At 44.6% G+C, this 71,606-nt stretch overlaps 1 protein-coding gene, 9 non-coding genes and 1 pseudogene across 10 annotated transcripts; 4 read left to right on the top strand and 7 right to left on the bottom strand.

Moving 5' to 3' along the window:
- Nucleotides 1–13,590: 13,590 nt before the first annotated feature.
- On the bottom strand, nt 13,591–13,663 carry trnaf-gaa (transfer RNA phenylalanine (anticodon GAA)). The gene has a single exon. It is a non-coding gene; the product is annotated as a tRNA-Phe (tRNA).
- Nucleotides 13,664–15,377: 1,714 nt separating this feature from the next.
- On the bottom strand, nt 15,378–15,450 carry trnav-cac (transfer RNA valine (anticodon CAC)). Its single transcript has one exon. It is a non-coding gene; the product is annotated as a tRNA-Val (tRNA).
- Nucleotides 15,451–16,684: 1,234 nt separating this feature from the next.
- trnav-aac (transfer RNA valine (anticodon AAC)) lies at nt 16,685–16,757 on the bottom strand. Its single transcript has one exon. It is a non-coding gene; the product is annotated as a tRNA-Val (tRNA).
- A 109-nt stretch (nt 16,758–16,866) lies between these two features.
- trnaf-gaa (transfer RNA phenylalanine (anticodon GAA)) lies at nt 16,867–16,939 on the bottom strand. The gene has a single exon. It is a non-coding gene; the product is annotated as a tRNA-Phe (tRNA).
- Nucleotides 16,940–26,115: 9,176 nt separating this feature from the next.
- LOC138242534 (zona pellucida sperm-binding protein 3-like) lies at nt 26,116–47,448 on the bottom strand. Its single transcript, XM_069198067.1, has 5 exons — nt 47,421–47,448; nt 26,884–27,033; nt 26,517–26,797; nt 26,300–26,415; nt 26,116–26,227 (listed from the first exon to the last, which is right to left on the bottom strand). The coding sequence occupies exons 1-5, from the start codon at nt 47,446–47,448 to the stop codon at nt 26,116–26,118; spliced, it is 687 nt and encodes a 228-aa protein (XP_069054168.1).
- trnaf-gaa (transfer RNA phenylalanine (anticodon GAA)) lies at nt 38,712–38,784 on the top strand. The gene has a single exon. It is a non-coding gene; the product is annotated as a tRNA-Phe (tRNA).
- On the bottom strand, nt 40,069–40,207 carry LOC138243657 (U1 spliceosomal RNA; annotated as a pseudogene).
- Nucleotides 47,449–62,312: 14,864 nt separating the features above from the next.
- Nucleotides 62,313–62,385, bottom strand: trnak-uuu (transfer RNA lysine (anticodon UUU)). Its single transcript has one exon. It is a non-coding gene; the product is annotated as a tRNA-Lys (tRNA).
- A 1,542-nt stretch (nt 62,386–63,927) lies between these two features.
- trnaa-cgc (transfer RNA alanine (anticodon CGC)) lies at nt 63,928–63,999 on the top strand. The gene has a single exon. It is a non-coding gene; the product is annotated as a tRNA-Ala (tRNA).
- Nucleotides 64,000–65,316: 1,317 nt separating this feature from the next.
- trnak-uuu (transfer RNA lysine (anticodon UUU)) lies at nt 65,317–65,389 on the top strand. The gene has a single exon. It is a non-coding gene; the product is annotated as a tRNA-Lys (tRNA).
- Nucleotides 65,390–67,825: 2,436 nt separating this feature from the next.
- On the top strand, nt 67,826–67,897 carry trnat-ugu (transfer RNA threonine (anticodon UGU)). Its single transcript has one exon. It is a non-coding gene; the product is annotated as a tRNA-Thr (tRNA).
- The last annotated feature ends 3,709 nt before the right edge of the window (nt 67,898–71,606 follow it).

The raw sequence follows: 71,606 nt of genomic DNA, 5'->3' as shown, positions 1-71,606 counted from the left end.
CTTCCAAATTAATTTAAACCTCATCTCCAGCACCTAAACTCGTCAGTTGCTTTCAGTAGCTAAAGACACAGACAATACTGCTCCAGGTGAGGTTCAAAACCACAACCTCAGCATGAGGGGGGGCTTTTCTTTCAGATATATAACATCTCCAAAATAAAAACACACCAGGCTGTTAAGAGAAGCGATTCATAACAACAGGAGTAGGAGAATGACGAACCGAGGAATGAAATTCATTAAACAAAAAAAAATGTTTACTTCACAGACTAATGCGTTATAAAGCATACTCCTGTGGAGCAGAAAAGAAAGAGCACAAGTCAATGTAAAAAGCTTTACATGTACAGATGCAGCCATTCAAAGTGAGCGGTACAGACACGTACCGCAGGTAAGATGACACGGGGTACCGCGGTGCGTGATTGGTTGACTGACAGGGGCACTCGTGGTACGTTGGTCTGTTGTAGAAAGACTTACTGTAAACGTCTTTACTGTGCCCGTTGTAGATATTGAATTTTACCACTGAAGGGAAATCTTAGTAGCTGAGCATAAAAAGAATAGGAGCATACTGTAACGCGTGTGAAGGCCATAAACGATATTAATTTTGGAACGTAAACATACAGTATATAGCTGGTCTTGGTACTTTAAAGAAAAAAATACACACCAGTATTCCATTTCTCCCTAAACATTGTAAGCTTCGAAGTCTTTAACTAACGTGATACCGGAGTCAACAAGCATACTTTTAGAATTTGATTAAAAGGGAATATAATATGGAATCACATATATAATTAAATATAATTATAAATGAAACGCTAAAATGTATGAAAAAGAAACAAAACAAAAAACATACTAACAACTGTGCCATCCTACTTAGTTAATACATTTTATTATTCATAAACAGTTAACATTGTTAGCAAAATATTTTGAATTATATTTAATTATATTTAACCCTATTTAACCCTATTTTTTCTTTAGTTTTGTATTTAACTTTTTATATGATAGTCAGACTTAATGTATATTTGAACAATGAAAATATATTTTTACAAGATTTTACATTAAGCACTTAAAATTAATATGGTTAATAATAGTAAACTGTAACATGCTGTAACAAGATCGGTTAAACTGCGAAGAACATGCTTTCAGAGAAAATGTTTCAGGTGTGAAGAACATAGATCTCCAATGCAATTTCAACCAAACCTGTTCCCACACATCTTGCCCCCACTACCATTAGAATATACACAAACATTTTAGCGTTTCATTCTGAGCAGAAGACCCTCACACCTGAAGAGTGCTGGCTGTGACGAATTAAACCGGTTTTACAGGTTTCAATCACAGACCATGTGACATGGGATTCAGTAAACTAATATACAGCGCCACTGGATTTGATAATACCTAACCAAAATCCGCAATATGGAAAAAGAACCTGTGTAATTGTTGATAGATGATGTACTCGTAACATTTTTTCAAGACAAACTACAACATTTAAAAAATGACTTGCATGTACTTGATATCTCTAATCAATCCACGGGTTCCAGCACAAAACGAAACTAAAACGCATACCGTTTCGTGCTTCTTTTTAGTTGCTCAAAAGTAATTTGACCGTATGAAATGCATAATATAAACCTAGAAACATATACGTGAGCAGTACTTAAGCACTGTAGTATCGGTGTTAAGACATACCTCTCAAATACTGTAAATCAAGTTAAAAATATCTCAAGACCGATTCTGGTCGTAATGAAACCATGTTTCATGTATGTTTTCTTTTTCATCTTGAAATAACTCATTTCTAAATACCTTTTTCACTGTTAACATCTTGCAGCAACTTTGCGACAAAATATACACTCTGACCGTTCATCCTGCTACCAACATTAAATAAAACAAATCTTAAGATTTCTATATTTATGTCTTTATTTAGTGGTTTCATTAGTGACAAAGGCTAAACTTTCTTGGAAAAATGTATTTTATGTGTTGCTGAAAAAACTGACTTGCTTTAACAAAATATGTTTACAAATCCTTTCACCTGGCGTTTTCGTAGTTAGAAATTATGGAACGCTCTGTTAAAAGCAAGGGAGTTTTTATGTCCGTTGCAGTTCTTTTGCAACATGAATATAATTATATCGTTATTAATTTCTTGAGATACGCGATTCCATATTATATTCCCTTTTAATCAAATTCTAAAAGTATGCTTGTTGACTCCGGTATCACGTTAGTTAAAGACTTCGAAGCTTACAATGTTTAGGGAGAAATGGAATACTGGTGTGTATTTTTTTCTTTAAAGTACCGAGACCAGCCATATACTGTATGTTTATGTTAAGATTTCCCTTCAGTGGTAAAATTAGATATGAATATTCAATACTTAAATGGGCACAGTTAAGACATTAAATATACATTTACATATTGTATACAGTACAGTTTGCATACGGTAATATGTTTATGTTACGCGATTAAAAAAAAAATAAATAAAACCAAAAGGTCCAGCACCAGCTGGATTCAAACACACAACCTGCCAGTTGGTAGTCACGCACCTAGACCAGTAGGCTACAAGACAGCTCGCATGAACAGGCAGGCGAAACAGCCCTACACAGCCCTGCCGCAGTACACGGATATAATCATACCGTTATTAAATTCCATATTATATTCCCTTTTAATCAAATTCTAAAAGTATGCTTGTTGACTCCGGTATCACGTTAGTTAAAGACTTCGAAGCATACAATGTTTAGGGAGAAATGGAATACTGGTGTTCTATGAATTGGCTACATTACTCTGCTCTCCTCCCCACTGATAGCTGATGTGTGGTGAGCGTTCTGGCGCACTATGGCTGCCGTCGCATCATCCAGGTGGATGCTGCACATTGGTGGTGGTGGAGGGGATTATAATTATATCCATATGTGGGATTAGTGAGTCACTGAAACCCCTCCCCTTGTCCAGTTTACACTGTGGTATTGGGGCGGTACAGGGGCTGGGGTGACTCTCCTGACCCCTCAGCTTTCCAAGATATCTGCATCACCCCACTCAACCTGGAAATCTCCCAGATCCAAGGGGAGAGAGACAGGAGCTGGGCTGGGACACCAGCCTGCTGTTATTTCAAGTGGGTGGCTGAAAAACACACCGCTTACAGATCACCGCTAGGGGGCATCATAGAGTGGGTGGTGAGACTCTTGGTCATCGATGGCAACAGCGGAGTGACACCCCATCTCTCTCTCTTTTGGCTTTAGAGATACCACAGTTTCACCCCTAGGTTGCATCTCCTGTCTGGCGCTGTGGAGGTATGATGATGATGATTCACTGTCTTTGTTCTCTCTCTCTGGTACAGGAGTTGTTACTGAGTTAGTGAAGTTTCACAGAGGATATGATAAGAAATTTTACCAAATCCCAAAATTAAAACAGTGAAGACAACAGACAACACAAGCTCATATAATGGAGGTTTGGTTTGACGACTGCAGACATGGTCAGGACATCTTACCTGATTCTCTCTCCCCATTTTCCTAGGATTTTCCCTTCCAGGGCACAGGAATCATGAAGCAGGACAACTACGAAGAGGTGGTGGAGACACTGAAGTCCTACTTTGAAAACACGAAGGTCAGGTGTGAGTTCTCCGAGGTGAACAAGTGCTTCCACCAGGCTGCAGCCAACATTAACGTTGACCTCATCCTGCAGAATTACCTGGGAGTCCCTGTAGCTGAGGTCTGTGAATAGCAGGTTTATTTTTTCTCTTTGTAGTAGTCTTAGGACAGTTTGACCTGTTGTGGGACTCGGCAGGAACAGAAAGGTCTTCTGTGTGTCTTCAGTCTCCACAGCCCAGGAGACGCACGATCCAGGTGGGCGAGGCTGTTGAAGAAAACAAGCTGTTCATCCCTCCCTCTCCTGGATCTTGGCGCCCCTGGGCCCTCCCTCTTCGATCACCTGTGACCCCGCTGAGCTCAGAGAAACCCCTGTTGACTGCGCCATGCTGCCCCCATTAAGTTCCCTCCTCTAAGGAGTGTCAGAGCTCCTGAGCTTCCGGGACAGGTGAGAAGCGAACAGAACCTGAATCCTTGTGTGGAGTTACCTGTACAGACTCTTATTGGACATACTGTATAGGCTCACCTGTATGGACTCTAATTGGACACACTGTACAGACTCACCTGTACAGACTCTTATAGGACGCACTGTATAGACTGTATAGACTGTACAGGCTTTTATTAGGACTCACTATATAAACAGACCTGTTTAGACTCTTATTAAACACACTGTATAGACTCACCCCTGTACAAACACTTAAAAAAACTGTACAGACACACTTGTCCAGGATCTTATTGGACAAACTGTGCAGACTCACCTGGTGAAACTCAGTGCATGTGGACCTTATAGTGCGTACAGAATTAGAAGTGAAGGGTGTCTCCATTACCAAGGTCTCCTGTGTGTCTTCAGCCTCCACAGCCCATTATCCAGGTGGACAAGGCTTTCAAAGAGAACCAGCTGTCCACCCCTTCCTTTCCTGGACCTCGGTGCCCCTGGTCCCTCCCTCTACACTCACTTGTGACGCCGCTGAGATCATTAAACTCCCTGCCGACTGCTCCATGCTGCCCCCTCTGTCCTTGTGTAGAGTCAACTGTGCAGACTCTTATTACAGTCACAATGCATATACTGAGGGTATATTAAGAATAAGAAGAACTGACCCCAACAGCAAAGACCTGTGTCTGTCTTCAGTGTCCAAGTGCAAAGAGGCGTGCTTTCCAAGTCAGCCCTGAAAAAAATGAAGAGGACAACATGTCCACCTCTTCTAATCCTGACACTGACCTGCCCCAGGTCACTGCCTCACTGTCCAGCCAGCTGCCTGTCCCCAGACCCATCCCTCACCTCTCTCCCATCACCTCCCATGAGAAGGCTTGGGTGAAGAAGACTAAGAAAAAGAGGAAGAAGAGGCAGAGGAATCAGGAGAGTCAGGAAGGTCCAAGTCCTGAAGACAGGCCTCCAGAGTTGCTGAAAGTCAGAACACAGGTGCTGAGACACCTGGAGGACCCTGTAGCTCCTGTGATTCTAGGAGAGATGAGGAGTGAACCTTTACTGTAGTGTCCAGTCAGTGTGTCTGTATTAACCCCTCTCTCTCAGTGCAGTGTTAATGTACTGGAGTGTCCAGTCAGTGTGTCTATATTAACTCCTCTCTCTCAAAGCAGGTCAGCTCCTCCCATTCCTTCACCAAGATGCTGTGCTGTTCCGGGGTCGATGAGGATAAGAGCAACACTACAGAGCTGAAGAGATGGAAGGAGCCGCAAGGGGGCAAAAGGACAATGGTACCAGTGGAGAAAGTCAGGAATGTCCGGGTTGGGAGGCACCGGTCCCTGAACACCCAGAAGCGGGATAAGGAGAGGAGGCGGAAGCTGGAAGGGTGGTTGATGGATCGGAGAAAGGAGGTGCAGGAGGAGAAGGAGAAGAGGAAGCTGGAGGAGGACAGGATGAAGGTGGAGGAGAAGAGGAGGAAGGAGAGAAGATGGGAGAAGGAGGGAGAGGACAGGAGGAAGATGCTGGAGAAGGAGAAGAGGAAACGGGAGAAGGAGGAGGAGCAGCGGAGGAAGACGCACCAAGGCAGCAGATGCAATTAGGAGGACCATGAACAAGGAGGAGCGGAGACGTGCCCAGAAGGCGGAGGAGAACAGGAGGGAGCAGCAGAAGCAGGAGGTGAGATGGGAGAAGAAGGAGCAGAAGAGGTGGAAGGCCTACGCTCGGGGGCTGGAGAAACGCCTGCTGCAGGAGGAGGAGAGGAGGCAGAAGGAGAAGGAGGAATGGAGGTGAGCTCAGGAGGAGAAGAGGAGGAAGCAGCTGAAGGAGGAGAATAAGAAACGAGCAAAGGAGGAAAAGGAGAGAAGGAGATTTTGGGAAGAGGAGGAGAGGCAATAAGCAAAGGAGAAGAAGGAGAGGAGGAAACTGTTGGAGAAGCAGGAGAAGAAACAAGCAAAAGAGGAGAAGGAGAGGAGGAGAGTTTGTGAAAAGGAGGTAAAGCAAAGCTGAAGAAGGAGGAGGAAAGGAGGAGAGTTTTGGAGAAGCAACAATTGAAGGAGAAGATGGAGAGGTGGAGAGTTTTGGAAAAAGAGTGTGCCCCAGAGTCCAGATGCTGTCAGGTGAGTTATTATAAATAAGATGCAGGAGTACACCCTGTACCAACCTGGACTAACCTTTGTCATTAGTTTCAACCTAATTTCACACCAGCAAATAAATACTGACTGGGAGAGAAGAGGTATCTGACAGGCCAATCTGGGTCAGAGCCATTACTGACCTGCTCGTCTGTTCACAGGGAGAGTCCTCTCTGATGAGACACCCTATGGATACAGAGATCCAGGGGACATTGAGGGAGACCCCACTTCAGGTAAAGGGGACTACAGACAGGGGACTCAGTGTGGGTGAGGTTGTTCAGGGATGGGATCCACACTGACACTGTGACCTGAGTCCACTTCACTCCACTGTTTCCACACTGACACTGTGACCTGAGTCCACTTCACTCCACACTCTCCTCAATGTCTGTACCTGCAGCTTCTGTTTTACAAAAGTTAGGCTTGAACATCCCATTTCTTTCTTCTTTCTACAATTTGATGTTTCAGAAATAAGAAATTAAACCATTCCTTGATGTAAATTCTGAATGTAACACTTTTGATGGGAACAATTTTTTATTAATTTTAATAGGTTTTTTGCAAGAAACTTTTTAGAACCATTTTATGTGCTTATGATGTCTAATTTATTATATTAAAACTATCAATTAAAAATGAAGGAGCTCTTGGCAACTCACAATGAAAATATCAACCCCAGCGGAAAGGGAAACTTAAATGTTTGTTATCAATATGTATACATTGGACCACACAAAGGAGAAAAGCCACTGTGGACAAATCCAGACACAACATGAGACATCCTGACTGTTATTTACATTTCCCTACAAATCAAGAGAAATTAAGGGTCCTCGTCCTGCAAGAAGGGATGGCTCATTGAAATATACAGCATAGCTACCTCACTTAAAACTGCAGAAATATTAACTACAGATCCTTACAAAGGCGTCTGGGTTCAAATGACAGGAAAGATGAAAGTTCAAACAATTCACACTTTGACAGGTGTGACAAAATGACATTAGAAAACTTATGATCATGAAATTCACTTCCTAAAATGATATCATAATGTTTTTGGACTGCGGGAGGAAACTGAAGCACCTGGCGGAAACTCCAAACAAACATGGGGAGAACATACAAACTCCACACAGATAGAACAACAGGTCAGGAAATAAACACAGGGCGCCAGCACTGCATGGCAGCAATGTTAACCACAGTTGCACCTGTAAAATAAGTATACTTCCAAAACAGCAGCATATAGTGTATAACAATATTTTATAAACTTTCAGTCTGGATCTTTAAAAATTCATATAATTTTTGTCAGCTGAAAATGTTAGGCTGCCTGCCTTTAGGGGGGGAAATAATTTTTCAAATTTACATGTCGATATTAAAATAACATATTTCCACATATAAATACAATTATAATAAAATATACAAAAAAGCCTTATTTTCTTTAATGATATGAGTTCTACAGTACTGATACAGTATTGTACAAAATGGTATGATCTGAAGAATCGCCAGAGCACAATGTATCAATTTGGATGATACTAACAAAAGAGGGACACAACATAGAAATCCACAAGGTTTATTTTCAACAACAAAAAATGTGCTTGAAAATAATTTGACAAGGAGGAAACCTTACATGCATGGATACCAGCATTTCCCCAGTAGGTTAAAATGCAGCAGGGAACAGTATAACAGAAGGTCAGTGTCACTTGATATTGCATCACAGAGGCTGATCTCTTCTTCATCATATCCACCATTTCCAGAAACCAGTACACATAACTGTGAGGGTTTAAATTCAGAGGGAAAAATAATTCTCTAAATTAAATTTTATGCTGCACAGAGAGCCTCACGTGTATGTGGTCAGGAAGATCAGTTGGATCGAATGTCGTTCTAATAACTCCACGGTTGTGGGTTTGATCCCTTACAGGCCAGGAGATCTCCTTATCTTTTGCCAAAACCATTTGATCTTTCAGTCCATGGTGAAATATATTGTGTTGAAAAGATGCCACAAACTGTAGACAAATGCTAGTGCTGCAGGTGAAGAGGAAAGCATTCAAAGATTTATGAGTTTCTTATGTGGAGCGAAAATAAAGTGTCACCATTTGCATATGTGAGGCTTCTAAATCAGCTGTCTGTAAAGATGCTCAAATCTAGCCTGTTAAGTAAAAAATATTTTAGCTGGGGATCCTCAAATCAGGCGTGTAGAAAAGAGCACCGCTAAACATCATCGGGAGTGCAGAACATGTGATAAAAGTGTTCTTTAAACAAAAAGTGAAAATAGTGAATTTGTCTTTCACTTTGACGTTCTTCGAAAGCTCAGTAAACGATAAAGCGTGTTTACTGAGCAAGAGACTCGTGTTCTGAATTCTCATCAGATTTACCGGTAATACAGCTACTAATAAAGGTTTACATTAATCTTAATTATTAATAAATAACACTTTTATTAATAAAGACATGTATTGATCAAATTCATTGTGAATAGTTGTGGTGTCTAGAAAACAATTTTAGCTAAATATTTCAAGCGAGTGGTGAATACTGTATGTTCGTTACTTTGTGACCATATTATTTCCACTACAGAACAGTTCAAAAGCGATCGACTGTTCCACTACTGAGCTACTTAAACCCTGTGAAGAGGTGGTTTAAGTTAGTCTCCTACATCAGTAAGATCTAATGGTCAACAGATGTTATTTTAGGTTTGTTGCAATTGAGAACAGGTTTAGTACAGAGCTGCTGACAAATTTCAGCAGCCAGGTTCGTAGCAATGACCCGTTGTATGGACATTGCCAATCAGCCACAAGAAAAAAAAACATCATTTGTGCCTTTATTAAAAAAAAAGAAAAACAGAGTAGTAGTTTATGCGGTAATTTCAGGTACAATGTAAGAACTTAAGTTAACTAGTCCCACAGTAATGTGTGGGGTCCTCTCAATAGAAAAAAAAATACTTGTAACCCGAAAACACAACAACCACAATGCGAGAAGCCTTCCGGGAACCTCGGTAAATCACTGTAGTAGTCTAACGACTACAAAAAATACAATTAAAAAATACTTAACGGAACAACTTCAAAACAAAAATAACATTAAAAACAAATCTGGGAAACAACAAAAACAGAATCTAATGCGAGAGCTTTTTCAAGTCTTCGGTACCCCATTGAACTTGAACTTGAACTTTATTGCCATATGTAACCGGTACTGGTACAATGGAATTCTTACTTACAGAAAGTCTCTCGATTGTAAAACAAGTGTAAAAAACAAGACAAAGTGCAAACAGTGCATCAAGACAATGTACAAACAAACAATAGACAATGTGCAAGTAAACATGTAGACAGTATGAATGTAAACAATACAGACGTGTAAACAATGACTGGAGATGTGCAATAGATAAGAAATCATAAAGAGGTAGATGGTGATGGTGTAGGTGTGGTCCGAGGGAGATGGCTAAATGTGTTTGCCAGTCTCACTGCTTGTGGATAGAAGCTATTGAAGAATCTAGTGGTAAGTGTCCATATGCTCTTATATCTCTAGCCTGAGGGCAGTGGGGTGAAGAGCTCATGCCCGGGTTGGTGACTGTCCTCTGTGATGGCCAGAATTCTACCAAGGCAGCGGTCCTCATAGAGCTGTTTAATCTCGGTGAGACCCCAGCCGATGATCTTCTGGGCCATATTGACCATTCTCTGCAGTGCCTTTCTTTCTCGCGAAAAGGTGTTGCCATACCACACGGTGATCCCGTTGTTGAGGACGCTCTCGATGGTGCAGCGGTAGAAGTTCACCAACACATGTATTGGCATCCCCCATCGCTTGAGGCACCTCAAGAAATAAAGGCGCTGCTGAGCCTTCTTCATGATAGAGTCAGTGTTCACAGTCCAGGTTTGATCTTTAGAGATGTAAATTGCCACACACCGAACAAACACCGGAGCCTTTTCAGCAATTTCAAAAAAACGGGCCTGCTCGCCTGCCCACAAGGCTCCGTCTCTTACCCGCTCTCCAGAGCCTGCTCCCTTCTGTGCTGTTCTCTCGGCAGCGCACACAACTCCTGCAGCGCGGTGAGAAGGTTTCCACGCTCTGCCGCAGGGAAGGCTCGCTCCGTGCGCACACGTCCTTTCAATGCCAGTTCAACAAGTGCTCCGCATTAGCAGCGTCGGGGCTCCGGCGTGTCGCACCTCACCTCACCTCGCACAGCCCCCTCCTTGAATGTCTGGTGCTGGGCATGCCCCGCTCTCCTCCACCTTATCTTATCGCGTGTGACCACCGACAATGGCCACAATGCCGGGGAATGGCACCTGTAAAGTGTTAATTGGGGCACAGGAACAGCCCGTCTTGTCTCGGGGGCCGGCTTCAAAGACAATACAGCAAACACAGCAGGGCAGGGGAAGAAGACGACACGATACATGCAGGTACATTCAGCTCCGGCGGGAACGAGTCATTTGTCTGTCTTTTTCAAGTGCTGGGAGCCGAGTAATCCTTCGCTTGTATCGTTTCTCCCCGGTGACTAGATCTCACCCTGCGACTCTCGACTGGGCTCACCCACGGCAGCCCAGCAGGTGTGAGCCTAGCCGGCACCCGGATGGGAGATTCCCCCCGGAAAAGCTCAGGTTGCTGCTGCTCCTGCAAGAGGTGTGACTGGGACCAGTAGGGAGCGCTCACCCTGTGGTCTGTGTGGCTTTCTTATGCCCCAGCATCCTGATGGCGACACTCTGCTGCACAAACAGGCGCCGTCCTTCGGGGGGAGGTGGAAAACCGAGGTCCCGACCCTCCTTGTGTCAGTGTCACAGGGAGAGGATGGGCAATGTGAGACTGACAGTGCTGTCTGGGAGAAGCTCCTCCTACAGGACTAGGCACATTAGAGCTTCACCAACAGAGTCACACAGCGAACGTGATAACCGCTACACTATGGCAACCTGCAGGGGAACGATGGGAACTCGTGTCCAGTGGCCCAGCGCTCCTCAGCCAGTTTGATGATTTAATTAACTGTATAACTGTTATCACACTCTGTTTAACTGTATTTTTATAAGACTGTCTGCGAGAGATGTGTGGGAGATGCTGAATCCCAGGGCTGGTGTGGAATCACACACTGACAGATCTTCTGTGTGATCTGAGTCCCACTGCTCAGAGCTAAAGACTGGTCAACTGGTCACTATTGTAGACACAACCATTGGTCTGCTGCTGCTGAGAATCATGATACACTGGTAAGAGTGGCAATACTCACAACCAATTAATTCAACTGAAGAACCTTAGAATAATCGATTAACTTCACTGATTGGTGAGAACACATTATTTTCCCATTTTGACCCTGTTTTTAATATGTAGAATACAATTCAACTGAAGAACTCAGATTGTCAGGATAAAGAGAAGGATGGAGATGAGCTTCTGTCTGTTCAGGAGGTAGGAGTTTTGGTAAAGTACTGAGGGATCCAATGCTCTGTGTGTGAGTCTGAGCTGTGAATCTGACTGAGATACATTTTTTTATTCTGCCTGTGAGAAGTCTTTTCCTTTGCCGATCAATGTTACATCCCATTCAGATACTCTGCACAGACTGTCAGAGTGAGAGAAAAGGAGAGAGAGATGGACAGATAAGAGCACACACAGCGAGAGAGACAGGAAGTGGGAGAGAGAGGAGAAGGAGCATGAAGACAGCGCAGGTGTTCAACCACACTGTGACCACAGGAGACAGGAGGCTTTTCTCAGCTGCTGAGGAGCTCAGGGCTCATGGCCACTCAGGCTCAGAGGCTCTGGCAGCAGTCAGGTCTGGGAGCTTCTCCTCATACTGACTCTGGAGCTCTGAGAGTCAGCCTCCATTCTGACAGGAATAGCCCCTCCTGTTCAGCCCCTGAAAGACACACTGAGAGAGCTGTTAGAGCCCTGAGACAGCTGTGTGGGTAGAAGACCTGTCACCCTGTAGAGCTCTGAACACTGGGCTCCCCTGTGTGCCTCACTGTACAGGAACAGAGCTCTGACTGGACTCCCCATGTGTCTCTGTACAGCACTAGAGCTCTGAGCACTGGGCTCCCCCATGTGTCTTCCTGTATACCTCATCACACTGCACTGCACAAACCACAAACTCACTGCACAGTCTGACCTGCAGTTCCAGTAAAGCTCTGTCGAAACAGGCCCATTTCCTAAAGACAGGGGAGTGAAGAGATAGTGCAGTTTTACTGAAGATAATATGTCCCTCTCTAAAAATATGCTGTCATATCATTATATTACATTTTTTCATGCTAGCCCAGCAGGAATTGTGGCCTTAAATCACAGCTGTTCAGCTGTATTAACAAGAACTGATTATTTCTAGTTAATCATTTTATTGTTTGTATTAATATTAAAACTACCAGTTGTACTCTCACTAATATTAACAGGAATACACTAGCATTAGTATTAGTAGCTGTCCATGACATCACGCCGCTCTTTGTGACGAAAGCGAGATGCCTAGCCGGGCATAGTGACGTGGCGCGTGTTGCCGTGGTTACCATACTTATGATTTGTAAACAAATGGAAAATGCATTTCAACTGTTACTCAAACACATTTATCAACTTGGAATATAATTCTCTAGCTCTAGGATTAAATTCCTAAATAATAGGAAAGGGTCAAGAATGGGAAAAGAATCAGTACTCACCAATCGGTGAAGTTAATAGTTAATTCTACAGTTCTTCAGTTGAATTAATAGGTTGTCGATAGATAAGTGATCAATAACTCTCCGCAGTGCGCTCCACGCGCCTCCCGGGATCTCGCTCTCTGATCCCGGTGCTCTGGCTGGTGTCTCTGACGTCACAGTGCTCTTTCTAAAATATATAACATCTCCAAAAAAAAAAACACACCGGGCTTTGAAGAGAGGCGATTCATAACAGCTGGAGAAGGTGTAATATTTGTGTGTGTCAGCAGTGAAACTGCATGTTAATTGATGGAGGGCTGAGCGGGGAATAACGGTTGCTCAGGGTCACAGGGTCACAGGTCATAGTGACTGGATCGGAGTTACAGGATAAATAATAAAGAGTTTGTTCGAGTGTCACATCTTCGTCCTGGGTTCTTAATTTTTACACTATACGTGTAGGAGAAACAAGACAGTGTGTGTGTGTGCCCAGGTAATTCTGGGAGACAGATCGAATCTGGGCTAAAAGAGAGGGGGCTTAGCCCTCTTACATTTGCTAGTTCAAAGTTGTACAACCCATTTGTATCTGCTAGGCCCTGGTGAATTGCTGCGAAATGCTGAAATAACCTCTCGGCTCCTTGGTTGTCATTTCGTCAAACGTGCGTTTGGTACAAGAGTGCATGAAGGCACCGGAAATACATTGGGAACAAATGACCGTTGGCTCAAGACCTCTGTGAAGTAAGGGAGCGTGCAAAAAGAGGTTGTTTCCACATGGTCTTGAACCGGGGACCTTTCGCATGTGAAGCAAACATGATAACCGCTACGCTTCGGAAACCTGTAGGAATTGTTGCTGGTGTCTCGCTTGCGTTTCGGGCTGAGAAAGGGAAGCATCACTTTGGCCAGGGGGCGCTGGAGAGAGGAACAAAGGGCGCGATGAAACAAAATGCCAAAACCCGGGATCAAACCAGGGACCTTTAGATCTTCAGTCTAACGCTCTCCCAAATGAGCTATTTCGGCGGTGCGCAGAGCCCACGGCCACCTGCTCCAGCCTTCCTGTGTTGCGGCATGAGTGCACCAAGAGTAGAGGGAGAGTGTTGCAGGAACGTCACTCAGAAGGAAAGCCACCCAGCTGCGCCCTCTGAGCTCTGTCCAGCGCATCTTCCTCGCATGGACTCCTGCCTGCGACGGGCAGGAAACAATTAGCAAGAACAGAACGACACCCAATGGGTGTCTCATGACCGCACCTTAGGTTGTGACACGTGCAGGTGTGAGGGGTTGCTGGGCTACTTTGGAGCAGAGCTTGGGCGGAGGGGGGGCGGGAAAGCAGACAAAGAGGTGACACCTCAAGGTCTGCACGATCACAGCTCTCCGCCGCCCCAGGCTTCAGCTCGATAAGCTACTGGACACACCCGCCCCTCCTCACACAGACCGTGGAAAAGCCCCCGAGTGGGAGGGCTCTCTCTTCCTCCCAGGAGCTCTTGGACATGACGCACAGACAGGGCGCGGGGAGCCGCCGCCTGCAAACACGGCTCCAGGCAGGACTCCACTCCGCAGCAGCCGCAGAGCAGAGGAGATGAGGGCAGCTTAGCTCCTGTGCAGAGACCTGAGCTGTTGTTGCTGTGGATGCTGTCTTTTCTGCACTCGGGGTAGGAGTGAATGTTGAGTTGCCCTTAGAAATGAAGCAGAGCACTTCAACGGCACGGGTGTGTGTGTGTGCGCGCCCTGGTGATTCTGGGAGACAGATCGAACCTGGGCTACAAGAGAGGGGGCTTAGCTCTCTTCCATTTGCTAGTTCAAAGTTGTACAACCCATTTGTATCTGCTAGGCGGCGCAGTCGTCGTAAACAAAGAACGCTTTGAAAAGCGTCAAAGGCAAGTCATTCCGAGTTGGTCATTTGTGTTTTCCGTTCAGACGCGATATGCTGAAATGATCTCTCGGCTCCTCGGTTGTCATTTCTGCTCCGTAAAGGGATCACAGCACGCGTCGGCTTCCAGCATGCTGGGTCGGGACACGATGCCGGGGGTTGGAGAGAGCGATGTCTTCCTCGTTAGTATGGTGGCAAGTATCCCCGCCTGTCACGCGGGAGACCGGGGTTCGATTCCCTGACGGGGAGTAGCTTTTCTTTCACCTCCTTAGAGAAATGACTGCCTTTCACTTCTCTGTTTTCTTTCACAGCGTCGTGCACCTTTTCATTGCTCTCGCTATCAGAGCCTTCGCACGGCACACGACTCGACATCAGGAAGCACATTGAAGTGAAAGCAGGAAGCGCTGCGACATGCACTGTGCAGATCCCGCCACACTAAGAGGTGAGTGGGTCTGTTCGATGCACAAAGAACGCTTTGATAAGCGTCAAAGGCAAGTCATTCCGAGTTGGTCGTTTGTGTTTTCCGTTCAGACGCGAAATGCTGAAATGATCTCTCGGCTCCTCGGTTGTCATTTCTGCTCCGTTAAGGAATCACAGCACGCGTCGGCTTCCAGCATGGTGGGTCGGGACATGATGCCGGGGGTCGGAGAGAGAGCGATGTCTTCCTCGTTAGTATAGGACCTGTCACCTGTCCCCACCTGTCACGCGGGAGACCGGGGTACATCAGGACGCGCATTGAAGTGAAAGCAGGATGCGCTGCGACATGCACTGTGCAGAACCCGCCACACTAAGAGGTGAGTGGGTCTGTTCGATCACAGCGCTAGGCGAATCCCCAATCCCCTTTTGTGCGTGGCGACAAAAGAAGTCTGTTTCCGCCCGGTTTCGAACCGGGGACCTTTCGCGTGTGAGGCGAACGTGATAACCACTACACTACGGAAATGGTGGTAAGACGTGCCCAGCGGCCCAGCGCTGAGCTTCGCCAATGCGATTCAGCTGCTTCCAGTGCCTTTATTGGAGTGCGCTGATGGACCGTGCTCTCTCTCCAGAGACCAGCACGCCTGTCATGGACGGAGCAGGAAAGGCGGCGCCACATTTTACAGCCCTCTCCACGCAATCGACGAAATCGGGCTACTGAAGTGGAGAAAATCGCCTCTCCAGAAAGTGCAAATATCATCTTGGAGAGTATAAATCCTATTGCCGAAGGTCAGCCCTGTCTACCAGAGTAGCCCTCCCACAGTGATGATCAGCTCGTCTCACACGCGAGAAGTTTCGGTTGGAAACAAGCGCCCCCTCTTCTCGCACGTTTTGCACGTTCGAGTGGTTTTAATGCAGCTCCTTCGTACACGGTGCTGATCTTTTGGAAAGCAGGAGGCAAAACCGACACGTTCTCATACCGGGAGTCGAACCCGTGCCGCCTGGGTGAAAACCAGGAATCCTAACCCCTACACCATATGGCAGCAAACAACCACGTTGTTCCCGGCATCATGCAAGCAAACTACATAAATATGAGAAAACACGCAAGAGAGTTGTCACTCAGAGTGTCGAAGGGTCGATGTATACTGAGGCTCAGTTGAAATGCAACGTCAGGACTTTTCCGAATTATGTCACACAAAGATAATTTACTACTTGCACGAATGAAGGCAAAAAAAGCCAATCGATGTGAACGAACGGCGCTTTGCAGAGGAGTACTGCCTGACTGGATCGTTGATGAACGACAGAGGCCACTCCGACCTCTTCTCGGTTTTCTTCAATGACTTACTAAGGATCTTCTTCACATTCGCCCATGCAGGAGAAGCCAGTTACACCAAAGCAAACGCAGGGAAGTGCATTTCAAGCAGAGACCAGGAGGGACTTGTTTACACCGAGAGTGGTCGGAGAATGGAACAATGCGCCCAGCCCTGTTGCTGGAGCCGATTCTTGATGAGATCTTGGGCTCACAAAGAGGCCCCCGCTGGATGCTAATCTTTCTGTTGTTCTTGCAGGTCCTGCGCTGCTTTTAAGCCGACAGAGCTCGTCCTGGTCTGTCGGCACAGCCCAAATGCAAATGATCGGCTCCGCGTACAGAAGGAACGTGCGTTTGGTACAAGAGTGCACGAAGGCACCGGAAATACATTGGGAACAAATGACCGGTCGCTCAAGACCTCTGTGAAGTACAGGAGCGTGCAAAACGAGGCTGTTTCCACCCGGTCTCGAACCGGGGACCTTTCGCGTGTTAGGCAAACGTGATAGCCGCTACACTACGGAAACCTGTAGGAAATGCTGCTGGTGTCTCGCTTGCGTTTCGGGCTGAGAAAGCGACGCGTCACTTTAGGTAGGGGGAGCTGGAGAGAGGAACATAGGGTGCGATGAAACAAAATGCCGAAACCCGGGATCAAACCAGGGACCTTTAGATCTTCAGTCTAATGCTCTCCCAAATGAGCTATTTCGGCGGTGCGCAGAGCCCACGGCCACCTGCTCCAGCCTTCATGTGTTGCAGCATGAGCGCACCAAGAGGAGCGGGAGAGTGTTGCAGGAACGTCACTCAGAAGGAAAGCCACCCAGCTGCGCCCTCTGAGCTCTGTCCAGTGCATCTTCCTCGCATGGACTCCTGCCTGCGACGGGCAGGAAACAATTAACAAGAACAGAACTACACCCCATGGGTGTCTCATGACCACACCTTAGGTTGTGACACGTGCAGGTGTGAGGGGTTGCCGGGCTACTTTGGAGCAGAGCTTGGGCAGAGGGGGGGCAGGAAAGCAGACAAAGAGGTGACACCTCAAGGTCTGCACGATCACAGCTCTCCGCCGCCCCAGGCTTCCGCTCGATAAGCTACTGGACACACCCGCCCCTCCTCACACAGACCGTGGAAAAGCCCCCGAGTGGGAGGGCTCTCTCTTCCTCCCAGGAGCTCTTGGACACGACGCACAGACAGAGCGCGGGGAGCCGCCGCCTGCAAACACGGCTCCAGGCAGGACTCCACTCCGGAGGAGCCGCAGAGCAGAGGAGATGGGGGCAGCTTAGATCCAGTGCAGAGACCTGATCTGTTGTTGCTGTGTACGCTGTCCTTTCTCTTCTCGGGGTAGGACATCAGGAAGCACATTGAAGCGCTGCGACATGCACTGTACAGATCCCGCCACTACTGGGCCCGATTTCCCCGGATCGAAACCGAGCGGAAACAGGCCCTTTTCGTTTGTTGCCACGCAGACTGTTTGGGGATTCGCCTAGCGCTGTGATCGAACAGACCCACTCACCTCTTAGTGTGGCGGGATCTGCACAGTGGATGTCGCAGCGCATCCTGCTTTCACTTCAATGCATGTCCTGATGTACCCTGGTCTCCTGCGTGACAGGTGGGGATATTTGCCACTATACTAACGAGGAAGACATCGCTCTCTGCTTAGTGTGTAAAACACTTACTTGCAGCATTGTGGGTGCTGTGGTTTAAATGCTATTGGTTTGTGAACAGAATACCCCTATCCAAGTACATTGTGCCACATTAAATAAACACACGAGAAAAAGAGATTCAGAACGCAAAGCTGTGTCAGTGTTCTGTGTAAAAAATCGGTTTGAACATCATGGGAGCTGTTTTTAATAAGCTGCTGAGTAAAGAATATTTTAATCTTCCTGCTGTCAGTAGTATTGTGAATATAGTTGACTCTTACCCGAATGAAAACAGAACGTAAAGGAAGGGTTTCAGAATTCAGACAAAGCTTTATTCCCGTGCTTACAGTCTGAGTAATTGGAGACTGCGCTATTCTGTTGCCTATGGTCATATACGGGTTTTTCGCATGAAGCCATATTGAACAGTATTTCTCGCGTTGTGAACTTGTGCACACAGCGGTCCCCTGGGTTCCAGTTAGTGCGTAATTACGCATCGATGAAAAACCGGAGGTTTAAAAAAAGATAATTAGCTCACAGATACTTTGATGTAGAGGCTGTGGAAATATCCACATGTCTTGGTCTTTTAAATGCATTTGGTTTGAAGGCGTTCTGTGCTTCCGTTGCGAAGATATGGACAAAAGAATATTCGTGCTTGGTCAAACAAATGTCATATAAACGAAAAAGTAAAGGCTGAGAAAGCATTCACAATGTATTTTATAAACAAAGCAAGTATTCTCGCGATTCTAAGAGGTTTCGTGTAAACGCTACAGGCGTGCCAAAATCGTTTTCGAACTTCAAGCTAACTTTTCCCCGGTCTGGTACCATAGGTCACGTAGCTTAAAATGCCAGTCATGGTTTTTTTCCTATCTTGTGGTACATAACGTACCATTTCGGACTATCACAAAGGGCTTGATTTCGTTAAATGCATGTATTAATTTCCTTTCTGGAAAACTTGTTTTTTTTTTAAATTCACACAGCTTGCGAGAAATGAAATTCAATTCTTGATTATCAGTGCAGAAGAAATATTGCCATCTGGCAAAAAAATATATTTTTTTAACCGGAAAGTTGTGAGGTGAGACAGGGACCCACCATTCCGTCTGTGTGGCTCGTTTGATTGTTAACTGAAAGGTTGGTGGTTCGAGTCCACCCAGGGACGGGTTTCTTTTGCGATGTAAACATTGTCTTCGCAAAGGTCGATTGGATTTCTAAGCGAAACCTTAACCATTTTAATATTTGCAGGAAATGCGAGTGCTTAACACGTGTCTGAATCACCGGGAAATGTCCGATTGCTGTATGCCCAACATCGCAACTCCACAGGAAACCAAATTCACCCAAGAAAAAGTCGAGTCGTCATTTATACCCCCGTTGCATCCTCTGCTGAAATATTTTAAAAATACAATGCAGATTTGTTTAAGAACTTGCAAGCTTTGTTACATTAGCACCGTGCATTTGGACTTCGATATTTTGACACATTTACCTTAATTTTAAACATAAATACTGTACAATCTATTGTTATTTTGTTGTACTATTAAAATATGTTAGCTGAGGATGCAAAGGGGTGAAAGGGGAAGGTCAGAGGTGTAGTAACACCAAGGTTAGGATTGGTGGAGGTGATAAGGATGTTGATGGTTTTTCTCTGTAGAGAATTTTGAGTTTTTTATCCTTCTCTGAAGTGAGAAACTGGAAGAGTTGGGAGTTGAGGGATCTGATGAGGTTAGTTATGAAAGGAAGTTGATGTGGAGCTGTTAGCCGTAAAAACTCCTTAATGTCTTTGATGTTGTCATCAGCGATAAACTGCATTCAGCAAAGATAAAAAGAAAATTATCTTTGCTTACTGCCCTGTCTTTCTCACACCTGAAGAAGGCTCCACAGCCGAAACATTGTGATTCTTTTCTTCTCTTTTCAGCAGGAATAGTCCTTTAATTGTTCCTTTGCAGCCTACACATGCTGACGCAGCTACCCACCCGATAGCTAACATTCCTATAATCACAACTATGAATGTCCACTTTGGGTATTTTTTCCATGCTTATTTATTATTATTATTATTTATTCTGTCATTGAAGCATATTTTATGTCATACTGAAGTGTCCTTATCACTGAAAAAATATTTTTTTAATTTAGAAAGTAAGAAAATGATAAATCACTAGGAATTGCATTTAGCCTGTTCTGATCTAGATTTTCTATATACTTTAACATGTCATGTTCACAATGTCACAACTCATAAATGAAACAGTGAAGTGTTGTAATTACAAATGTACATAGTGTCGGGACATTGAGATGTTTTGGTAATGAGGAAGGAGGGACATGCAATGTTCACAGGGTCAAATTTATAAAACGCTACAGTAAAATTTCTTGTATTTCGGGATTATGAGAGCCTGTTACATTGTGTCTCACACCTCAGTGTCAGAATTTTGAGACATTTTTATAACCAGAGGTAGGTTCATAGCAATAAGCAGAAAGTGCGATCATCCTTTGCTCATCTTCGGTTAACCATATATTCTCATATGCCATGTTCTGAATGTCCCATTTAAAACTGCTATATTAAAATTAAGACTTTTTTATGATCAGAAGGCAAGGTTGTGGTAAATATGCATAAAGTGCAAGTGAACTTATGTTTTGCCTTTGTCTTGTTATTGTGAGTTTTGAAAATTGGTTTTCGATTTTCTGAAATGCGTTTCACACAAAAATGCAATTTGGATAGTCACTACTTATATATTCCCCTTAACTGAGGATATGTACAGTAATCCATCCCGATTAGTACTTTTAAAAATTACTGTAGAGAGAGCCATCAGAAAGGGAATGAAAACTTGCATTAAACAAAATCAAGCTGCATGTAATCATCCATAGTGATACATTTTGTAAGACAAGACAGGAAGAAAGACACTGGATGGATTTGAACGCAGAATCTCCTGTTTAATAGGAAAACACTTTAACCAAATCAGCCAAGATGCTGTCAGAGTATTAACATCATGTCTGCGTCAGTGATTACAGCTGACTATCGCTGGAGGACAGTTCACTGTGAACAAGTCAGCCTGCATAATGAGGGGGAAGAGACTGACCTCTGTGATGCACTATAGAGTTACATTAACCTTCTATCCAACTGTTCTATGCTGCATTCTATCCTAGTGGTAAATATTGGTTTCCGTGCGTGTAATATTCCTTTTTTTGTCAAATTTTATCAAGCACAAATTTTGCTGTTGAAAATAAGCCTTGTGGTTTTCAATGTTGTGATCCTTTTACCCCAGTGTCACCAAAATTGATACATTGTGCTTTGGCAATTCTTCAGGCTATATTGTTTAGAGGAGCTCAGTTGAATTAGTTTATATAAAGTATTTCTTTTCCCTTTAATCCTTTAAAACATATTACATTTTCAAAACATTGTATCTTTCTTCCTACTATTTGTAGCGGCAATGCTTATTAATAAGACAGAATTAAGTGTTGCTGTGCTTTCCCAAATGAGGCCCCATCTCTCTCTTCAAGCTATTCAGGCAGGCTGATTTAAAGATGTTTTCTTTTGATAGGGGACAGCTCCCAAATGGGGATGCATTTAGCTAAGCCTAGCTATCATGATCAGTGGGCATCCATTGGCGCCTATCTGTCTAGGGAGTGCCAGATGGACATCTGGACTGCATTCCTAAGTGTCAGGAGTGACTCATATCTCACCTTGATCAACCAATCAGGGACTGGTAGGGCCGAGTAACCCACGTGGGTCTCTGATGCCCATGAAACTTTCATCCAATGAACGAGCTGAAGTTCCTCCAGGTAAAAACAGGCAACACAGAGCTCCAAGACTATTCTAAAGGGAATTCAAAGGAGAATTCCAGGAGTGTGAGACAATTCCAGGGCGGGACGGCCCAGGAGCAGAAAGGCTGCCAAGGGCAGGACATTCTCGCAGCGCGCCTCCTGACCATCCTGAGACTCAGCCCGGACAACCACGGAACGGCCAGTGTGTCCGAGTGCCAGAACTTTCCTTTGTTCTAAGAGTCTAGAGCGGAGGTTGCCAGAGAGTAACCAGAGGATCCACCTGAGCAGGCCTCGCGAACAGGTCGGAACTGTGGACAGCTGAATCACTATTCAGAACTAGCTCTTCATCAGGAACGAACCGGTCCTCTTCCTGACTTGCTGGGACCCACAGTCATCTTTTCTCCTGTGTGCAAACTTTGCTAGTTAAAGCCAACACTAACTAGCTGGTCAGTGAGCATCAGCAGTGCACCGTCACAAGCCGCACAGCACAGCCTGGCACCGAGCCAGAGAGCGCGGATTGGACAGCAACAGCCTGCAACTGTTTCTTTGTGCCCGCAGGAGATCTGAATCCCCAGAGATTGGATGAGTATTCAACTTCAATGCATTACAGCTCGAGAATTCAATTGTTATCCCAAACAGTTGATATCAATTTAATTCCTAAGAGTTATGTACTTGTTTTGAGTATCTAATGTAGAAGTTGTAACCAAGTTCAATTACGAAATGGTCTAAATGAATGATATACTGAACGTATGTCCTCTTGATATATGTAACTCTTGGTAACTGACTGAATATATACCCTTTGTATTCTGATAACCCTCTCGATAAGATCTGTTAGGTTTATATGCATATTCCATATATTAAGAAATGTATCCTCGTGTATTAGTACCTGTGTGTGTGCATTGTTTGTGTTATATCGCATGGTTAGATTCTAAAGCCATTAAAAGAATCATTTTGTGATTTACTGCTACAATTAATAATTGTCCCAGTAAATGCCCAAACCCTACAGAACTGGTGCCTTCAGAGAGCACACTACATAGTGATGACATCTTTCTGTATGATCAGGACAGGAGCTGCAGGTCCACTGTGTTGTGGCTGCAGTACAATTTTAGCTTATTATAATAATACTTTTTAACAGCGACAGAATCTTAAGATCACAAGGTGTTTACGATATTATTTCAGTATTAAGCTGTTACTACATTCGGAACTGTCCCATATGATTCAGTGTTCCATTAGTTTGGCACTAAACTGCTTAGTCTATTGCAGGAATTGTACTTAGTCCTGTCCTGTAGTGTCATCTAGAGAGCAGCAGCTGTTTCCTTGGGCTCATTGCAATTGGGAACATTGTGATTATTGAGCAGGGGACTAAAGTCAGCAGACGAGCGCGTTGCAAATCGGTAGTAATCTGGCGTACAGAGCTGCATGCTAATCTCTGGATCATCTCCAGTTAATGCGATGCTGTTCTTACCTTGCAATTGACCCAATCTGACTACTGGCACCAACCCTGTTATTACAAAGAAACTTCTTGTGTACCTACCGTGATACATAAGTTTGGTGGAGAGGTTTGGCAGCCCATATTCAGTCAAAGATGTGTGTGCAGATCACTGTGATATATAGGCATCAACAAACTGACAAATTCAATATTAAATGTTTAACTGATAAAGCCCAAATGAACCAAACCTGTATAAATTAGTGGTGGAAAGGAGTCTTTATATATAGCAAAAGGTCTCTGATCCTTTGGTAAGAACGATGGGTATATAACCCATTGTCCTCAATATTAGAAATGAATCCTTGAGCATTGCCGTTGTACCAACGATCCTCAAAAGTGCTGCCATTACCACTGTTCTATAAAATCCTAACATTACCTGTCTTGCATAAATTGTAGAACATGCCATCACATTTCAGTTGCTTCTCAGTAGCAGTTTGATCTATTATCACCCTACTCCCCACATCATAACCTTCGCTCTTCTAATTCTAGTCTCCTAACTGTCCCCCAAGCCTGTCTACACTGTATGGGTGACAGGGCCTTCTGCTGTTATGCCCCCAAGCTCTGGAACTCTCTCCCCAAGGATACCAGAGTCACCTTCCCTAAACTCCTTCAAATTCAGACTCAATACCTTCTTCTGTAGAAGAGCCTTTACTGAACTGGTTCTATTCTTTACTCCTCTGCTTCTACTTTTCTCCTCAATCTATTGGAATTGTTTTATCCTGTGTATTCTAATTGTAATTTTGTCAAGTGCTTTGAGAAGCCACCTTCGGAACCATTATATAAAATAGTTTATTCTAAATCCTTGAAACTTTAATAGGGCACTGCAGTAGGGCTAAAAATTGACAGCCTTAGTGGGCCATCATGATTTATGCAAATTATAGGTAGTCACAAAGGAAGACTAGGATTCACTTGAAATCCATGACACGGGACACTGAAACAGTGGAGAGGCTTTGTGTAGTAAGCGTTCAGTCTCAATCTACACCATCTGTGCTGCTGGTAGAGGTAGTTGTGAACACCTGTCTTCCGGATCAAGTACTGGGATCTCCAGTCTCAATCCTAATACTTCTCATGACTGTCCACTACCACTGCTGTGAAACCAACACCCATAACATAAGACCTCCGAGATTCTAACTGTACCATTATTCACTGATGTTTGCACACCAGTATTGTTCCTCTGCTAAGGAAGGAAGGCCTACTTTACACCAAGCCCCTGTTGACAATTCCTTCCTTGTATTTATTTTAGTCAGTTTGTGCAGCCCAGAATAGGACATCAGATCTCACTCTTACTGGGCACTACAGTAGCAACTCACTCCATAAGCACTACCCCTCTCGGAAACAGGAGGATTTCCAGTATATTGAACACCTCTGACACCCCCCCACTAAAAAAAAAAAAGTCACACTGCCCTGCCCAAGGAATAGTGCGGCCATCTTCCCCCAGTACAACGTTTTATAACTCCAGCCATTTTCAGTCCTCATTGGCAGCAATACAGGAAGCATTCTTGAATGGGGAACCCCCACAAATACAGTACTTTAATTTATTAATGGGTCTCACTTCCCTTGAATTCCTCCACCCCATTCAAACCTGTAAACCATAAAGAAACAAGGGCAGGCAGAAGGGTCTTTCACAGCTTTATTGAAATGTTGCCATTACAAGGCGACTGGAGGCAGGAGAGTCACAAGGGCCAGGCTGGAGCCTTCATTCAGGCACCTGGGGAGGAAGAAGGAGAACAATCCAGCTGAACTGCAGGACACCCACCCCTACAGGAGCTCCTCCTGCCAGACCCTACCTGTCCACTGGCCAACATCTCCAAAGTCCTCTGCTCCCTCCACATCCTCACTGGTGCTCTCAGCATCTTCACTGGAGATCCCTCCTCATCCTCAGTCCAGTCAGCTCCCACATCCAGAGGAGCTTCTACTGGTGCCACAGCCACCCGACTGCTGGTCACCAGGCTCCTAGTACCTGTGGACAAGTAACACCCAGGAGTGAGGGATCTGCTATACCCAGAGACCCACAGTCTACTCATCTAAACAGTCCCTTTGTCCAGCACGGGATCATTCCTCAGTTATCCAAGCATGGTTGTCTCCTGGGCAGAGATGCATCCACAAGGGATAGAGAACCAGACCCACCTTCATTCCGACTGCCAGCACACCTGGACTCACAGCAGGCACAGACCTCATGGTCAACATACAGCTCCTCCCACCTGGAGGAGAGGAGAAGTGAGGCCTCCACCTGGCATGTCCCAGAGCACCCTCAGCAGGCTCCTTGCAGAAGTACCTCTTCACCTCCCTGTTGTAGGTGCAGGACTTGGTCCCTGGTGTTGCTTTAGCAGGAGCCACAGCCATGACAGTGCATGTACAGCTCAGTCACTTCATGCTGCAAGAGGGAAGGTCACAGCATTAAGGGATCAAGGCCAATAGAGGGACAGAGAAGGACCTTCTGCCATCAGTGAAGGCAAGCTGGCAGCTCTAGGCACTACAGCTGCTACAGTCTGGTTCACATCTAGATCATGGATGGAAAAGCAGACAATGGATCAGTAGAGCAAGAAGGCTGAGCAGCCTTTGAGAGCAGTACCTTCCTGGACAGCTTCTTCTGGAAGAGGAAGGCATCAATTGTGAAGCAGAGCACATCCTTCTGCTTGGAGGGGACAAACCTGGACAGGCAGCCATCTGCCTTGCTGTCCACCATGCACCTGGGGACAAGGATGAACCCCTGCAGGCTCTCGGGGCTCCTGCCCACCTCTCCTTCCAGAAGGGGCCATACCCCAAGTTATCAATCACAGGGAAACGGGGCTGCGAGTGCTGGTCCGGTTTCTCGGTTACGCAACACGAGTGGATGTACAGCCTCTGCTCCGCTGTGGCAAAGTAGGCAGTGGCCTGGAAGTACATGGGCTGACCCAGGAAGTACTCATCCTTAGGAGAGAGCCAGACACAGTGGGCTGGAGAGAGAAAGAGGCAGCATTACACCTGCACACAGCACCCCCTGCTGGCAGGAGGAGCTATCGCTCAAGGAACTTACAGTTAGTGGTGAGCAGGACAAAGCTGTGCTTGTTTTTCAGGTCCTTGAAGGTCCTTGAAGGTCCTTCTCCTGGCCCACGTGGGGACATAGCCAACCTTGTAGGAGTAGTGGAACCTGCAGGACAGAGGAGATGAGGGGCTTCTGGACACTTTCCCAGTGGCTTCTCAGCAGCAGAGCCCTGCCTACCTGTTGTAGGAGCACTTGACCGGCACAGAGAAGGGAATGAAGTGATGCACAGGCGCACTGGAGGAGGGCGGGGCATAGCGGAGAGTGTTGGAGTACACCAGGCGGCCCTGGACAACCTGCAAGGTCACAGAGGAAGGGGTATTCCCAGGAAAGGCAACCCCGACACTAGCCCTACAGTTCACATCGATACATTGCCTGTAGATGAAGACCCGCTTACCGATCGCTCGGTACCGCACTCGTGAAGCCCGTAGATGAAGTAGAAGTAATGACGTGTGGTTCGGCTGAGGCTGCAGTTGCCCAAGGTCACCTCCGATGGCCGACAGCTGAAGCCGAACAGGAGCCGACTGACCCTCACGTACATCCTGCTGGAGTCGCACCACACGGCCACTCCTCGGGTGCCCCCGATGTCCGGGCGAGCCGGCTGCCGCCCTCGCTGGGGAGGAAACAGGACGCTCTTGATGTAGGCGGGTAAGGGGCGGCTGCCGGCTTCATCTTCTCCTTGTCGAAGTAGGGCGAAGAGTACGCATCTCTGGACACGGGAAGGCGGCGAAAGTCGGGGGCCAAGGACTGCGAGTCGTTCTCGCTTGCAGACAGGTCTTCGGAGGGCGCATCTGCCAGGTTCAAGTCCTCCAACTGGGCTGCATCTTCAGGAGCCGGGAGGTCGGCCTGGAGCGCCAATTCCCGAGAGTCCCAGCCAGCCGGCCCAGCGGAGACCAGTGCGGGGAGCCCGGCCCCTGCGCACAGGCACAGCACAAAGAGAAACGAGCGCATCGCCAAATTAATGTCCCGCTTAATTGCTACAGGAGTAAAATAAGTAAACCACAAAACCGTGTTGAAGCAAGAAAGCATAAAGTGTGAACGCGGTGACTAGGTTTTTATACTGGCAGGACCTGCTACCGCACACCTGGTCACACTACCGCTCAATCAACACAATCAATTACACACAGAGACCCGGATTGTTCTCAGCGTCTAATTAGAACCTGCTTCCAGTCTGAGGCGGGACTCCGTGAAGCCGCCTGAACACTTTCCCGTGTGTATCTGACCTCAGCGGAGGAGTTCCACGCAATTTCGACAGAATTAAATCACCCACACGTGTAAAATTTGCTCAGATTAATTTATTGTTCAATTAGTTTCTAATTTCCGAGGAAAGTGTGTTAAACTCGCTGTCAGACAGAGTACGGAACATGCGACACGTCCGTCCACACTTTCCTTTATCGAGGGGGCTGTTCTATCAACACGTACCGCAATGAAAATAATTTTACTATTTTTCATGTGTAATTGCATGTCATATTAAAATGTGTAATACAAGCATTTCTTTGCTTCCCAGTAAAGAAATACTGATCAGCTTTTGACATGATCTGATAATAATTTGTCTGATTTTCCAGAGATTGCTTTTGCTTCGCAGCACTGAGAACCTATGGAAGCCCGTTTCCGCCAGGGAGTAAAAAAAACGCACTATGGTATCTCAGAATTGTGACTTAGAATCATAGAATTGCGACCTAAAAACTCAGAATTTTGACTTTATCTCTCACATTTGCGACTTCGAAATAGCCCATATTTCATTGTCTGTCCTTTTGTTATTGTAACGGATTCGGGTTCTAGGGCTTGTGCCCTCGCCGCTCCCACCCTACTTCGTGCCTCAAACCCCGTATTGGCTCAAACCCAGGTCTTGCTGGCTAGAACCCGAATCCGTTACAATAACAAAAGGACAGACAATGAAATATGGGCTATTTCGAAGTTGCAAATGTGAGATATAAAGTCGGAGTTGTGAGTTACTAAGTCGCAATTCTGAGTTACTTAGCCGGAATTCTGCGATACCATAGCGCGTTTTTTTTGTAACTCCCTGGCGGAAACGGGCTTTCATACATTTCAAATAGTCTGATCAGTGCAGGACAAGTTAATGTAGAATCATTACTATGTGTGTCTCTTGTTTGTATATAAATGAATGTCTTTGACAACTTAATGTTAGTTTTTAATTTAGTTTTACGATGTAGGTCATGCGTTAACATATGCACGAGCATACGAAATGTCTCACTCCTGATTCAGCTCATGCTCCATAGGAGAGAAGAGATTCCTCCTGCTTTTCGTTCAATCATATCAGAACAGAAGCCCGTGTCGCCCAGCTCTGATTCAAGAGCGACTCGCATCTTCAGCCCTTTTTTTATTCGTGATCCTAATTTTCTTTAGTTATGATCAATATTGAACTTTTTCTAAATAAAACGACAATAATCAAACATGCAGGCAGACTTTTAAAAAGTATTAGGAGCTGACAGGGTGCCCCTTTGGAATAGTTGTCAGAAAATGTGAGAAAAGGAAAGGTACGTAAGCTCTCACACACAGCATTAGAGATTGGCATCTGATGAAAAAAACAACTACCTGTCTCCCCAGCATTTAAAGGTGCTGTTGTTTTGATTTTACATATTGTTAGCATTTTAATGAATTGTTAAAAGATTGATACACAAATCGCTAAATAAGAAAACGTAAAAACCCTAGCTGTAAGCAATTGGCCATTCATATTCCTGAATTTTAAATCCCTGTGTTTTTCTGTATCCGAATGCCTGGTGCAGCTAATTTGAAAGCAGAGTCTACCATTTACTGTATTGCAGAAGCATATTGTTGCCACCAAGGAAAAAAAATCCTGAGTTTACAGGAGTGAAGGAGGAAACAAATGCAAACACCGTTTAGAAAAAACACACACGTCTCAGGCCTTAACCATGACAAGAATGGAATTTGAACCTAGATGAGCAGAGCACAATGGATTAGCAATCCAAAAACTCCTGACTCCTGTTTAATTTTCTTTTCGCTTGCTCGATTTGTAGTACGCTCCTCAATCCTTACAACCGATAAACAAAACGGCTTCATGTGCCACAGCATTCTGCTGCAGGTACGGGTTGCACCGTGTATTAGGCGAACCCGAATTAAATATTTCAAATATGTGAAGAATTTCATGAAAAAGATCACAGCCAATGTCAGCAAATCGGAGCCTGTAGGCAGCTTCAACAGAACAAAACGATCTGAAGCCGCAATTCTTTCATAGAGTGTATTGTGACACTCTAACCACACTGTTGCTATTACTGCTACTTCTGCTGCCGTTGGTTAAAACTCTACTCAGCGGGCAAGTAAAGGTGTACAAGGAATAGACTACTTTGAGCCGTCCAAATTCCATTATGTGAATTTAAGCTTTTTTTTAATTAATAATAGCATTAGTAATACAACGCGTGCTCAGAAACGTTACTTATTAGCTTATGAAGCAGCAGTGTTTCGACAATTTGCGGTCTTCAAAAAGTAAACGCTGAAGTTTTTATACTTCCTTGTGAGCAGATCACCTTTGATTTAGAAAAGGAAAACTTACTCCCCTGTTGCTTTCATTGCAATATCTGAATCGAGACCCAAGCGCTAAGAAAGCTGAATAACGCAAAAGACATATTCCCGATTTTAATTTAGATACACATTTTCTAATGCAGCTTTCATTACAAGACAGTCTATTTCTCGAAAGCGTGTTATGTAAAAAAGAGAAAAACGAAAATATATGCGACCCACTATGCCTTCCTCCAAATCTTTTTCTAGATCTCTTCGTCATACCTGCTCTTCCTCCCTGGGCCACTTGCCCGCTTCTCTCACTAAACCAGCATTCCGTCTCTTTACAGCTATCTGTTCCAAGACCAGGCTTTCTAACCACCTTCTATTCCTTTACAGATGTCGTCGACATAATATCATCCCTAAAGGATTTCGCCTTAAATTTAATACCTTTTCTTTTGACTCTGATACCACCCAGAGTAACACTCAGAGACTTCTAAAACAATTTTCTAGGAAACTAATGCTCTCTACCATTTTCTCCCTCAAAAAACAGATTATCCTTTACGACAACAACATCAAAGAGGCTAAGGAATTTCTACGGCTGACAGCTCCACATCATCTTCCCTTCATAACTTACCTCATTAGATCTCTCAACTCTAAACTCTACCAGTTTCTCACTACAGAGAAGGACAAAAAACTCAGTCATCTTCTACAGAAGAAAACCATCAACACCCCGAACACCCTCACCAACCCTAACCTTGTTGTCACCATACCTTCTGACCTTTCCCTTTCACAGGATGAGCGATCCCTCCTCAGCAAAGGGCTCAGTTTTGTACCAGTTCCCAGGAAACTGGACATCACCCAGACCAATGTCGACCTTAACCGCTTTTACCGCAGGATCCGTCTCAGAGCACATTTTGCAGACAATTTCTCTTCACAGGCAGCTGATAACAACCCGGTTATTGATGTCATTAACAACATTAATCCCACACAGAGCTGTTGGACTCCCTCCTCTGGCCGTTTTCCACCAGTTGATTATTTCATCAACCAATGCACTAATCAAGCTCCCAAGGCACTCCCTATACCCAGTAAACATAGGTCTAACCTCACCCAAGGAGAAAATCAGGCGCTCCAGTCTCTCCGCAACAGGGATGATATTGTCATCAAACCAGCGGACAAAGGAGGTGTTGTTGTGGTGTGGCGTAAGGATCTATATATCTTTGAAGCCTCTAGACAACTAACTGACACTTCTGCCTACCTCCCTCTCCAACAGGACCCTACCACTGACTACCAAAAGGAAGTGGTTTCCACCATTTCCCTTTTTATCAGCAGTAACGAGCTCCCCCAGGAGGCGAACCGGCTCATCATGGAACATCCACAGGTATCTCAATTATACCTCCTCCCCAAAATCCACAAACCGGACACCCCTGGACGCCCCATCGTATCAGCATGTAACTGTCCAACTACTTACATCTCAGCCTTTCTCGACAGCCTCATGAGACCGCTGGTTGAAGATCTTCCCTCATACATCAAAGACACCAACCACGCGCTCCAACTTTTTAATGATTTCCAATTTCAGGGTACCGAATGCTACATTTTTACCATGGACATCACATCTCTGTACACCGTCATTCCCCATAATGACGGCCTTACAGCCCTCAAGCACATGCTGGACAAACGCACAGTGCTTGATCCACCCACCCACACCCTGGTACGCCGTGCAGAATTGGTCCTCACACTGAACGCATTCTCTTTCAATAATCTTTTTTACCAACAGGTCAGTGGAGTTGCCATGGGCACCAGAATGGGACCCAGCTATGCCAACATTTTTGTCAGCTGGGTAGAAGAACGCTTCTTCGCTTCCTACACTGGCTATGTCCCTGACCTCTACAAGCGATATATTGATGACTGCGTCGGTGCCGCCACATGCTCCAACGATCAGCTTGAGTTCTTCCTGCACCATTTCACCAACTTCCACCCGTCCCTCAAATATACGGTTAACATATCTTCCACCACCCTTCCGTTTCTAGACATCCACTTGTCTATTAACTACCCCCGACTGTCCACTTCAGTTTATTACAAACCCACGGATTCACACAGCTACCTCCTGTACAGCTAATTTCACCCCAACCACACTAAAAACTCTCTTCCTTTTTCACAATTCCTTAGGTTACGACGATTATGCAGCGACGACATCGACTTCGAGAACCAAGCCCTCGAAATGTACTCATTTTTCATCAACAGAGGATACCCCAGCAGTGTGATTGACAAGGCCCTTGCCCGAGCCAAAAACACCCCCCGGACCATCAACCCGATCAGGAACTCCCGCCGTAAAAACTGCATTCCTTTGGTGCTTCCTTACCACCCTAACACACTTCCTATCCCCAGGACCATTAACCAGAACTTTTCCATCGTACAGGATGATCCCTGCATTGGGGCCCTCTTTTCTGATCGCCCTATCATCTCATATCGCCGACCACCTAATCTGCGTAACCTCCTTGTTCACAGCTCCCTTGACCGCCCTCAACAACCATGTAACCCTGTCTGTAGATGGCTCTGTACTTGAGCTCCAATCAAAATTGAAAAACCTTGGGGTTATATTCGATTCTGGCTTAACATTCGACCCACATGTACAGCATACTGTCAAAACATCTTTTTTTCACCTTAGAAATATCGCAAGACTACGCCCTATGCTATCATTAACTGTGGCTGAAAAGCTGATCAACATATTTGTATTCTCTCGAATTGACTACTGCAATGCTCTGCTCCCTGGGGTATCTAAATCTACTCTGAACAAGCTGCAGTATGTCCAAAATTCAGCAGCCAGAATCCTGACCAGGTCCAGTGCAAGTGTTCACATTACTCCTATCCTGGAGTCCTTGCACTGGCTTCCGGTCAAATTCCGCGTAGACTTTAAAATCCTCATGCTCACCTACAAGGCTTTACATGGCTTGGCACCTCAATACCTGTCTGAACTTTTATCGCCCTACTCCCCACCTCGCAACCTCCGCTCTTCAAATTCTGCCCTCCTTACTGTCCCCCAAGCCCGTCTACATTGTATGGGCGACAGGGCCTTCTCCTGCTATGCCCCCAAGCTCTGGAACTCTTTGCCCAAGGATATTAGAGAGTCACCTTCTCTAAACTCCTTCAAATCCAGACTCAAAACCCTCCTTTTCAGAAAAGCCTTTACTTAACTGGTTCCATTCTTCACCCCTCTGCTCTTCTTAATACCATCTTCCACGGTCTCCTCTATTGTTATTGTTGTATTGTTGTAATTATAATTGTGTCCTGTCTTGTGAAATTTTCTTATTTATTGTTGTAGTCTTCTTATTTATTGTTATTGTCATCCTGTAAATCGCTTTGAGAAGCCACCTTTAAAGGCGCTATATAAAATAAAGTTTATTATTATTATTATTATTATTATTATTATTATTATTATTATTATTATTATTATTATTATCCACACCAGGCACTTTCCCTTGCAACAGAGCTCGCTGTATCACCTGCAAGTACACAGCCACCACCACACTCATTCAAGGCCCCTCAGGACAATTTCCGGATCACCCAGACAGCATCTTGTACCTCCAGCAACCTTATTTACTGTATCTCTTGCAGTAAATGCCCAGCCATCTACATTGGAGAAACAGGAAGGAGACTCGAAGACCGCTTCAGAGAACACGTCAGGGCTGTGAAGATTAAAGATCTCTCCAAGCCCATTGTTTCTCATTTCACCTCTGACGGCCACAACCACTCTAATCTCTCTGTATGTGTTCTCAAAGACAGTTTTCAGAAACTCATACATCAGAAAGACCACCGAAACTAAAATTATTCTGCAGCTAGGATCACACATTCTCCCTTCCCTTAACGACAGACTACTGTTCTTTTAAATTTTCTCCATTCATTGGAAGTTTCATTTCACACCTCTCTGCACCCAATCTGACTTCAAACCTCTTGATTGGCCTCTCTTTCTGTCCCCTGCTCCCGCCTCTCACTCCTCCTCTCTCCCAGCCTTTGTTCTCCCGCTACTTTACCTTTGCCTACTGTCCTGTCTCTCTCACACCTGAAGAAGGCTCCACGGCTGAAACGTTGTGTTCTCTTTCTTCTTTTTTTCAGCATGGAATAAACCTATTACTTGACACTGATTTATGCAGAGAGTAGCGGGGGTGGGATGTCAGGGCCATACGACAATTCTTTACGTAGAGAGTGGCAGGCGTGCAATGTCAGGGCCTGACAGTACTGCTTAACGCAGAGAGTGGAGGGGTGGGTCTCAGGGCCATATGACAGTGCTTAACGCAGTGAGTGGCGAGGCTGGGATGTCAGGGCTATACGACAGTGCTTTACGCAGAGTGGAGGGGGCGGGATGTCAGGGCCTGACAACACTGCTTAACGCAGAGAGTGGAGGGGTGGGTGTCAGGGCCATATGACAGTGCTTTAGGCAGAAGGTGGCTGTCAGGGCCTGATGAGACTGCTTTATGCAGAGAGTGGAGGGGTGGGTGTCAGGGCCATACAACAGGGGTTAACGCAGAGAGTGGCGGGGGTGGGATGTCAGGGCCTGACGATACTGCTTTACGAAGATAGTGGCGGGGGTGGGATGTCAGGGCTTGACGATACTGCTATACGCAGAGAGTGGAAGGGGTTGGATGTCAGGGCCATAAGACAGTGCTTTACGCAGAGAGTGGCGGGGGTGGGATGTCAGGGCCTGATGAGACATCTTTATGCAGAGAGTGAAAGGGTGGGTGTCAGGGCCATACGACAGTGCTTTACGCAGAGAGTGGAGGGGGGGGGGATGTCAGGGCCTGACGATACTGCTTTACACAGAGAGTGGCAGGGTTGGGATGTCAGGGCCTGACGATACTGCTTTACGCAGATAGTGGCGGGGGTGGGATGTCAGGGCATGAAGACACTGCTTTACGTAGAGAATGGAGGTGTGGGTGTCAGGGCCATACGACAGGGGTTAACGCACAGAGTGGCAGGGGTGGGATGTCAGAGCCTGACAGCACTGCTTAACGCAGAGAGTGGAGGGGTTGGTATCAGGGCCATACGACATTTCTTTACGTATAGGGTGGCGGGGGTGGTATGTCAGGGCCTGATGAGACTGCTTTATGCAGAGAGTGGAGGGGTGGGTGTCAGGGCCTGACAGCACTGCTTAACGCAGAGAGTGGCGAGGGTGGGATGTCAGGGCATGAAGACACTGGTTTCTGCAGAGAATGGAGGGGTGGGTGTCAGGGCAATACGACAATTCTTTACGGAGAGAGTCGCGGGTTTGGGATGTCAGATCCTGAAAGCACTGCTTAACGCAGAGAGTGGAGGGGTGGGTATCAGGGCCATACGACACTTCTTTTCGCAGAGAGTGGCGGGGGTGGGATGTCAGGGCTTGACGACACTGCTTTATGCAGAGAGTGGAGGGGTGGGTGTCAGGGCCATACGACAGTGCTTAACGCAGTCAGCGACGAGGCTGGGATGTCAGGGCCATACGACCATGCTTAACGCAGAGAGTGGAGGGGTGAGTGTCAGGGCCATATGACAGTGCTTTACGCAGAGAGTGGCGGGGGTGGGATGTCAGGGCCTGACGATACTGCTTTACGCAGAGATTGGCGGGGGTGGGATGTCAGTGCATGAAGACACTGGTTTATGCAGAGAGTGGAGGGGTGGGTGTCAGGGCCTGACAACACTGCTTAACGCAGAGAGTGGAGGGGTGAGTGTCAGGGCCATATGACAGTGCTTTAGGCAGAGAGTGTCGTGGGTGGGATGTCAGAGCCTGACCATACTACTTTACGCAGAGAGTGGCAGGGGTGGGATGTCAGGGCCTGATGATACTGCTTTACACAGAGAGTGGCGGGGTTGGGATGTCAGGGCCTCACGAGACTGCATTATGCAGAGAGTTGAGGGGTGGGTGTCAGGGCCATACGACATTTCTTTACGCAGACAGTGGTGAGTTTGGGATGTCAGGGCATGAAGACAATGCTTTTTGTAGAAAATGGAGGGGTGGGTGTCAGGGCCATACGACAATTCTTTAGGCAGAGAGTGGCGGGGTTGGGATGTCAGAGCCTGACAGCACTGCTTAATGTAGAGTGTGGAGGGGTGGGTGTCAGGGCCATACGACAATTCCTTACGCAGAGAGTGGCGGGGTTGGGATGTCAGAGCCTGACAGCACTGCTTAATGCAGAGAGTGGAAGGGTGAGTGTCAGGGCCTGACGATACTGCTTTATGCAGATAGTGGCGGGGGTGGGATGTCAGGGCCTGACCATACTGCTTTACGCAGAGAGTGGCGGGGGTGGGATGTCAGGGCCTGACGAGACTGCTTAATGCAAAGAGTGGAGGGGTGGGTGTCAGGGCTATACGGCACTTATTTATTCAGAGAGTGGCGGGGGCTGGATGTCAGGGCCTGACGATACTGCTTTACGCAGAGATTGGTGGGGGTTGGATGTCAGGGCCATACGACAGTGCATTACGCAGATAGTGGAGGGTGTGGGATGTCAGGGTTTGACAACACTGCTTTATGCAGAGTGTGCAGGGGTGGGTGTCAGGGCTATACGACAGGGGTTAACGCAGAGAGTGGCGGGGGTGGGAAGTCAGGGCCTGACGATACTGCTTTACGCAGAGAGTGGCGGGGGTGGGATGTCAGGGCATGAAGACACTGGTTTATGCAGAGAATGGAGGGGTGGGTATCAGGGCCATATGACACTTCTTTTCGCAGAGAGTGGCAGAGGTGGGATGTCAGGGCCTGACGATACTGCTTACACAGATAGTGGCGGGGGTGGGATGTCAGGGCTTGAGGACACTGCTTTATGCAGAGAGTGGAGGGGTGGGTGTCAGGGCCATACGACCATTCTTTACGCAGAGAGTGGCGGGGTTGGGATGTCAGAGCCTGACAGCACTGCTTAATGCAGAGAGTGGAGGGGTTGGTATCAGGGCCATACGACACTGCTTTATGCAGAGAGTGGAGGGGTGGGTGTCAGGGCCATATGACAGGGGTTAACGCAAAGAGTGGAGGGGTGTGATGTCAGGGCCATACGACAGTGCTTTACACAGAGAGTGGCGGGGTTGGGATGTCAGGGCCTCACGAGACTGCATTATGCAGAGAGTTGAGGGGTGGGTGTCGGGGCCATGCGACACATCTTTAAGCAGAGAGTGGCAGGGGTGGGATGTCAGGGCCATACGACAGTGCTTAACGCAGTGAGCGACGAGGCTGGGATGTCAGGGCCTGACCATACTGCTTTACGCAGAGATTGACGGGGGTGGGATGTCGGGGCCATACGAAAGTGCTTAACGCAGATAGTGGAGGGTGTGGGATGTCAGGGCTTAACAACACTGCTTTATGCAGAGAGTGGAAGGGTGGGTGTCAGGGCCATACGACAGTGCTTAACGCAGTGAGCGGCGAGGCTGGGATGTCAGGGCCATACGACAGTGCTTTACGCAGAGAGTGTAGGGGGTGGGATGTCAGGGCCTGACAACACTGCTTAACGTAGAGAGTGGCGGGGGTTGGATGTCAGGGCCTGACGAGACTGCTTTATGCAGAGAGTGACAGGGGTGGGATGTCAGGGCCCGACGATACTGCTTTACACAGAGAGTGGCAGGGTTGGGATGTCAGGGCTAAACGACACTGTTTTACACAGAGAGTGGAGGGGTGGGTGTCAGGGCTATACGACAGTGCTTTACGCAGGGAGTCGCAGGGGTGTGATGTCAGGGCCTGACGATACTGCTTTACGCAGAGAGTGGTGGGGGTGTGATATCAGGGCCATATGACACTGTTTTACACAGAGAGTGGAGGGGTGGGTGTCAGGGCCATATGACAGTGCCTTACGCAGGGAGTGAAGGGGGTGGAATGTCAGGGCTTGATGTCACTGCTTTAAGCACAGAGTGGACGGGTGGGTGTCAGGTCCATACGACACTTCTTTACGCAGAGAGTTGCGGGATTGGGATGTCAGGGCCTGAAGATACTACTTTACGCAGTTAGTGGTGGGGGTGGGATATCAGGGCCATACGACACTTCTATATGTAGAGGGTGGCGGGGGTGGGATGTCGGGGCTTGATGACACTGCTTTAATCAATGAGTGGAGGGGTGGGTGTCAGGGCTATACGACAGTGCTTTCCGTAGAGAGTGGTGGGGGTGTGATGTCAGGGCCATACGACACTGCTTTACACAGTGAGTGGCGGGGTTGGGATGTCAGGGATGACAACCGAGGAGCCGAGAGATCATTTCAGCATTTCGCGTCTGAACGGAAAACACAAACGACCAACTCGGAATGACTTGCCTTTGACGCTTTTCAAAGCGTTCTTTGTGCACGACGACTGCGCCACCTAGCAGATACAAATGGGTTGTACAACTTTGAACTAGCAAATGGAAGAGGGCTAAGCCCCCTCTCTTTTAGCCCAGGTTCGATCTGTCTCCCAGAATCACCAGGGCGCACGCACGCACACACACACACCCGTGCCGTTGAAGTGCTCTGCTTCAATTCTAAGGGCAACTCAACATTCACTCCTACCCCGAGTGCAGAAAAGACAGCGTCCACAGCAACAACAGCTCAGGTCTCTGCACAGGAGCTAAGCTGCCCTCATCTCCTCTGCTCTGCGGCTCCTGCGGAGTGGAGTCCTGCCTGGAGCCGTGTTTGCAGGCGGCAGCTCCCCGCGCCCTGTCTGTGCGTCGTGTCCAAGAGCTCCTGGGAGGAAGAGAGAGCCCTCCCACTCGGGGGCTTTTCCACGGTCTGTGTGAGGAGGGGCGGGTGTGTCCAGTAGCTTATCGAGCGGAAGCCTGGGGCGGCGGAGAGCTGTGATCGTGCAGACCTTGAGGTGTCACCTCTTTGTCTGCTTTCCCGCCCCCCCTCCGCCCAAGCTCTGCTCCAAAGTAGCCCGGCAACCCCTCACACCTGCACGTGTCACAACCTAAGGTGCGGTCATGAGACACCCATGGGGTGTCGTTCTGTTCTTGCTTATTGTTTCCTGCCCGTCGCAGGCAGGAGTCCATGCGAGGAAGATGCGCTGGACAGAGCTCAGAGGGCGCACCTGGGTGGCTTTCCTTCAGAGTGACGTTCCTGCAACACTCTCCCGCTCCTCTTGGTGCGCTCATGCCGCAACACAGGAAGGCTGGAGCAGGTGGCTGTGGGCTCTCCGCACCGCCAAAATAGCTCAGTTGGGAGAGCGTTAGACTGAAGATCTACAGGTCCCTGGTTTGATCCCGGGTTTCGGCATTTTGTTTCATCGCGCCCTTTGTTCCTCTCTCCAGCGCCCCCTGCCTAAAGTGACGCGTCCCTTTCTCAGCCCGAAACACAAGCAAGACACCAGCATCGGTCCCTGCAGGTTTCCGTAGTGTAGCGGCTATCACGTTCGCCTAACACGCGAAAGGTCCCCGGCCCGAGACCGGGTGGAAGCAGCCTCGTTTTGCACGCTCCTGTACTTCACAGAGGTCTTGAACGACCGGTCATTTGTTCCCAATGTATTTCCGGTGCCTTCGTGCACTCTTGTACCAAACGCACGTTCCTTCTGTACGTGTAGCCGATCATTTGCAATTGGGCTGTGCCGACAGACCAGGACGAGCTCTGTCGGCTCAAAAGCAGCGCAGGACCTGCAAGAACAACAGAAAGATTAGCATCCAGCGGGGGCCTCTTAGTGAGCCCAAGATCTCATCAAGAATCGGCTCCAGCAACAGGGCTGGGCGCATTGTTCCATTCTCCGACCACTCTCGGTGTAAACAAGTCCCTCCTGGTCTCTGCTTGAAATGCACTTTCCTGCATTTGCTTTGGTGTAACTGGCTTCTCCTGCATGGGCGAATGTGAAGAAGATCCTTAGTAAGTCATTGAAGAAAACCAAGAGGAGGTCGGAGTGGCCTCTGTCGTTCATCAACGATCCAGTCAGGCAGTACTCCTCCTATTCTGCCAGTATGCGGATTCGAACCGGGGTTGTTGCGGCCACAACACAAATTCTGAGCACTATACGATCACAGCGAGTTCACAGCGAGTTTTGCCTCCTGCTTTCCAAAGATCAGCACCATGTTTTACGCCTCCCCCGAATATCGAAGCTGCCTCTAAATCTGCAAATGAAGATGAGTCGATAAACCACTTGTTTTTCGTATAACTATACATATATTCATTTATTACTTATTTCATTCATTGAGCACGGATACAATAGAGGTACAGCCATTCACTGTTTGACATGTCTGCACTGGTACAGAACCTAGCAATCAGAAAACGGGTGAAACTGTCTTGAGAATTAGCATACAGTACCGAGGCCCCCATGACCAAATAAAGGCTAACCTCGATAATCAGCCTAAATAATGCAGACAACAGCAAAACGACTGACTTTGAAAAGGGAATGAATGTCCGGAAGGAGTAGTGTAACCAGCTTGAAATGCTTCTCCGAACCTCTAACTAAAAGAAACCAGGAACCAGCAGTGGCATCGACTCCTTTCGAACTGGGATCCTATCGTAGCTCATGGTGTCGTAACTCTTCCGTATCTGATATTGGACGAAGCACATCAGAGGAGAGCGCGAACGCAGTCCCCCACTACCAGAAATTATGCAGTCGAGATTCCCACATTTGGGGAATTCGCAGGGGTCAGCACAGCCGGAGTGCAATGGCCGAGCCTCGCCCTGGGTGAATCGATTTTTTATTTTTAAGAACTTTATTTTCTTTTCACAAAAAAAAACACAGGATATCACAAATTAGAAAGCTTTACATTAATATACATACTTAAAACAGTATATATGATCACATCTCATTACATTTTGACACGGTACCAGTTACATAGCAACAATTTATTTTTTTCTGGTGCAAATCACATTCTTTACTTAAACATGATAATGTTTTTCACAGTCTCTTGAGATATTGACCTATGCTCTCTATTTCCCACAGATTTTCTGCTTCCTCCCTCCCTTCTCTCCACAGATCTCTGAGGTAATAGTTCTCTCGGGTGATGAACAGGGCCAGGCTACCTGCTGCCTTGACTGGGACCTCGATGCCTTTGAACAGCCCCATGTTCCTCACTCTCCACAGGGCGTCTTTCCCACTGTTCACCACGGCCCAGATCCTGTCAAACACGTCAGGAGGAAGTTTGACAGGAGAGATGCCGTATATGACGAAAGCAGCGGTCAGGGTAAATTGGGGCGAGAGAGCCTGCAACCAATCTTCAAACTGTGCCCAGAAGGCCTTAGCACAAAAGCAGGACCACAGGAGATGGGTCACAGTCTCCTCCTCGCCGCAGCCCACCGTAACGCAGCGAGGGCTGGGGGTGAGGCCCCTACTGTTCAAGAAAGTTCGTACCGGTAAGCACTGATGGACGACACTCCAGGCAAAATCTCTGTGAATGTTGCACAGAAACTTAGAGGATGTGTGTTTCCACACCTTCCTTGTTTGGGCTGATGTTAAAATGCCCACAGGGGTCTGCCTATTATTCTGGGGTGCAACGAAATCTTCCAGTTTTTGGACGCTGACATCTCGGAGGGGAATATGGCCAATTGGGTGAGATCTTAGAAAACTTTTAACTGTCCAATAAATTGCAGGGCATGTGTCAGAGAGTGGGACATCCAGCTTGGGTCTGACACCCCACACTCTGAACACCTCCCTACCTACCAAGAGCCTGGAAAAATAAGTCCAGGTACGCGCTGCAGGTGCTGTTGCAAAGCCTCTCAGCACAGAGGCCAGGAAAATACACAGCAGCTTCGTAGCAATATCTGGGACAGACTTCCCTCCTGAGGGTAGCGGCCTGTACATTATTTCCCTTCTGAGTCTTTCCTGCTTCCCACCCCATAGAAATTGAAACATCAATCTCCTCAGCACCGCCGCAACACGGTGTGGGATTGGGAAGGTAGAAGCCAGAAAATTAAAGACAGGCAATAGCTCGTCTTTGATGACCAGCACCTTCCCTGTCATGGTGAGGTCTCGGTCCTTACATTGCATCAGTTTTTTGTTTAAGATTGGCAATTTGTTCTGACAATTTACTGTTCCCATCTCTTCTCCAAAATACACCCCCAGGACCTTAATTCTCTTCTCTTGCAGCCTGAGATCATGTCCTTCTTTTGGCTCCCTCCAGTTCTGATAAAAATCTCACTCTTAGATTTGTTAATTTTTGCAGAGGAAGCCAAGGAGAAACGATCACAGCACTGCAGAGCTCTGCTAATTGAGGCATTGTCAGAGAGGAGCAGGGTGACGTCATCCATGTATAGAGATGTCTTTACCTCTCCTCCCCCACTTCCAGGCACTGGTATCCCATTAATGGCCTGATCCTGGTGCAAGGCACAGGCTAAGGGCTCCATAGCCAAAATGAATAACAAGGGGAATAATGGGCAGCCCTGCCTCACCCCTGAACAGACTTCAAAGGGGCGTGATCTATTGCCATTAACCATTACTCTGCTGTTGCTACCTGTGTACAGCAGGTTAATCCACTTTCTCATGATGGGGCCAAACTTCATGTGCTCAAGTACCGATGTTAAGTACTGCCGGTTTAGGCGGTCAAAGTCCTTTTCTAGGTCACAGAAAATGCACAGAGGGAGGGAGCGATCCTCAGAGTACAGACAGACATCCCTCAACAAGGCCAGGTTGTCGCTCATCAGGCGTCCTGCTATCCCACAAGTCTGGTCTTTCCCTACCAGTTAGGCCACTACATTTTGTAGGCGCAGGAAAAGGGCTTTGGACAGGATCTTAGTGTCCACGCCTAACAGGCTGATGGGTCTCCAGTTCTTTATGTCATTCTTTGCTCCTTTCTTAAACAAGAGAGAGATAGTGCCTTCTCTTAAGGAGTCAGGCAGCAATTCTGTCTTATAGCTTTCCTCGAATAGGAGCAGTAGCGGATCCTGAAGCAGATCCCAAAAGGTGCAATAAAATTCTTTAGGGACCCGTCAGCACCCGGAGTTTTCCCCTTCTGTAAGCTCTCCATAGCCTGTCTCAGCTCTTCTACTGTCAAATCCCTCTCAAGTACTTCCCTATCTTCTTCACTCAAAACGTTTTCTAGCTTTGAGGTAAAAAAATGAATTTCTTCATCCTTTACCTCTGTAGAGCTGTACAGTCTTGAGTAGAAGGCCTCGGTGCAGGAGAGGATAGCACTCGGCTCTGTTCTCTCTCGTCCCTCCTCATCAACTACACTTTCCATGACAGACTTGGAGCCTACCACTTTCCTGAAAAAGAAGCGAGTACACTTCTCATTTTCTTCCAAGAACTGCACTCTGCTTCTTAACAGCACTCCTCGACTACTTTCTTTGGCTATGCTCCGGATGTCCTTTTTTAAAAGGGTGATATCCTCGAGCACATCGAAGCCACTGTGCAGCATCGTGTAGAGACGCTGCAGCTGCCTCTGTTTCCTGGCTAGCACTCCTCTCCGTCTGGCAGCAGCCTTCCTTCCCTCAGCCATGAAAAAGGCCTTTGTCCTCACCTTCACCTCCTCCCACCACTCTCCTACTGACCCGTACAGACACTGCAAGGACAGCCACTGTGATAGTTTCTCCTTGTAGCGGGATACTACCCCCTCATTCTAGCAGCTTTGTGTTGAGTTTCCAGAGGCCTGGGCCAAAGACAATCCAGCCCTGGAGTTCCACTCTACACCCTAAAGCCTGATGATCTGAGAAGAAGACAGGCTGAAGAGTGACCCCAACAACTTTCACTCTCTCTGAGACAAAGCAATAATCAATTCTGGAGCTGCTATTCCTCCCTGACCATGTATATCCTGCTGTTGTGGGATATATACATCTATATGTGTCTGAGAGTTTAAAGTCTTGAACTAAGTTTTGCAGGGCCAGTGAGCTGGAATCCAATTTTATCGGAGAGCTAGACTGCCTGTCTGTGTGCTCTAAGATACAATTAAAATCCCCTCCCACTATCACGTCTGTGCTACATAACAATAGGGGGAAGAGTGCCTTGAGTAGCTCCACCCTTCCTCCCACGTCAGTAGGGCAATACACATTGATTAGCCGCAGGTTAACGGTCCCCCATTCCACATCCACACACAGCAACCTGCCATCTATGACCTTCTGAATACTTTTCAATTTGAATGCCCATCCTTTGAAGAGAATGGCCACGCCAGAGGCTCTGTTGTTATTGTCCCCTGACCAAACAGAAGGCCCTTTATCCCACCTATCTTCAAAGCTTTTATACCTCTCTTGATAGGCTAAAGCACACTCCTGCAACATCAACACATCTCCCTCTCTCTGCTGGAGGTAATCAAAGACAGACTGGCATTTAACTCTGTCATTAATACCTCTGGTGTTAAGAGAAATTATGTTTAGAGCCATATTACATAAGAAAGTGGAACCAGTCTTTACAAAACACATTTCTCTTCTGTCTCACCTGTTACCTTCTTCTTTTTCTTTTTCTTCTTCCAATTTCCTGCCAGCCATCCTCTGAATGAGCCTTCATCAGGGTGGCAGCAGTAAAAGCGTTCACGGAGTCCATTTCAAGGAAGGGGGTAGAGGGAGGGGTGGAGAGGTTCCAGCTCTCCCCATCGCCATGCTCTCCTTCCTCCTCGCTCAGGGAGAAACAGAGTCCTTTTTCCTTTTCCTCAAGTCCAGCTCCTGGGAGCACTGAGGGGAAAGAGGTGCAGCCGATGCACCAGTCTCCTCTTCCCCCCCACCCACCAGCTGCTGCAGATCCTCTGGGATGGACTGGATGGAGGAGAGGAGGGCATCTGTAGCACTTGCAGAGTCTGAGAGAAGCAGCTCCGCTGAATCCTGGGTATCCTCGCTGGACCCGCTCCACCGGGGGGCCCCACACTGGCCCTCGTTCTGAGCCCTCTCCACACAATCGACAAAATCGGGCTACTGAACTGGAGAAAATCTCCTCTCCAGAAAGTGCAAATATCATCTTGGAGAGTATAAATCCTATTACCGAAGGTCAACGCTGTCTACCAGAGTCACCCCTCCCACCTCCGGCAGGTTTCCGAGCTGCAGCGATGATCAGTTCGGCTCACACGCAAGAGGTCCTCGGTTGAAAACATGCGCCCCCTTTTCTCGTACGTTTTGCACATGATCGAGTGGTTTATATGTGGCTCCTTCGTACATGGTGCTGATCTTTTGGAAAGCAGGAGGCAAAACTGACACGTTCCCATACCAGGAGTTGAACCCCGGCCACCTGGGTGAAAAATCAGGAATCATAACCACTAGACCATATGGGAGCATACAGCCATGCTGTTCCGTGCGTCATGTAAGCAAACTGTAATTGCTGCCTTCATGACCTGCTTGGTGGAGAAAACATACAAGAGAGTTGGCACTCAGAGTGTCGAAGGGTCGATGTATACTAGGGCTCAGTTGAAATACAACGTCAGGACTTTTCCGACTAGTGTCACACGAAGAGAGTACATCCTTCCCACCCCTCTGCGTCTGTCTCGGTAACTCGCTGTGATCGTATAGTGGTCAGTATTTTGTGTTGTGGCAGCAACAACCCCGGTTCGAATCTTTTTCTTCAATGACTTACTAAGGATCTTCTTCATATTCGCCCATGCAGGGGAAGCCAGTTACACCAAAGCAAACGCAGGAAAGTGCATTTCAAGCAGAGACCAGGAGGGACTTGTTTACACCGAGAGTGGTCGGAGAATGGAACAATGCGCCCAGCCCTGTTGCTGGAGCCGATTCTTGATGAGATTTTCGGCTCACTAAGAGGCCCCAGCTGGATGCTAATCTTTCTGTTGTTCTCGCAGGTGCTGCGCTGCTTTTGAGCCGACAGAGCTCGTCTTGCTTTGTAGGCACAGCCCAATTGCAAATGATCGGTACGCGTACAGAAGGAACGTGCGTTTGGTACAAGACTGCATGAAGGCACCGGAAATACATTGGGAACAAATGACCGTCGCTCAAGACCTCTGTGAAGTACAGGAGTGTGCAAAACGAGGCTGTTCCCGCCCGGTCTCAAACTGGGGACCTATCGCATGTGAGGCAAACGTAATAACCGCTACACTACGGAAACCTGCAGGGGCTGCTGTTGATGAGATCTTGGGCTCACTAAGAGGCCCCCGCTGGATGCTAATCTTTCTGTTGTTCTTGCGCTGCTTTTGAGCTGACAGAGCTCGTCCTGGTCTGTCGGCACAGCCCAATTGCAAATGATCGGCTCCGCGTACAGAAGGAATGTGCGTTTGGTACAAGAGTGCATGAAGGCACCGGAAATACATTGGGAACAAATGACCAGTCGCTCAAGACCTCTGTGAAGTACAGGAGCGTGCAAAAAGAGGCTGGCTGTTTCCACCCAGTCTCGAACCAGGGACCTTTTGTATGTTAGGCAAACGTGATAGTCACTACGCTACAGAAACCTGCGAGGATTGCTGCTGGTGTCTCGCTTGCGTTTCGGGCTGAGAAAGGGAAGCGTCACTTTAGGCAGGGGGCGCTGGAGAGAGGAACAAAGGGCGTGATGAAACAAAACACGGAAACCCAGGGACCTTTACATCTTCAGTCTAATGCTCTCCCAGCTGAGCTATTTCGGCAGTGTACATAGCCCACACCCACCTGCTCCAGCCTTCCTGTGTTGCAGCATGCGACACGGCTCCAGGCAGGACTCCACTCCGCAGGAGCTGCAGAGCCCGTCTGGAAATAAATCCTCATTCTGATTATTGCCCTGGGCATGTACCAATAAATCACTGAGCCTATATATATATATCACTGTGTTGAAGCTAGAAACACAGAATCACTGCAAACACATCCTAAATACAGTGTTCCTGCACCTAACCCTAACCCTAACCTACTTAATAATTTAAGTAGAATAGATTCTAATAATATAATGATCCAGTGTGTTGCACTACTTCACTGATCTATGCCGTCTGGAAATAAAACCTCAGACTGCTTATTGCCCTGGGCATGTACCAATAAATCAAGACGTTGAATTAAAATAAAAGCTTTATTTTATGATCATTCGTCCAACCACTCCAGAGATTGTCCTTCTCCATTAAAAGACTTCCTGGAGACACCATAATCATATAGGAGCTCTTCTCCCACTGCAATCTCTCTTTTTGCCAAGAACAGAATTGTTATGTCAGTCTTTTCGTCAATTACAAAAGATTCTTTAATTGGTCTGATGTTGGCTTTTTTGTTTGAATGATTTATGCGCCTTCCAATTGTGTCCATATCCGGGTGGCAAGTGCAGTGTTCTTCACGCGAATCAATGCACATTTTTTGTTTAGGTCCATCAAAAAAGAATAGATATCCCATGTCTCCTTCTGCCATCTGTGCCGTTAGGGCTTCTCCTGCTGTCTTTGTGATAACCTTGCTATGGTAATCACACACCACCCCTCCCTTTTGGAAACGCCTGGAAGTTATAACCTTTTCCCTTTCACAGGATCGTCAACAATGTGCAGGCCTCTCCAGGTTTGGAGTTTTACCAGATTTTCAATGTCCTTGCCATTTGGTTGGACTTCTACATGCGGCTTCCAGTTCTGAAGTACCTCGGACACAGCTGGTGTATTGGTTGACCATCCCATTTTTTCTATATAATGGGTCACTTGGTTTTCTGTTGGTAACCGTCTTTTGTATTGATCTGTAGTGAAAAATCAGAAATCCACCCAAAGAATATATCCAGTAATAGACTCTTGAAATATTACTCTTTAAAAAGGGAAGAAATCCTGTTCTTACCAAATATGTTCTGTTACCTCCTTTTCCTCTGCTCAGCTCTCCATTTATTGTAACAGTGGCGGTCGTGAATGCCGGTCACTCTCAGGCGCTCTTTCTTTCTGGGAGGCTGCCTTCTAATGTCACGGGAAACATCTGTATCAGCTTCTGGAAGGCTGCAGCATCATCCATCTTTGGGCATCTATATGCAGCAGCTGCCACCGTGGACCTATTTGTAAAAAGAAAACTTAAATATCTCAGATCTAAGACAGAGTGGCTAAAAGGTAACTGAAAGAGGATATTGAATTAAAACTTACCGTATAGCAGCTGAACGTTCTTGTCCATAGCCTAAAGATTGCTCTCCTGATCCTGAACTGAAGTTTAAAAAAATATGAGAAATGTATGTTTATCTTAAATATTGACTTTCAGATACTGAATTTTGATATCACTGTGACACTTACAGAGATCCTGCTTCTACAATGCCATGAATTAGTTCCCTGGCTGAGCACATGTCCTCATCTGTCAGCCTTCTGGCTAGGTTTTCAACAGTTCCATTTGAAACACCTAAATAATCATTCAGGACAGTTTTCTGATCAATAGGTAGCGTCTTTATTTCCATTTCAAATGCCCTTCTTGCAACATAGCAAGTAATCAGTGGTAGGTGGTACCTGCAAAACAAACATATATAAAATAGTTGTTTTCAAGCCACAGAAAAGTAAAAAGAAAATACATCAAAATAATTATATATTTCAATTTACTTCTCATGCAGTCTTCGCAGATCATAGGTAGGATTGTGAACTGGTTCTCCTCCTGCATACGCAAAAAAAAGTCAGGCTTGTTTTCTGATGGGGTCTGGCTAGGCCCAACGGGGAAACCATGTCTTCCCCGTCATTTCTTCCCCTACATTGCTAAAATGGCACATGGGCGAGACCATGTGTCGAAAGGAGGGATGGTAAGTATGGTAAGTATGCATTGGGACACGAGGGGATTCACAACTTTTGCAGAGAAATTTTGTAATAAATGTCTCATTTGTGCCCAAAACAATGTAGGACGAGGCACTAAAACTGAGGCCTCAGCGCACCTCGTCCCAGACGATCCGTTTGATCACCTTATGATGGATTTTATTGAATTAACACCATGTAATGGATATAAGTACTGCCTGGTAATCGTAGACATGTTTTCTAGATGGGTAGAAGTTTTTCCCTGTAAACACGCTGATGCTAAAAGTGTGGCTAAGCACTTGCTCCAAGATGTCATTCCCAGATGGGGAATTCCAGGAAAACTTAGTTCAGATAACGGTACCCACTTTGTGAACAATGTCATTGCCTTTCTCGCCAATCGCCTAGGCATTGATTTAAAACAGCATTGTTCGTACCACCCTCAGAGTAGTGGAGCAGTGGAACGTATAAATATGACCATAAAGAATAAACTAACAAAAATGATGGCTGAGACAGGAATGAATTGGTTAACGTGCCTCCCATTGGTCTTGATGTATTTAAGGGCCAGGCCACATTCCACCATAGGACTCTCGCCACACGAGATTCTTACTGGACGCCACATGAGAATAGGGCTTCCAGAGGTAAAGGGGGAGGCCACAGACCTCACCCACTTAGACGAGTGTTTGGTAGCATATTGCCGGAAAATGTCTAAACTTGTTAGTGATATTCATAAACAGGTTAAAGCTGCGCTGCCTGCACCAGACCAGGACCTCTGCCACACCCTCCAGCCAGGAGACTGGATTCTGGTGAAAGACTTCAGGAGAAAGAAGTGGTGTTCACTCAGGTGGAGGGGACCGTACCAGGTGCTGCTGACCACTGCCACTGCTGTGAAAGTCGCGGAAAGGGTTCCCTGGATTCATGCTTCCCACTGCAAAAAGGTCACAAACGAACTGAGCAAAGTGCAGGAGTGATGTCTCCACAAGGACAGATGGGGACCTGCTTGGGACTGATGTGCACAGTTTTTTTTCTTCTTATGTGGAAGCCTGTCACCACCGAGAAAGAAGAGGAATCTAAACGCGAAGCTTCTTTGTATACAAACTGGCTGAATGAAACTGATAATGAGGGGGATATGAGTAATTTGTGGTACAAATTTATAAATCATACTGTACAGTTAAAGAAATTTAATGCATCTTGTTATGTATGTGCTTTAATGCCTCATTCTACAGCCTCACCCATGCAACTTTTCCCCCGACCAGTTGATAGTCACATTTCTGAATGCATAAGTCTAGTGGCAGGATTTCCAAAGCCAGATCCTAGATCTTTTCCCACCTTCACCATAACGTATTTGACCTACTCAAAGGGCCATCCATATGCAGCCGGCCTGAAGATAAATAAGTCTACTACAGTAGCATTAGGCTTTGTTTCTCCCAGTGATCCAGCAGTGCATTTTGCTATTCACTTCAATGTTACCAGTAAAAAAGCAGAATGTCCTCCTTTGTGGGATTACCTAAAGAATCACATTACCTGGACTGATTCTCCTGTTAAAGTAGCAGTTTACCTGCCTTCTAAGGTTAATCACTCTTATTGCTATGAGAATAAAGGTCGTGGCCCCTCAGTAGGAATAACAGGAGGCTGTAGCGCCACGGTTACTAACCATACTTTATCTAATGGAACTATGGTTTTGATTGATTGGTATTGGCAATGTGGTGCAAAAGTTTATGATAGCCTTCCTCCCCAGTGGAGAGGAGTGTGTGCTCTAGTCACGCTCCACCACTCCATTCTCATTGTCCCAGTAAACTCTTACTTGTTAAATTCAATGAAGCCCCTTCAGAGGGAGTCAAGGGTTAAACGCGCTCTCAGTTGGGCTGACAGATATGGTCCAGATATTTCTAAAGTACCAGAAGACCATAGACTATTTACTGCAGCTGAAATGATTTTTTCCTCAGCACTGAGTATTCAGGCAGTAGCTAATGCCCGCTGGTTACAAATTACTCGCTATGAAATGTACTCGTTTATTAACATCACGTTAGAAGGCTTAGACGCTATCAAACAAGAATTAAGGGGAGTTAGATTAATGGCACTTCAGAACAGGTTCGTGCTGGATCTACAAAATGCAGCATCTGGAGGAGTCTGTGCTTTAATAGGAGACTCCTGTTGCACATTTATTCCAGCAAATGACAATGATTACGGAAATCTTACGCTTGCTATTCAACATTTGAAAGAACTGAGAGACAAGGTGGACAAAGAAAGAGGCATTAAAGATATACCTGCTTTTCTCTCTTGGTTAGAATCACTGTTTGGGCCGGGGGGAATGTTTTTTTTCAAGTTACTAACACCAATTATAGTAGCTGTGATACTTGTCTTCCTGTTTTTGTGTTGCTGTTCGACTTGTATTATTCCAATGCTTCGCAATATGATAATGAATATGTTTGCGCATCAGTATGTTCTGATAAAAACGGAAGAATCTGAAGTATGGGAGCCTCCTGGGAGTCCATATGAAGAATCTAATTTTTAATCATTTTCAAGAATAAAAGGAGGGAATTGTAGTGGAAATCTAATGAGTTAATTGATTCTTAAAAATGTAGAGAGCTTTGCAAAAAAAAATATATTGGTGCTTTTAGATAATATTTCAAGGATATAACTGCTATGCTACAGTATGTGCAGAATTTTAGAAAACAGTTCGTCAACAAAGTACACTGTTTGGGTTAGTTTAGAAGACAATGTACCAAAACAATATATGCTGTCTGGGTCATTAGAATTAGCTGAAAGTAACAGATAAACTTTGAATAACAAATCTAGTGTTTTTCTCTCGCTCTATGAGGTAATTTGTTTTCGTTTAGAGAAAGGGGAAGTTTTAGAAGGGACCACGTGCTGAACTTTTTTACAGCGCAACGTCTTATAAAAACCCTGTACTGCTTGTAACTAACTGAGTCTCTGATGCACTTTGCGAAGTGGCAGCAGGGCTCCCAATATTGCAATATTGAAATAAAGACCTTACTCAGGTGAGAACTCTCTCTTGTGGCTTCCTTGATAGTTAAATTTCCACGACAATACACAAAAAATGTTCTATTTCCATTCTGCAGTTTGCATCACAGCGTAACTTAATGAAGTAGCAGTGAAACATCTGAGAAAATAAAAAATAAAAATGCAGTTTAAATGCAGTATTCTTCACATACCATTGAATGCAAAAAGACAGTTTTTAGCAATGAAATATCAATAAAACCTTCAACTCACCTTTTCCTCTTCTTCATTTAGTGCAAAGGAAGCTAGTCGCTGAGTTGCAGCCATGCGCTCTTTGACAGAGATTATTACCCTGTTTTTACCCACTTTTATTCACAACAATTTTTCGCTGTATCCAATCCAGGACCTGAATTCAGAAGATTTTTTAATACAAATATTAATTAAATTCAATTTCTCGAAAAGAACATCTATAATCAAAATTCTCGGTTGTATGAAGGGATGCTTACTGTCATATTCTTTACCACCCCTGGGCTCTGAAGGTGCTTCAGCTGGAGAATGGCCTGCATGTAAAGCATCACAACAATCCGCTCACTTGTGGTGATGTCTGCAGAGGTGTGTGTCTTGCCCAGTATCTGCTGCACATCTTTCTTTGCAACACTCAACACCTTCAAGCAATCGCTTAGTTTAGGTGGAGGACTCTGCAGCTGTGTTTGTCTTGGGGAGAGAGAGCAATACTATCAGCTTCCAAAAGGCAACATTCATGTGTTTGAATAGAAAAGCAAGTATAAGTTGAACCAACATTTAATAAGTAATGTACCTCTTTCTGGTTATTTCCTGTCTGACACTCTTGTTGTTTCTCTTTTTTTATATCCTTTAGATTGCTCTGGAAGTCTAATAAACTCTTAGCTAGACTGGGATCCTCCACTTGCAGGCTAGTGTTTTTTAGGATGAAGAGCAGGAATCTGCTGATATTAATGATATAACCTGCAATGGTCTGGTGAGACAGCCCAGTCATCTTCAACTGGGAAACAAATGTCTGCATTTTGGAAATGTCCTTCAGAAAACTTAAGGAAACTTCTGATGGATGCATAAAAAACAGGAACCTGGAGACATTTTCAACCTGAAAAACATATATAGAGAAAGTCATTATTTTTATAACCAACATCCGTGGTATGTGAAGTTTAAGCCGAGTAAAACCATGTACCAAATACCTACCTCCTTGGAGCAGTTTACCATTCCCAGGCCCTGGATAAGGTATTGTTTAAAGCCAGCCAGGAGAGGAGAATCAAGAGAGTGTTTTCTGTAAAGTCCAGCCAGGGCAACTCTTTTTTGGAGAGCTTTTAGATTACCTTTAACTGACACCCTGTAGAAATAAGACACATGGACAATTACATGTATTATAAGTGTTTCCGTTTTCTTAGTTGGCTTCTGGGAGAAAATGGCTTTAGATGTGGCCCCGTGTGAATATGTATATCTACCAATTAACTGACATCCTAATTAAGGCTACATTTTTTCTTGCCTCTGTGAAACAAAATCATTTTTTATACATACAACGTGCAAATAAAAAATAAAGCACTAGAAACCCTATTGAGCAGAGAGTCTTACTGTTCTCCATCTTCCCCTTCCTCCTCCGCTTCTGCTTCAGTTTCTGGAGCAGCCTCTGGCATCTCTTCCTCCTGGACAGCGGCCTCTTGCTCAGGGCCACTGGAATACAGGTAGAATCTTTTCAACATGCTTTTACATAATATGTTGTAACAATGATTTCAAAAAGAAACTACAGAAGCCTTACAAATTAAAAATATCTCACCTTGCCAATGTGTCTTCAGGCTTCCCACGTACAAAAAGGCCCAAGGACTCTAGCAGTCTTACAACCGCTATCCTGTTTGCCTCACCAGACACGATCTCTATTCTGTTGTAATCCACGATGACCCCGTTCTTCAGGTGATTCATCATGTCCTTTCTCGCCTGTTGAGAGGCCATCGTGATCTCCTCTGCTGTGGCGTGCTTCATACACGCCCTCTTCAAGTGAGCAGGAAGCTGATCAAAAGTATTCAGGCACATCTTGCACACCAGGGGAATCCTCGTGGGGTTTCCTTTGAAAATAAATAATATAATTTGTGTATAGAAACAAGCTAAGACTGATTTCTTAAATTATCCTTAATTTTCTCTCTCATAGTTTGAGCATAATGATTTTATTGTATTGCTCATTGCTCCAAAATAAATAATGGTTTCATAAAAAAAGTGAACATTCTCATCTATATTCATTTGCAGTTACACTATTGCAATTAATCTGTATCCATTCTGCATTCATATCTACTAGAAAGAGCTCTCAATTAATTAAATGCCCCATTGAACTGGCCCTGATTATACAATGCAAGGAGAAGTCTTCTAAGCCAATACTTGTAACCAGAAAGAGGCTGTATTTCAATTACACAATATACAAAACAACACCATTTAACACAAAGATATATTCCACACCTCAGCATGCACATGATGAAATTCTTGATATTAGATTAGTAAAAACAATATCAATGCACTGAGAGACGCTTAAGAATAAAGATGCATCTGCCTGACTGCATATTTGTTTTAAAAGGTTATCAGCAAATGCATTTAAAAGTAAAAATGTAAAGTCTTACCTCTTGATCGTGGTGGTGATTCAATAACCAGGACCTTAGTCAAGTCTCAGAGTTACTGTACCTCCTGTCTTGTTATAATTTAATTTAAAAACATGGTTAAGCATGGGTTTAAAGTATATTAAAGTATATTCAACAGTGCAGGTGCATCCAAAGAAATCCAAGCCCTCGGAAAGAATTACCATTTCCAAAGATGTCTAGTTTCAAGCATTAACATCCAAAGTACCCGTCTTAGCTGGGGCAGATAGTTTGCCAAGCCATCTGAAAGAATTACCATTTCCAAAGATGTCTGTTGTAAGCCAGGTTCAATCATTACCATCCAAAGTATCGGTCTTCCCTTGGGGCAAGGGAGTTTCCTGTGTGTCTAGGATGTGTACTTCCCTTAAATAAAGGATGAATATGGGTACCATAGGTATTAAATCTCTCAAAGCTCAGAGTAAACTAAAAAACCCTTGGTAAGTGTGTTATAACATGGATGGGTATTTATAGTCCAGTGCCTCCTATTTGGTGTCCCCTGAAGGCATTTTGAACCCAGCAGGTGACACTGATTTAGTTTTATTTGGCCCTGATTATGCAATAAAGGATAAGTAACCAGAAAGAGGTGGTATTTCGATTTTACAGTATATAAAACAATACATATATTCCACAGCTCAGCATGCACATGGTGAGATTCTTGATATTAGATTAGTAAAAAATACCAAGGCACTGAGGCTTATTAATAAAGATGCTTTTGACTGACTGGACCTTGGGGCAAGGTGTGTAAATTACAACAGACATCTTTGGAAATGGTAATTCTTTCTGAGGGCTTGGGAAACTCTATTTCTTTGGATGCACCTGCACTGTTGAATATACTTTAAACCCATGCTTAGCCATGTTTTTAAAATTAAATTATAACGATTTTTGTGTTTGATAATGGTAGCAAAGGCTTCCTCCACCCACTGCTTTGCCAAAGGGGAGTGCTGTTTTCTGGGAGGGGTGGAGTCTTTGCTCGGGGTAACTTTCTGCTGAGTGCAATATACCTTTCACTTTTCACCTGCAATCGAGACAGGAGGTACAGTAACTCTGAGACTTGACTAAGGTCCTGGATATTGAATCACCACTACGATCAAGAGGTAAGACTTTACATTTTTACTTTTAAATACATTTGCTGATAACCTTTTAAAACTAATATGCAGTCAGGCAGATGCATCTTTATTCTTAAGCGTCTCTCAGTGCATTGATATTTTTTTTCTAATCTAATATCAAGAATCTCATCATGTGCATGCCACGGTGTGGAATATATCTTTGTGTTAAATGGTATTGTTTTGTATATTGTACAATTGAAATAAAGCCTCTTTCTGGTAACAAGTATTGGCTTAGAAGACTTCTCCTTGCATTGTATAATCAGGGCCAGTTCAATGGGGCATTTAATTTATTGAGAGCTCTTTCTAGTATTTAAGAATAAATATTAAATTTATGGTGTATTAAATAAAGGGTGAATATGGGTACCATAGGTATTAAACCTCTATAATCTCAGGGTTAAAATAAAAAAAAACAAGGTGAATGAGGTGTAACATGGATTACATTGATTATTTAGTAGAACTTTAACTTTAGTAGAAAGTGGCTTTCAACAGCCATCTTTGGAAATGGTCAGTCTTTTAGACACCTGGGGAGAAGGTACAGAGTAATTTACACACCTTCCTGCTACCATGATCAGAGCAGTATTAGATTAAACTTGTCATTTATTGAAAGCCCAGTTTTTAACAATCATTTTCATTTTAACTTACTTTTTTCAAAGAAGGATCTGAGGTTCACTTCTTGAATTAAATCTTTTGACAAGAGGTAAGACTTCTATTTTACATTTAAACCCATGTTTAGCTGTGTTTTTTAGATTCAACTGAACCAATTTCTGTGTGTGATAATGTCCTTGAATTCTGACAACATCACACTAAATTACATGATATGAAACAGCTAATGTTTCTAGAGATTAAGTTTCTGGGATGCTTCTCATTACTTTGCATTACCAGGGACAGCTTAATTCACCTTGTACAGTATTGAAAGACCAAGATGCTTTTTTTAAAGTTATTTAACATTTTATAGAACTTTGTCTACTATGGCAACATGATAAGCTTTTGCACCTACCTGCCCCCGAGAGAAGGCCAATGCTTTCTAAATTGATGGTTCCCTACAGTAGACTGTACCTTATCTTCTAAGGCAATGTATATTGACCCAAATCAGTTTTGGAATCCAATCTACTGACGAGATGGAGCACATCCTTTTTTGGATACAGATTCATTGCAATAATGTAACTGCAAATGAATATAGATGAGCATGTATGTTTGTTCATATACAGTGGCAGGAGCAGTCTCTCATTGCAGTGAATTTTCAGGGCCAATTCATCTCTCCATCTTATACTGAATATGAAAGGTAGCTGTGTCTATATGGACTCCTCACTAGTTGGAATTTGTATATATTCCAGTGTTCCCTCAGCCAGTCCTTCTGTTGTAATTCAATTTATCTTATAACATTCCTTCCCCACTTCTAGGACCAGCAGTTTTTGAACTCCACAATGGCTCCTATTGGAAAGTCTGTGACTGAGACCAAGTAAGAGTTCACTTTTTTATATTAAGCCATTATTTCATTTGGAGCAATGAGCAAGTCTGATATAAATACAATAAAATCATTATGCTCAAACTATGAGAGAGAAAATTAAGGATAATTTAAGAAATCAGTCTTAGCTTGTTTCTATACACAAATTATATTATTTATTTTCAAAGGAAACCTGCAAGGATTCCCCTGGTGTGCAAGGTGTGCCTGAATACTTTTGATCAGCTTCCTGCTCACTTGAAGAGGGCGTGTATGAAGCACGCCACGGCAGAGGAGATCAGGATGGCCTCTCAACAGGCGAGGAAGGACATGATAAATCACCTGAAGAACGGGGTCATCGTGGATTACAACAGAATAGAGATCGTGTCTGGTGAGACAAACAGGACAGTGGTTGTAAGACTGCTGGAGTCCTTGGGCCTTTTTGTACGTGGGAAGCCTGGTAAATGATTTGAACTAATTTAACGTCATATTCGGGAAATCCAGAGAATGTCTTCACACTTGTCGTGGCTGTTGCAGGAAACACCTGTTGAATCTCACTCGGGATTTCTTGAGAGATCATTCAGCGAGCAAGTCGCAATTAGGAGATAATTTGGTATTTCTTAAGAGAACTCAGAGAACAACAGCACCGATAAATGCTGGGGAGACAGGTAGTTTTTTTGTAATCAGATTCCAATGTCGAATACTGTGTATGAGAGCTTACTGTACGTAACTTTCCTTTTCTCACATTTTCTGACGACTATTCCGAAGGGGCACCCTGTCAACTCCTAATACTTTCAAAAAATCTGTCTGCGTGTTTGATTATTGTCATTTAATTTTAAAAAAAGTTCAATGTTGATTATAACTAAAGAAATTAATGATCACAAACAAAAAAAGGGCTGAAGATGCGAGTCGCTTTTGTATTAGAGCTGGATGACACGAGCTTATAAATAAATAAAAAACGTTTTCTTCCAATAAATCATACATTTTGTTCCATCCTTCTTACTATACTTCTCTCTTGTAGTAGTAAAGCATTTTGATTGAAACCGAACAATACATTAAAGGTTTCATCTATACACTTATACTTACGCTGCTGTGCAGCGGAGCCTGATACACCCCAGTGGGCAAAAGACGTATAATATATGTCTTAAACGCATACCTTAGACGTATAAATGTGGTCTGCAATTCGTCTAGAATGAAATTCTAATATACGTCTATTGTTATACGTCAATTATACGTCTATGATTAGATGTTCATTATACATAAATGGTTGGAGTTCTATTATATGGATAAATTTAGAGGTCTATTATACGGATAACTTTAGAGGACTATTATACGTATATGGTTAGAGGTCTATTATACGGATAACTTTAGAGGTCTAATATACGTATATGGTTAGAGGTCTATTATACGGATAACTTTAGAGGTCTATTATACGTTTATGAGTAGAGGTCTATTATACATCAAAGATAGGTTTTACTGGTGTAGAAACTAGTAAATCAAGCCAATGATTTGGTTTAGAAATTTATTCAGAAAATACACATTCACACCTGAAAAATATGTATTTCAAATTATACATTGTATACAATCGATCAACAATCAACATATGGGTGAAGAAAGATGTGAAGAAGGGGGTTTAATCTTTTCTGTAGGGGGTTTAGACTTCCAAGTCACAAGCAGGGGTTTATGGCAGGAAAGGGGGTTAACTGATAAGGATTGCAGATGCCAGCTAGGAACCCCCCTGGGTGTAATGTTAAACTGACCATTTGCCCAGAACATCATAAACTGGCCAAATACCATGAACCCCCCTCTTTACCATCAGACCGAGTGACGTCAGAAACGGAGAAGAAAACTGTATATAACCCAAAAGTTTGTAACAGTACAGGGAACAATACTTCGGTTTTGTTGTTTCTTGCGGGAAACAAGACTTCGGCTTTATTGTTCCTTGCATGCAATAAACTCATCTGTTTTACTTCATCTCGGGATCAAGAACCTTATTTCTTCTGTTACAACATGGGCAATAATCATAAAAAACACAACTAGTCTTAAACTTCAGCTACAAATTCTACTAACATGGCAATATACAGTATAGTAATGACAAACACTAATTACATTAACGCACTAAAACAAAAACACATTTTGATTCAAATATAAATTTTAAAATGCACAACTTCTACATTTCCAAGAAAAAAAATATTACAATGGAAATTAAGACGATTTTTGTCCACCATTTGCAAACCCTGTCTAATTGTCCTAACAATTAGAACCAGAAACTTATTATTTTCAGTGTCCAGATCTCCTGGCCCCCTGCCTTGCATATGCATTCTTCAAGTAATGCATTTTGTGCTCCTTAATTTCTTTTAATGTCGATGTAGGGTGGGACTATATTTATTACTATATTTAGTATACACGTGTAAATAAAGTAATTACTGCAAAAATAATTTACTTCGTGCACGATGCAGATTGCTGTATACTCCTAGTTGCGGCACACAAGACATTAACAGTAAAAAGCCTCAGGGACTGTGTCAGATGTGTTTTCGACGTTATATATGCATTTATTAATGTTGTCGATTTTACGGTTGCAATTCGACGTTGATTATACGTCGCGACAACGTATATATAAGTATAGCCGTATTTTCGCCGTGATATATACGTATATTCGACGAATCACTGCCCACTGGGACGGTGCCGTCCGGTTTCAGCCGCACAGACACATCCGGACCCCCACTGAACGATCAGCAATCAATAACATTTGAACGATATAAGCTCCTGCGCTCCGGATCATGTGAGAGAGAAGACACTGAAAAGGTTGTGTGAAAGTGGATTTTGCACCTGCGCCAGTGCTGTAGTGGTATCATACAGATGCCCATACAAATCCACCATAAAATATTGCTCTGCCCGTTGGTGGATTAGGTATGCACGCTATATTTCAATTTAAATATAAATTGAACCTTTTAAAAATTCGATCTTAGATTCAAAATCGATTAATGTAAAAACTGATAAAGCTAAGGCTTTTTTTCAGGGCTATATCTACTTTTTTTTAAAGAAGTCTATCACAATTGTGAAAATTAGATAAGGTGTACCAGCACAGGGAGTGAGAATGACCTCAGTCCGGCTCCCAGCAGAATCCGTCCTGGTTTGGTCACTGTCAGACTGTTTGGATCGCAACGTGGAAAAAAAAAATAGCTCTCATCGTGTGACTTCAACTAGAGGAAGGGAAGATCTCATGTTTAAAAAAAATTAGGACTGAAGATAACGTGAACTGAATCCGGGGCCTCACACTTATCAAATTATAAAATAATAATTATTAAAATATCAGGTTGTTTTATGCAGCATTTTGTGCACAGTACGTCGTATTTTTCTAACAATAGAACAACAGCCTACCTCAAGGAGGGATTCACACGCAGTCTGGGGTATTTTCCCCTTTACATTTTTGCGATTTTATATCGAACCTGTTATACTCCCAAAAGTGCAGAGTAGCTTGTACTGTGTGCCCTGTTTGCCTTTGTAAGCATTTGATTAAAAAATAAGTTCACAATACGATAAAAACAGAGAAAGCACAAATGTAATAATATAACTATACAAAATCAATACCAAATCATAAAGCCAATTAAGTGCCTAACTTTTGAAAACAGACAACACTTTATCTACAAAAAACTTGACATTGGTATCTATTTTTGAATTACAAAGCAGATAGAGCAGTCCCTGAATTCAAAGACCAGATTAGTTAAAATCCCTTCCACCAATTTAGATTGATCTCGGTCAGAACAAGACCATCAGACGTGAAGGGAATTCGGAACAGGAGCCTCTGCTTCATCATTTATTGAGCTTCTGATCAACATGTGAGTGATAGTTATTTATTGTCTTTGATTAAAGTACACAAAAGTCGCCTTCCTTCGAGCCGGAGTCGAATCAGCAACCTTAGGATTCCCAGGTGTTCCTACTACAGTCCTCCGCTCTACCATCTGAGCTATCGAAGGGATAACAGGAGCTGTTTCCTCGCACACACTGCACAATGTAGTGAAATGTTCCAGGTTATTTAAATCCCAGTAAGACATCAAGTTTCCAACTCTTTTCCTTAGTCTTGGTTACCTTGAATTTAAGCTACGAACCAGGATTCTACTGTATACACTTCCGGGGATATTACAAAATGTTTGGTGTGCCATCAATCATTACAGGTGGAAATTGACTCTTTTCTTTCTCGAGGGATCATATTAAACCTTTCATTTGGATCGAGAAGAGGATCGGCATGAGACACAAAACATACCTGTCTTTTTTCTTAAAATTGAAGAATTCTTTAACTTAAGACTACAACGAACTCGGCCGCAGAAATCAGTCCACAGCTCCTTAAATAACCTGTTCTTCACTTCAAGGAACCCAATCCTGCGCCCTCTAGAGGTTACTGAAATAGAGGACAGACTGAAATGAAGACATTCAGAAGCAGACTAAGGGGAACACTGGATCTACATTAGAATATTACCCTTTATAGTGGGAATAAAATTGTCGCGACATAATGAATTTACGCATCAGTTGCTTGGAATATCATTGTAATATTTAATTTGCTTTCCTGTCACACCACTTTTATTAATTATGAAGTTTATCAATACACATTTATTTAAAACAATGTCATTTATTATTAATACACTTTCATTCCATTCTTATTAGAAGCTGTATCACAGATAATGCATGTAAAGCCTTCAGTATGCGATTGTGAGTTCAGTTATCCCAGGGAGTGAAGAGAACTGAAATTAAGTGAAATAACATTTAAATAGAGTGTAAATCTTCAAAGTTATCTCTCACTTCAGAATATTTACAAGAACTTACGAGGCGTGGGGTTTAAACCCACGTTGACATTTGTTTATTAGATCTTAAATCCCACGCCTTAACCACTCGGCCATCCTGGTCAATAGCAACTTTCTCTCCGTTCTTTAAAATTTCAATATGATTCAACAAGTTAAAAAAATAAACCACGGCCCTTTCACAGAAACGTATCCCGTTCTGCCGCGCACCAAACAGGGGTACTTAGCACTGTACTAAAGAGGAGCTGTTTACTGTCAGCAGACATTTCCTCATTTCAAAAGACGTTTTCGCCTGCTCTCAGCTTTTTAAAGACGGTCATAAACGCTCAAGAAGTAATTAATTTCAGTTTGAAGTCTGTTTCTTTTGTCTCCGCTCTTGATGAAGAAAAGCCGTGCGTGGGAGACTCCCTCTCTGAAGAAGTTTGCCGTCACCCTGCAAGAGAGAAGATCCATCATTCACCGAGGCAACCACTGAGACAATTAACATTAAACACGTGAAATGCGAGATGCTTTCTACCTAGGGATTTTATCGTTTCTCCTTTGTCAGAAGTGGGATGTAAACAATGGTCTCCAGGAAAAGCTGCAACCTAAACGCAACGCCTTAGACCACCAATACGGAATTATATTTTATTTCTTTCTACTTGTTGAAAAGAAAAAAAGTGAAATCATGTAATGAGGGAAATGTCTTTTTTTCCATGGGAAAAACTAGTACGAGGAAAGTTTATTGAGCAGCGCTCAATAAAAACGATCAGAAACCGAAAGCGCTTCTTATGCGGATCAGTATATTCCGATGCCGGTGATTCTGCAGAAGAAATAAGAAAAGCTGAACTCAAAGCACTGTGCTGCCATTACGGCTACTGTGTCTGCAGCTGCTTTAAGATCTACTCACACCGTGTTGCCATTAAGGCTACATAGTTAAAAAAAACATATCGTCATCTTTTTGAACGTGATTATTAGACACCCGTTAAATCTCCACCGAGGTTTCTTGAGAAATCGTTCAGCGAGCGAGTATTAAAAAACTACGTCGCTTCCAACCCCTGCTGTCACTGTAAACTCGGACGTGATGTTCTGCAGATGTGCAGTGTGCCTTTCCTCTTGTCGTATTCAAGAGTACTCACTGTGATTTAATTTAGATGATTACGTGGAGTAGAGTGACAAGATCTACTTGAACATTTTCGGTTTGTGAAATGAAACACTAAATACACTACTGTAAATACAAGTAATGGACATTTAAAATAACCACAGTACAGATAGAAGAGTGAAAGATAAGAGACTACTGAGAATGACTTTCACAACTGACTTAAGACCAGCACAACCGCCCGAACAGGGACTTGAACCCTGGGCCCTCAGATTAAAAGTCTGATGCGCTACCGACTGAGCTATCCGGGCTCTGAAAGAAAAGCGACACTGTCGGGATCCTCGCAAGTCACGTGTCTCTTGTGCTGAAGAGCAGTCATACCTGACCCGTCTGGAATGACCACTGACAGACTTTATCATGAAGCGACGGCACCACTCCCAGTAGAATGAGTGAAAAATACAGCATGACATTGGTAGTTAAGGGGCTCTCACAATCCATCTTTCCTCACATTCCTGATTTTTTTCAATAGCATTTTGACTTTTTTTCACATTCAGATTTTTTTCACATTTAATAAAATCTTTTAATCAACAACATTAAAAAGAAAACAAATGGAACATTTTTTGGAACAATAATTAAAAAAAAACTTTCAATGCCTTGGTTGTATACGTGTGCACACCCTTTATAAAGGGAGTTGCAACAGTGCTGAAATTTAAAGAGCATTTCTGTAGAGAAAACAGCATTTTTTCTGCCTTGATGTTAAGCTTAGGGAGCCTGTCTTTTAGAAATTCTATTTCTTAACACCTTGCACAGCCTCCCGACAGACTAACGAATATTTTTTGTAGAAATTGGCTCACACACCGGAAGACACTAACGTTTATTTACATTAGAGTATGTAAAACTCAGGCTTTAACAGATGTTCATGATGTTTCACACGGGGTGTTACCTGTTGTAGTGTTTCAAAAGATGTGTTAGCGGACCACAAATTATCTTGAAAAGATTTGGGTTTGTACTGGCGTATTCAAACCCGACTCAATTATTTGGAAGGCGCTTGTACCACCAACGCACTTCCGAGAAGCACCTGCAAATTATCACAATCCTCTCTCTCACCAACAAAGTTATAGAGACACATACGTCCAATGAAAACTAATTTTATTCACTCAAGGCTCCACTCTTTTGTTGTGATTTCATTTTAATTGATATTAGCTTTGATAAGGTGTCGTTTTTGCCTCTTAAAGTCTGCTCCTTTCTTCCTGGTATAGAAATAACATGTTCCATCTTTGTTTAAAAACACCACTAAAAGTAAATTATTCAGCTCTAACGCCTGTGTGCATTGACAAGACATCTCAAAAGGACTTATCAAATAAGAACACGATCCTGCCTGTTACCATTCCTGTGGTTGGGGCGTTGTTTCACCCTTTTATGTTCTTCTACAATATTTGCAGACAGGGCTTTATCACTCGAGTTGTACAGAACAAGTGTGCATCGGCCCATGAAAATAATCAGTAGTGCTGTTTTTCTATGCATAGTTTAATCAAGAGCACTTAAAAGATGCAAAAAGCTTTCAAATAAAACAGAATTGAAAGACAGTCGAGTAAGGAGGTAGAAAAAAGCACTCCCGCGTCTGGGAATTAACCACCGTCGCACGTGTGACTGGATACAAAAATAATAGATTAATTTGTGCCCAGTCTCTTGAAGCTTCAATGCGATTATTTTTCCTTCCTTATTTCTTCATTCCCATGCATTTACTCTGTAGTAGAGGAAACGCACAAGTGGGAAACTGCAGGCATTCTTCGTGAGTGGTGGATTGTGATCAGTGAGCATCTGGACAAGTCTGTTCCATTACCTTATCCATCAGGGATGTAGCTCAGTGGTAGAGTGCATGCTTCGCATGTATGAGGTCCCGGGTTCAATCCCTGGTATCTCCAGGTGCTTTATATTACAGTACTCACATCGCAATCTTCTGTTGAGTGAGAACTCTTTGCTTGTGTTCAGAGAGAGCCAGGTTTACACAATTAAATGCAGGCACACTCGACGTGCTGCAGAGTTGCGCTGCTGTTTTAAATGTACCTCATTTAGTTCTGTTAAATCCTAAATTATTTGAACTAATAATTTAGTTCAAATTCAGGAAATCCTGAGATTGCTTCACACTTGTCATGGCTGTTGCAGAAAACACCTGTTGAATCTCACCCAGGATTTCTTGAGAGATCATTCAGCGAGTGAATCCTCCTTCTAAACTCCGCACTAAACTGAAAGCTTCACGAACTCCTCACTGCGTGTCCTATACTGTTACAAGTGCTTTCGTGTAGATGTGAAACACTGCCATAAACACACTTTGAACTTTTTCCGTTTGTTAAGGAAAATGCAAAAGAGCATGACAAGTATTGAACGTATAAAATATCCATGGCACAACTCGAGAAAGTACTGAAGGACTACACATCGACTTTTGATGATTACAAGAGATTCAAGAAACACAATCGTCCGCAGCTGGGTTTGGATCCTGAACTCTAGAGTTAAAAGAACATAAGCGACGGATATGACCTATAAACTCTCTGAATTGTCTTATAGTTTATGAAATAAAACAATTTCTTAATAAATTCTAACTGTTGATAGACGATTTATTGAATTTTAACAAAATCACAATGACAAACTTTTTCGGTTAAACTGTTATTCACATACTCTAACGTAAATAAACGTTAGTGTCTTCCGGTGTGTGAGCCAATTTCTCCAACAAATATTTGTTAGTCTGTCGGGAGGCTGTGCAAGGTGTCAAGAAATAGAATTTCGAAAAGACAGGCTCCCTAAGCTTAACATCAAGGCTGTTTTCTCTACAGAAATGCTCTTTAAATTTCAGCACTGTTGCAACTCCCTTTATAAAGGGTGTGCACACGTATACAACCAAGGCATTGAAATATTTTTTTTAATTATTGTTCCAAAAAACGTTCCATTTGTTTTCTTTTTAATGTTGTTGATTAAAAGATTTTATTAAATGAGAAAAAAATCTGAATGTGAAAAAAGGTCCAAATGCTATTGAAAAAAATCAGTAATGTGAGGAAAGATGGATTATGGGAGCCCCTTAACTACCAATGTCATGCTGTATTTCTCACTCATTCTACTGGGAGTGGTGCAGTCGCTTCATGATAAAGTCTGTCAGTGGTCATTCCAGACGGGTCAGGTATGACTGCTCTTCGGAACAAGAGACACGTGACTTGCGAGGATCCCGACAGTGTCGATTTTCTTTCAGAGCCCGGATAGCTCAGTCGGTAGAGCATCAGACTTTTAATCTGAGGGCCCAGGGTTCAAGTCCCTGTTCGGGCGGATGTGCTGTTCTTAAGTCTATTGTGAATGTCATTCTAAATAGTCTTTAATCTTTCACTCTTCTAGCTGTACTTGGTTATTTTAAATGTCCATTACTTGTATTTACAGTAGTGTATTTAGTGTTTCATTTCACAAACCGAAAATGTTCAAGTAGATCTTGTCACTCTACTCCACGTAATCATCTAAATTAAATCACAGTAGAGTACGGAACACGCAGTGAGGAGCTCACACAGTGAGTACTCTTGAATACGACAAGAGGAAAGGCACACTGCACAGCTGCAGAACATCACGTCCGAGTTTACAGTGACAGCAGAGGTTGGAAGCGAAGTAGTTTTTTAATACTCGCTCACTGAAGATCTCTCAAGAAACCTCGGTGGAGATTTAACGGGTGTCTAATAATCACGTTCAAAAAGGTGACGATAAGTTTTTTTTTTAACTAGGTAGCCTTAATGGCAACACGGTGTGAGTTGATCTTAAAGCAGCTGCAGAGTACCCGTAATGGCAACACACTGCTTTGAGTTCGGCTTTTCTTATTTCTTCTGCAGAACCAGTGGAATCGGAATATACTGATCCGCATAAGAAGCGCTTTCGGGTTCTGATCATTTTTATTGAGCGCTGCTCTAAGTACCACAGGCAAGATGGCTGGTGGTCTTAGGCGTTGCGTTCAGGTCGCAGTTAACCCTGGAGACGTTTGTTAAAATCTCACTTCTAATAAAGAGGTCTTTCTCGTTAGAGTAGAAACGATAGAAGCCTTAAGCGGGAAAAAAATCACAACATCTCGCATTTCACGTGTTTAATGTTAACTGTCTCACTGGTTGCCTCGGTGATTGATGGCTCTTCTCCCTCGCAGGGTGACGGCAAACTTCTTCAGAGAGGGAATCTCCCACGCACGGCTTTTCTTTATCAAGAGCTGAGACAACAGAAACAGACTTCCAACTGACATGAATTACTTCTTGAGCGTTTATGACTGTCTTGAAAAGCTGAGAGCAGGTGAAAAAGTCTTTGGAAATGAGGCAATGACTGCTGACAGTAAACAGAGCTGACGCTCAGCTGCAGACAAGCGCTCCTCGTTAGTATAGTGCTGAGTACCCCCGCTTGTTGCGCGGGAGACTGGGGTACGTTTCTGTGACAGGTCGCTGGTTTAATTTTTTAACAACCTGACTTCACTTAAAAAAGTGTGTACTGTGTCCTATGTTTCGGACTTGTTACAGCGGTAGAATATGGAGATCATCTCCAGTTTTGAGCTCAACTGCAACAAGAAGTCATGCTAAATGTAGTATAGTGAGTAGACATCGCGAGACAACAGAACGAGAGAGTAGAAGGCGGGAATATACAGTATGGTGTAAGGGCGTGATCTGTGTAGTTAACAAAATAGTTAAAATAATATAAAAACGTATTTTTATTAAGATACAAAACATTTATTGCAACGAGAGATGAGTGCTTGACGGACTCAAAGCGGGCAGAACACTGCAGATTTTAGTTCTCTTGCTGGTAGAAACGAACTTTTGAATTTTAGGACTTTTCGTTTAGCTAGCGCCATGGAAGATATGGCAGCCGCGCCGAGAAGCTTTGCTTATGCCCAGCTTTTTCCACCGCTTCCACTGAACCTCGGAGCTCCGGATTTGTATACGGAATACAAGATATGGATGGAGTCGTACAGATTTTTTTTAAATAGCCAGTGGATCTACAGAAGCTCAGGATGCTGTGAGACGTGCTACATTACTGCACTGTATCGGGGCTCCCGTGCAGCGGATTTTTGCCAACCTCCCTGGAGAAAAAGACTGTAGCTGTCTCAGACGCTTCCTTTACACCGCGGAGAAAAGTGGTTTTAGAACGGCATAAATTTAGGCAGAGAACTTAGTCTCAGGACGAATCTGTTGATGCTTTTGTAACTGCACTAAGAGAACTGGCTAAATCTTGTGACTTTGGAGTATTGGAAACTGACATGTTAAGAGATCAACTTGTGGAAAAATGTGCACATAAGAGACTATAAATTGCTGCAGGAGGAAGGGCTGACACTAGAAAGAGCTCTTACAGTCGCTAGAATTCATGAAGCAGCTCAAGCAGAATCAAGAATGCTTTCTGACCACAGTGACAAAGTGACACTGAACGGGGCGCTCGCTCAAAATTTACAATCAAAAGCCGAGCAGCAGGACACAGTCATGCTAGAGAAATAGAAGAACAGGGTACGGCTGACATTACATGTTACAGGTGCGGACTAACAACGCACAAAGCAGATGAATGCGGAGCGTGAACAGCAAAATGTCTACACTGCAAGAAAACAGGACATTGTGCACATGTCTGCAGAACATCACGTCCGAGTTTAAGGACAAGTATCCCTTTTATTGTTGTTGCTGCCTCCGGTTTACATTTGGCGATGTAAACCAGATTCAGAAAAAAATAATTTGAACAACCTTATTCCCATGCTTACAAGTAGGCGCGGTGGCCAAGTGGTAAGGCGTCGGTCTTGTAAACCGAAGAGCGTGGGTTCAAACCCCACCCGTGCCTGTTTCATTTGTCACCGCTTTCCTTTAGTTTCAAAGTCTTAAAAAAACTCATAATGTAGGGATCTCAATAGTAAGAGAACATAACTGTCGCCAGTGATTAGTATTCTTGCATATCCTGCCTTGTTTTTTAGTCGACAAAGCTTGTTTCTCTTCACACCCATCTTCTGAATGATCGCCTCAGCATTGGGAAGGAACGTGCGCTTTGTACAGCCCCCGACTCCATGGTCTGATCACAAACAGATCGGGTGAGCTGTCAGTCCAGGTTGGAAGGAACGTTCGAAAGCACTAAAAATCTGACTTAGAAACGAGAAGACCGTGTTTTTTTAAACGAGTAACGATAAAATAATATACTGCCTGCAAGACTATGTCAAGTTCAAGTTCAAGTTTAAAGTTCAAGTTCAAGTTTATTGTCATTATACTCATACACAGGTATATGGTATAACGAAATGCTATTTAGCAAGCTCTCGGACATAAGTAGTACAAAGAAGAAAACACAACAACAATACAATTGTATAACAAAAGAAAGACAGAGACAACAGCCGATGTGCAAAAAACAACAGGCAGCGTGCAAAACAACAAAAAGGTAACAGGTTATGTGCAAAAACATGCATCAAAAGAATGAAATAAAGGGATAGAAATGATGGGGAGTGAGCTTTTGACATGTATGGTAGAGGCAGATTTTCAATGTGTGTTTGGGTTTTTGGTAAGAAAGAAGGCACCGTGAGGTTCAGATCATAGGTGAGAGGTGAGGAGAGAGTGAGAGAGGCTGGGAGTTTAATAGTTTGATAGTGCGGGGGTAAAAACTGTTTCTGAGTCTGGTAGTCCGGACCCGAATGCTCTGGTACCGTTTTCCATGTCATACTAAACGCCACAAATTGTGTTTGTCCAGTCGTATAAGGCAGGGGTTCAAATCCCACTCCCGACAGTCAGGCGTTTTACCCTGTCTTTTTTGCCTGCTTTTACACTGTTTCAGTCTTGTTGTGCTCGCTGACAATCACAGTACGAGGAAAACGGAGAAACTGCTTAGCAAAAACATAACGGACAGAAAAAAGCTTCATAAACATGTGAATGTGATTAGCAGCAGTAAGGTATGTTACCCGTTTGGTATGTTACCCGTTTTATTTTGGTATGTTACCCGTTTTATTTTCATTTTCAAACTTCAGAACCGAATAACAAAAAGGTTTCATGTGTGACAGCATTCCGTTGCAAATACCGTTTCCACGATGTATTCAGCGACGGGAATGAAATATTTTAGTGCTGGCTCAAATGCGAGGAATTTCAGAAAAACCTGGAAAAGCAACGCTTGCAGTAAATGACATATCTAAAGCGTGTAGTCAGCATGAACAGAACAACGCAATGCTCTGTAAAAACGATCTGAACCCGCAATTACTCTTTTATCTCGGGCAGTTCATTCCGATACGATGTTTCCGCAGACTAAATGAAATGCCGAACTCCAAACATGTTGTTGCCATTATTGTACTCCTGCTGAAAGAAGAAAGAAAGAAAGGTGTCCTAAATGAACTTTGTCGCCCGTGGGAGATGTCAAGTGCATTGGACATGAAAAGTTCCCGATAAAACCCATTTCTGTACGTTTCTCTTAGTGTCGGGGCTCCTATTGAATGTAAAGGAGGCAACATGCTCAGCCAGCCGACTCAGCGCTAACTTAACGCAGGTGTCTCAGAGCGGAATTATTCAGAACAGGAGCCTCTACTTCTTTGTATACTGAGCTTTCGGGTGAACGTCAAAGTGAAAGACAAATTCGCAATTTTCACTTTTTGATTAAGGAACAAGAAAACACCATCCTTCAAACTGGATTCAGACCAGGGACATAAGACATACTCGCTGCTTTTTCTACAGTTTTAAGAGCTAGCAACTGAGCTATCGAGAGGTCTAAAGTAAACGTTTTGTCACACGCGTAGCCCAATGCAGTGTAGTGTTCCTCTTTATTTAAATCCCAGTTCGACATCAAAATACTCACTCCCCATAGTCTCGTTTAGTAGAAGAAATGGACCAGGCTTCTACTCTATAAACGTCAAGAGTTCTTCTAAAACATTTGAAGGGATATCAGTGCAGGCGGAAATTGACTCTTTTTCTTTATGATTTGGTTTTGATTTTGAATCGTTATATTATTAAGTTTGTGCTTTCTCTGTTTTTATCGTATTGTGAACTTATACGAGCCTTACAAAGGCAAACAGGGCACACAGTACAAGCTAAATACCCCAGACTGCGTGTAAAGTCCTCCTTGAGGTATGCTTTCAAAATAGCTGCACCAGGCACTTGGACACAGATAAACACAGGGATTTAAAATTCAGGAATATGAATGGTCAATTGCATACAGTAGGGTTTTTTTCGTTTTGTATTTAGCGATTTGTGTATAAATCTTTTAACAATTCATTAAAATGCTAACAATATGTAAAATAAAAACAACAGCAACGTTAAATGCCAGGGAGACCGGCAGTTTTTTTTTACAATCAGATTCCAATCTCTAATGCTGTGTTTGAGAGCTGTGTGTGAGAGCTTACTGTACATAACTTTCCTTTTCTCACATTTTCTGAAAACTATTCCAAAGGGGCACCTGTCACGGACGTCCAAAGGGACTAGCCATGGGGAGTAGGAGAGGGGAAAAAGACCCATATGCGTAGCGGCGAGACGGGAAAAAGGCCCGGGCTCATTAGTGCAAAGAGTTCAGGAATGCCGTAAAGAAACCTATGCCTTCTCGGCCTTTTGGCTAAGATCAAGTTCAAGTGGCATGCCCGCAGTTCTTGTCTTTCCAAAGGTCTAGAAGGCGATCGAAGATTCTGAAGAGTGCTTGAGCTGGTATTGCTCTAGGTTGAGCCTAGGGGGTTAAGGCCAAGCAGCAGCTGAGCTGGGTGGGATCCGGCAGTAACGTTCTCTCTCTCTGCTCTCTCCTCTCCCCTCCCCCTTTCTCTTGCTCTGCCTCCTTGGCCTCTTGGCTGGAAGTGGGTACACGTGGCCTGCCCGCGGTGCTTGCTTTCTTCTTCGAGACTCGGAAGCGCTATCCGCTCCCTCTCTCTCTCGCTCTCTCTCTCTCCCTCTCTCTCTGCCTCCTTGGCCTCTTGGCTGGGAGTAGGTACACGTGGCCTGCCCGCGGTGCTTGCTTTCCACCTCGAGGCTCGGAAGCGCTATCCGCTCCCTCTCTCTCTCGCTCTCTCTCTCTCTGCCTCCTTGGCCTCTTGGCTGGGAGCAGGTACACGTGGCCTGCCCGCGGTGCTTGCTTTCCACCTCGAGGCTCGGAAGCGCTATCCGCTCCCTCTTTCTCTCGCTCTCTCTCTCTCTGCCTCCTTGGCCTCTTGGCTGGGAGCAGGTACACGTGGCCTGCCCGCGGTGCTTGCTTTCTTCCTTGAGACCCGGAAGCACTTTCCGCTCTCCTCTCTCTCTCTCCTCCTGCGCCTGCACCTAGCTGGGCTTTGCCCACAAGGACAAAGGCCAGGGCTCCCTCGCTGCTCCCTTTGCTCTCTCTCTTTCCCTCCTTTTTTTTTTTCTCCCTCAGAGATGGCAGACAAGAGGACATTGATCCGGTTCCACTGGACAAAGAAGACGGAGCCGATGCCGACTGCAAAGGCCTTCTTTATGACCTTCCTGCGAGGGATCTTGCAGTTGGTGGCCGGAGATCTCTACTGCCTCCAGGACAACAAGGCAGAGAGATACATGGAGGCCTACATGGCTACGGACGCATCGTACGAAAAGGC

The sequence above is a fragment of the Lepisosteus oculatus genome, chromosome 14, assembly GCF_040954835.1.
Source record: "Lepisosteus oculatus isolate fLepOcu1 chromosome 14, fLepOcu1.hap2, whole genome shotgun sequence".
Taxonomy (NCBI): Eukaryota; Metazoa; Chordata; class Actinopteri; order Semionotiformes; family Lepisosteidae; genus Lepisosteus; species Lepisosteus oculatus.
This window is presented reverse-complemented; position numbering and strand designations above follow the sequence as displayed.

Coding starts and splice junctions, on each gene's coding strand:
- LOC138242534 (XM_069198067.1), bottom strand. CDS start 47,448: ATGGACAAGAACGTTCAGCTGCTATACG. Junction 26,416..26,516: donor AGTGCGGTACCGAGCGATCG/GTAAGCGGGTCT, acceptor GTGACCTTGCAG/GTTGTCCAGGGCCGCCTGGT. Junction 26,228..26,299: donor GTCAAGTGCTCCTACAACAG/GTAGGCAGGGCT, acceptor TCTGTCCTGCAG/GTTCCACTACTCCTACAAGG.